The 72,089-nt window shown below is 39.2% G+C and overlaps 1 protein-coding gene across 3 annotated transcripts; it reads right to left on the bottom strand.

Annotated features, from left to right (window-relative positions):
* Positions 1–25,897: 25,897 nt before the first annotated feature.
* Positions 25,898–56,170, bottom strand: LOC307119290 (NXPE family member 3-like). 3 transcript variants are annotated; one of them, XR_013815632.1, is made up of 9 exons: positions 56,031–56,170; positions 55,885–55,943; positions 40,672–41,037; positions 40,049–40,464; positions 39,874–39,944; positions 37,194–37,397; positions 35,053–35,393; positions 32,094–32,564; positions 25,898–26,105 (listed from the first exon to the last, which is right to left on the bottom strand). XR_013815632.1 is itself a non-coding variant. In XM_079805483.1 (8 exons), the coding sequence occupies exons 1-8, from the start codon at positions 56,065–56,067 to the stop codon at positions 26,974–26,976; spliced, it is 1,659 nt and encodes a 552-aa protein (XP_079661609.1). In that variant the 5' UTR covers positions 56,068–56,105; the 3' UTR covers positions 26,448–26,973. The 3 variants fall into 3 exon arrangements, 2 of the variants coding, with proteins under 2 accessions (XP_079661609.1, XP_079661608.1); XM_079805483.1 differs by lacking the exons at positions 25,898–26,105; positions 32,094–32,564 and adding an exon at positions 26,448–27,138 and having other exon boundaries at positions 56,031–56,105; XM_079805482.1 differs by lacking the exon at positions 25,898–26,105 and having other exon boundaries at positions 31,362–32,564.
* Between the last annotated feature and the right edge of the window lie 15,919 nt (positions 56,171–72,089).

Below are 72,089 nucleotides of genomic sequence, written 5' to 3'. Positions count from 1 at the left end.
GATGGTGCGTTCACACCGGACGCGAATGACGCGACATGCACGCCGCTTAATCCGCGCCGCAGAATGTCTATTTGCGTCTTTGCATTGACTTAAATCACTCGCGCAAAACGCTTCATTCGCGTCTGGTGTCAGAGCAGAAAGCAGCGGCAAGACAAGCACTTTTAGTTGAAGACCCCTGAGTTAAACCATGGCTTAATACGTTTCTCATTTCGGCGTCTCACGCTTGCCATCCACGTCTTTTAATGGCCCAAACGAGTGCGGGCAGCCGCAGCGTGCCTGATGTTTTGTTTCCGGTCTAGCTACATCCGGAGTGGTGTTGTAGTTTTTCTAACGTTACTAGTTGTTGCAACAGCATGTGAAAAAACTACAAAGTTTGTTAGACCAAAAAGAACGTTAATCTCGCGATAAAAAAATTGACGCCGTTAAAATAGGTTTGCGTTAACGTCGTTAATAACGCGTTTAACTGACAGCACTAATTATTTGCTTATCTGTTGCTTGTCAACAAATATATTGTAGACTATTAATAGACATTCTCCACTAAGCGTTAGTAGATATCTTTTTGGGACAATCTAATTAAAGTGAAAAACAGTTGATATCAGTAGAAAGTCTATAACCTATCAACAGATTGCACACAGGTTTCCATTAATTATAAAATATTTTCCATTTAAAACGAGAACAGTTTTGCATACCTGACAAACCCTATATACAGAACAAACCCTATATACAGCACATCAGAGAAAAAAATCACTTTTTATTCAATAAAAAAAAAAAAACACTTCAAATAATACAACCCATAGGGTATCAGGATCACATCTGGTTATGTGACAAATTATATTGAGCATTTCAAAATGAGAAAACTCTCTCAAAACTTGAAAAAAAAAAACAATGCTGCACTGCCCTAGACCAAGCTAAACTGTTATAAAATGTACAACCACAAAAAACAAACTTGCATTTAGCTAACAGGAACCTACTTAAAGGGATAGTTCAACCAAACATGTCAATTCTGTCATCATTTACTCACCCTCAAGTTGTTTAAAACCTGTATGAGTTTCTTTGTTCTGCTGAACACAAAAGAAGATATTTTGAAGAATGTTTGTAACAAAACCGTTAGAGCAACCATTGACTACCATAGTAGGGTAAAACATACTATGGTATAGTCAATGGTTGCTCTATCTGCTTTGTTACAAACATTCTTCAAAATATCATATTTTGTGTTCAGCAGAACAAAGAAACTCATACAGGTTTGAAACCACTTGAGGGTGAGTAAATGATGACAGAATTGTAATTTTTGGGTGAACTATCCCTTTAACTTATCTAGTTAACATTTTCTTGCCCACATTCAGTATTTTTTGACAGAAAAGGGGATGAGCTGTTTGTTGTTTTACATTTCAATGATCTTTTCTGCCAGTTCACCAACAATTTTTTTTCTGTTTTTTTTTCAGTTGTGCTAGTTGCAAAAGTGTGCATTTACCCTTGAACTGTTCTAGGACACTTTTGTCTACCATGCAAATCTCTGCAATTGCTGCAGTGTCTTTCACAGCATTTCTAGAAACAGAAGCTTTCTTGAAAGCTGCGGTCATCCTGAAGCCTCTTTGCACAAGTTTGAGGACACGCCGATATCTTTTCACCACATCTGCGATTGAGGCAACTGAAAAAAAACAAAACAATAATGTGAATAAATCACCAAGGACTGTTGTGTCTTGTGCGGTTTCTTAGGCACAGGGTGAGCCACAATGTTTCCTACATGTTTTCTCTATAAAAGGGAGGCTACAACTTGGATAAAAGTGTGTGGCTTATTCTTTGATTTAGAACATTTAATAGTTGGTAGTGTGAAGGCAGTGTGCCAACAAAGACTATTTGATGATTATTGCTATAAAAACAGAGGTAAATACTGTTGAGAAAAGGGCTGCACAATATATCGAAATATCGCAAATGTACATATCGCAATGGCACGCAATATCTGAATGACTTTAATTGGCTACTTCAACATTGTGAAAAGTGTAAGTTTTAGGTCGACGCATATTGCAGAGAATAGACTGGGCACACGACTACTTATGTGACTTGCTTGACGTGTGCTGTCTGACACATACACCGAAACATGCGCACAGGCCGCCTCTCTGAAAGCATGTGATCCCTTCAGTTTTGTTTCCGTGTCTTGTTACACAGACTGTCAAATACACACACAGTTATGTCAAAATGGCTGTCTTGATGAGTATTCATGTAAACACAGTCGGTTAAGTAACTGTTTTGTTTTACTTTATTTTTTATTTCTATATTTACTTAATTGTAATGCATTCATTTGTATTAATTTCCCTATTTATTTGTACATGCATGAAAGACAACAGCATTTACTTTTTAAGAAATCATAAATTATTCTGATTTTAATTCATAAAATTGTCTATGCAGGGGGATAATGGAGGACCATCCATGGATGTAAGTCAATTAATGCGTCAAGAACATGCAGCAGCACCAGAGAGGAGTGACATGTTTGAATCTGCTGACTAAAGAACCATTTACAAATACAAAATGTATAAAAATGTAAATTTTTGTTGTTTAATCATAGTTGTTTCTTGAGCAGTTTTTTGGTAATTATTATTATATATATATTTTTTTCATCATGGTACTAATACAAATGTTTTAAAAAAATTGTATTCATAGTTGTATTTCATGATGTGCACATGAATGTGTAAAGAGAACACAGCTTAACCACTTTCTTTCTGTTAAAGCTAATAAAGTTTAAAATGTTACACAACATTTGCATGTAATTGAAGCATGAAGTTCGACTCTAAATTAAACTGTCTGAGAACATTTAACAAACTAGAAAAAAAAACTTTATAACAATGTTAGGGCATAATGTTCCAACAATGTTATCACTAAAAACGTGTTTTTAAAGTACATTATTGTATCTTTTAGGAGCACATTCTGGAAACGTTTTAAGACTGTTGGGGTAGACAATGTTCTAAAAATATTATCACTTAACATTTTAACAAGGATATTCCCAAACCGTTTTAGAATATCTTTTATAGAACGTTATCATACCTCTTAGCCCTCTATGGCATAGTGTTGCCCTCAGGCAACAAACCACCTTTTTGGACCTCACACCGCCCCTTTAACTTTTTTTATTTTTTTTTTAAATACATAATATCACCTGACATGTCTGTTCAATGAAATGAGGGGCTGAAGCGGGTGTGACTTTTTGTTTGGGGGTGGAGCAGTCCTTTCCTGAAGGAAAGCCACATGGGACACAGTGCCATCAATTGGTTGGATAAATATCACTTTTTAACATGTTTAAATTGAAATACATTTATTAAAAAAAAATATATGCATGTGCATCAGCATGTAAAGAAGTATGTTTGATTGTTTAAATATTTATTTTGTTTTTATTTATATACTAAAACTGTGTTTTTTTGTTTGTTGCCTCAGGGCAACACTGTGCAGTTAGACCACTTTTGTTCAGGCAATATCATAGTGTTAGTACCATATGGTGCATTCAAGTCTTCCTGGGAAGTTTGTTTTTACACGTTCAGAAAACTCAAAGAATGTGCATTATGAGTATCATTTATGTTTTTTATTATTATTATTAACACCGATCAGGCATAACATTATCCCTAATATTGTGTTGGTCCCCCTTTTGCTGCCAAAACAGCCCTGAGCCATCAAGGCATGGACTCCACTAGACCCCTGAAGGTGTGCCATGGTATCTGGCACCAAGATGTTAGCAGCAGATCCTTTAAGTCCTGTAAATTGTGAGGTGGGGCCTCCATGGATTAGACTTGTTTGTTCAGCTCATCCCACAGATGCTCGATTGGATTGAGATCTGGGGAATTTGGAGGCCAAGTCAACACCTCAAACTCGTTGTGCTCCTCAAACCATTCCTGAAGCATTTGTGCTTTGTGGAAGTGTGAAAGAGTTAAACAGCCACCAGGGAACACTGTTTCCATGAAAGGGTGCACATGTACGGCAACAATGCTTAGGTAGGTGGTGCATATCAAAGTTACATCCACATGGATGGAGGACCCAAGGTTTCCCAGCAAAACATTGCCCAAAGTATCACTGCCTCCGCCGCCACACCTTCTTCCCATAGTGCATCCTGGTGCCATGTGTTCCCCAGGTTAGCCACACACATGCACCCGGCCATCCACGTGATGTAAAAGAACATGTGATTCATCAGACCAGGCCACCTTCTTCCATTACTCAGTGGTCCAGTTCTGATGCTCACGTGCCACTGTTGGTGCTTTGGGCGGTGGACAGGGGTCAGCATGGGCACCCTGACTGGTCTCAATGAGCCTTAGCCACTCATGACCCTGTCGCTGGTTCACCACTGTTCCTTCCTTGGAGCACTTTTGATAGATACTGACCACTGCAGATCGGGAACACCCCAGAAGAGCTGCAATTTTGGAGATGCTCTGACCCAGTCGTCTAGCCATCACATTTTGGCCCTTGTCACACTCGCTCAAATCCTTACGCTTGCCCATTTTTCCTGCTTCTAACACATCAACTTTGAGGGCAAAATGTTCACTTGCTGCCCAATATATCCCACCCACTAACAGGAGCCGTGCCCACTAACAGGAGGCGTGATGAAGAGATCATCAGTGTTATTCACTTCACCTGTCATAATGTTATGCCTGATTGGTGTATGAATATAATACATGAGGTGTTAGTTGTAATTAGTAGTAGTGTTTTTGTATTGTTTGATGTTTTTCAAAATATAATTTTATCTAATGCACATATTGCTTGTTTTCCCTATTGAAAATCTATGTAGAAAACCTTGGAGTTTTAGTACCCTTATGGCACAGTGTTGCCCTGAGGCAACAAACCAAAATCTGGTTCAGGGGTGGGGAGGCGACACTTTTTATGATGGATATATTATCAGGGACCCCCAAGCTCCCAAAAAATGGGGTGAAATATTTTTTTCCCCAAAAAATAAAAAGTCATGCCATAGAGGGTTAAGAGAACATTTTGTGAACTACAATAAAACTTTACCACTTTATAAAATGTTAGAGGATAATGTTCTAAACATGTTATGTCTAAACATTTAAGGAATATCACAAAACATTTACAATGGTTTTATAGAATGTTATCCTAACTTTCAAAAGAACATGCTAAGAATAAAAATAAAACTACCCGCTGAAAACGCTATAAGAACGTTAGGGAATAATGTTATAAGAATGTTACTACTAAACATGTTTAGAATGTTTTCAAAATAATGTTATCCTAACTTTTAAAAGAACATTCTGGGAACAAAAATAAAACTACCTGCTGAAAACGTTATAAGAACGTTAGGGAATAATGTTATAAGAATGTTACTTCTAAACATTTTTAGAATGTTTTCAAAAGAATGTTATCCTAACTTTTAAAAGAACATTCTGGGAACAAAAATAAAACTACCCGCTGAAAAAAATATAGAACAATGGATGGTAATGTTCTCAGAACATTCTTATAACAAAAAAATTCTAGCTGGGCAGGCTCCAGCGCCTTCTATCTTTCCATTTCGTTCACTTTATCGTTCACGATCCAGTATTTTCTTGTCGTGGGTACTACTCGATGTTTTCAGACCAGTCAGTTCTGCTTTAATGTCGTTAATCTCACGAGACAAGAATTTCGGTGGATTTCTGAAGAGCCTTGATCCCGTTCGGGATTCTTTTTAATAATTTTCTCCAGACCGTCAGCTCTTTCATTGATTTTTTCTGTCAGCAATCTTACGACGTTGTTTTGCAGGTCAAGAAGAGATGGCTCATTTTTTGATTTCTTTGAATCGGGGGTATGTGGAGTCGAATCAAGTTCGGTCAAACCTTTAGAAAGCAAAGTTTCACGTTGCTGTTGGATTTGTGTATATTTATGCACCTCCACAATTTCCTGTTCAGTATCCGTCCACACCTCTTGAGAGTCTTTCTTGGAACTTTGTCTTTCTTTGCGTTTTCCGGCCATAATTTGCAGCGATGTCAATCAGCTTGCACATTTAACAACGGTTTAAACTTATTAGTGAGATATATTTTGCACCAAATACAGTTCAAATGCAGAGTAAACAAGTTAGCTGAATTTCTATGCGATCAAATTAAACTATTTACCACAAAAGCATGGATTTTGGAGACGAAACCTTCCCACCTCACAGGTTTACAACCTCCACGGTCGCCATCTTGCGCACCCTCCCTGATCATCCTCCTAACAAGATTTAGCGGAGTCGGAGTGACGTCGCCCGCGCACTTCCGCTTTAGTGGCCAAGAGCGTAAAGTTGAATGACAGGTGACGAGAACCAATCAGATTGTATAAAATAACACGCATCCAATTCTGATTCGCCAGGGACGCAGCGACCTGCGTCCGGAGGAGGATCTTTAAGAAACCAATTAGAGACCAGCTTCAGGTCACATGTTGCCTGTAGTTTTTTGGACTCAGATAGACCTAACCCATCAAAGCCAGTTTTTATTAACAGCCAGCACATCGTATGAGTAAACTATTTTATTTTTATTTCACTTTTATATCATTTTTGTATACATGTATATTTCTGGAATTTTGATGGGGGCGGCGCCCCAGCGCCCTCTATTGACTGGTATATAGTACAATTACAGAAAATACTATAGTGTTTTTGAACCATACTATAGTAAATAGGCATATACTACAGTAAATTAAAGCTACACTGTGTGATATTTTCCCCCATCTAGCGGTAAAAAGGTATATGACCATCCCGTGAATATTAGTTTCTGTTCCTCTCAATTCCGATTTCGTTTTAACTCCTAAGGTGGCCGATTTAGTCCAAAGTTGGTTGTCACTGTCACTGTCTACATAAACCAAAACTGTAGCTACAACCTGTCCACATACAAAACATGAACAGCAGTTAAGTTACAACAAACGTTAGACACTTTATTTCCACTATTTCAAATATTTTCCAAATTTTTATTGAAAATAAACGCCTTTACGATCTGATATGTGAGCGAGTTTGGCAAAAGGCGGATTCGAACCGCAGGTTGAATTGTGTCAAAACATTGTGCCACGCACTTTACCCCTACACTATCACGACTGACAGTCCCTGAAGGCGTGTTCCTAGGTTTAGAGAATGAACCTGTGCTTGAAATTGAACATTCTTACCGTTACTTGTGGTCTTATAGATGGGTTCTCTCCCGTGTTTAATGCAAGTTTTTAAAAGTCCTTTATATAGAATTTTGCATCGCTGCTGTTTATCTATCACACAACTGCAAATTATAGGCTAAGTGAATAGGTAAACACACTTCATGAACTCACAGGCGTGAGCCGCGCGACACGCATGAGACAGCCTGACACCTAATTGCCTAACACAGCTGTCAATCAAACTCATCAAGCATTATGCAAAAACCATAGACTGTAATTTTTTTTATTTATTTCAGTATTTGAGATATAATAATTTTGTAATTACTTTAAAATAATTTAAACAACTGTTATTTAACAAATATTATTATATTTGTATAATAAACGGGGGGGGGGGGGGGGGGGGGGGGCTAGTCATCATAGTGGGCCGCCCGCTCGCTGGCTACGCCCCTGCGACCCGCATTCGAACCCCTCACCCATATGTATTTTCAATGGGATATTATAAACTTACGAGAATACTTTATTCCTTGAAAGAAGTAAATATACATTAATGAGCACATATATTTTTGAAAGAACTAAGTGTTTTTAGCTAAGAATAAACAAAAAAAGTTACACAGTGTAGCTTTAACAAAGTGTAGTAAATACTATAATTTCTACTGTAGTATATTTTAGAGTAGCCTAATAGTATTTTTCATGTGGGGCGAGCGAATACACAATTTAAATTAAAAATATCATAAATAATTCATTAAATGTTAAAGGTTTAATTAAGAAGTGAATGCGGAAGGTATGGTGTTTTTAATCAGCATAACATTACGTTAATCGCGCGCGTGCTCGTCACTTACACACAGACGTGATGTCATCCAGACTCTAGCACGCACTGCATCAGACTGGAGTGCTGATATCGCCCACACTCTAGTCTGTGGCACCCCTTCCGACTGGCACATCGATGTCATCCAGACTCTGGCACGCACCGCGTCAGACTGGTGTGCTGATATCCCCCACATTCCAGTCTGTGGCACCCCTTCCAACTGGCACATCAATGTCATCCAGACTCCAGCACGTACCGCGTCAGACTGGAGTGCTGATATCGGCCACACTCCAGTCTGTGACACCCCTTCCGACTGGCGCATCGATGTCATCCAGACTCTAGCACGCACCGCGTCAGACTGGAGTGCTGATATCCCCCACACTCCAGTCTGTGGCACCCCTTCCGACTGGCACATTGATGTCATCCAGACTCTAGCACGCACCGCGTCAGACTGGAGTGCTGATATTCCCCACATTCCAGTCTGTGGCACCCCTTCCAACTGGCACATCAATGTCATCCAGACTCTAGCACGTACCGCGTCAGACTGGAGTGCTGATATCGCCCAGACTCCAGTCCGTGGCACCCCTTCCGACTGGACCATCGATGTCATCCAGACTCCAGCACGTACCGCGTCAGACTGGAGCATCGATGTCACCCAGACTCAAGTACACACCACTTTGGATTGGAACGCCAATGTCACCCAGACTCCAGTATGCACCGCGTCAGACTGGAGCATCGATGTAGGCCAAAGACCAGTTAGTCTTACAGAGGTCTCTGTGTCACCTTTGACAAGACAACTGGAGTATAATAAAAATAAAACTATGGGTAAGTTTGCTGCCACAATAACACAACACACACACATACACTTTCTCTTTTGATACTATATCAATCGAATTGGAAATATGCTGTTTAAAATAGTTTTCTGATTAATTAAAGCGTCACCATGCAGGACCATGCAGTCAGTGCTTGATATTTCATGAAAAACTAATCTTGTTTTTTACATAATAGTCATCAATTCCCACCACTATGTGATCAGCGACATGCTGGGTGAAGGGTCCTTTGGAGTTGTGTATGATGGGAGTTGACTGCTGGATGGCTTTAAGGTTTCCTTTTTATTACAATATCTATTTTGCAGATTGATAATCTGGATTGGATTAATATTACCTGTAGATTTATATAAATTCTAAAACATTTTTCAACAAATCTTGGTTTATTGTTTTGTTTATTAGGTGGCAGTGAAAATTGTCAGAAAGACGGAGGATTTGGAATACATCAGTATTGTAAGTAGGCTGTGCTCTCTGTTCTATCCGCTGTCTTTTCAATTTAAAACATCTCATATTACTATATCTGATTTTTCAATAGACAAATCTGGGTCTTAATTTGGGAAACCACATCCATCTAACCATAATACATATTGTATTTCCTCTAGCCGTATCATTCCAAGCCTCTCCCACTAGAGGTTGCACTGCTTATCCTCGCCAACAGAGGCCCAAGTGTTCCAGAAATAATCCAGCTACTGGACTGGAAGGACCAGCCAGACTATTATATTATGGTGCTGGAGCACCCCTCGCCCTGCGAGGACCTGTTTGGTTTCACGGGACGCTACGGAGGCAGCATTGAGGAAGGCTTTGCTCGTGTTGTCATGCAGCAAGTAACAAAAGCTGCCTACATGTGTTGTCGTCGTGGTGTTTTACACCGCAATATTAAACTTGAAAATGTGCTGATCAATAAGGAGACCCATGAAGTCAAGCTAATTGACTTTGGGTGTGGCGACATCCTTAAGAGATCGGCCTACAAGATATTCATTGGTAAGTATTGTCCCTCAAACCATAAAATGGAAACCACTGTTGGGAATCATATACGTATCACCAAATGTGAATGGATGCCAAAAAAATCTCTTTTTCTTCCAGGCACAGATCAAGACTGCCCCCCGGAATACTGGGAGAAGGGCGAGTACAATGGAAAGTCAGCGACAGTCTGGTCCCTAGGAGTTCTACTGTTTGCATTGGTGAGCGGGGACTTTCCCAGCACTGATGAACTGCGCATGATCAATGCAAACAACTACTCCCAAGCTGGCTTGTCAGAAGGTAAACTCTTCATCTCAATGAAGAAAGCAATTTGTAATTGTAAATCAAACAAGACAGGAAAAAAGCAGCTAGTGAGATTCTTTAGCATAACATGATCAAACACCAGGAGTGAAGATCAAGGTAATCAATGTTTCTTCTTTCATTCTTCACAGAATGCTGCCAGTTGATTAGTTCTTGTCTCCAGCGAGATCCAAAGACGCGACTTTGATTAAGTGAGATGCTTCTCCACGACTGGTTCAAGGTACTGTACTAAGCTTAAGATCAGCTAAAACATTTGTTTTGTGAGTTTGAAAGTCTTTTTTTGAGGTTTGAACCATGGACATTAGCTTAGAGAATTTTATAATTTCTTCTGATTCACTTCTGAAAATCTGATTACTGTTTTTGTTTTAGCTCAAAGACTTGGAGAACCTGGAAACAGTATAAAGAAAAGGTCAATAACCCCTTGAGTGGCTCTTCAGGCTGAACTCAGAACCCCCTATCATGGACTTAACAAGAGCCCAAGGCCTTCCGTGTCCTATCACTGCCATCTTCTAAGCCAGTACCCAAGGATCTTCTTCCTGTCTTCCACTGCCATGGGCCAGCCCTAGTCTCCATTCAAAATAAACAATAAACATTATATGCATAAAATGAACTGACCTTGTTCAGAGTGACAGTATTATTAATAATCTACTGAAGGTAAGTATTAGTTTAAAGAGGTAAATCCAATTTTAATGAGCCTGTTTATTGACACAATACACACACGTAAAGTAAACAAAACAAACCTTCAGGGTTAGGTTGTGATTATTTTTGAGCAATTTTATACTTTAAACTGACATCACACTGTAAAACAAGATTTGACATTTCCAGTTTGGAATAATTAAGAAATGGTGCAATCAAATTTAGTAATAATTATGTAACAATAATCTCAGTGTAAATGTTGCTGCCATGTTTTTTAACCTCTAGTTTTGCATAGGCAAATCATAGGCCTCGTTTTTTAGTAATGGATTAAGCAATAAATATTGATCAATTGCGTTTAATATTTTGGCATTGATTATAATTCATGTGAATCTTCGGTAACACTTTATTTTAAGGGTCCAGAATAATGCATAGGTTAAGCATTAATTAAGGGTTAACTTGTGCACAACTAAGCATTAGTTAAGCACGAACACACTAGTAATTAATGATTAACTTTACATTTAAAGGGTCCGTAATTATGCATTAGTTAAACTAGTAATTAATGATTTGCTTGTTCACAATTATGTATTAGTTAAGCATGGACACAATAGTTATTATTGATTAACTTAACATTACAGTAAGGGGCATATTAGACATTATTTACAACTTAATAAGCCATATATTATTTTTCTGTAGCTGTGTAATTATATGTCTGTATTTTCTGTTAAGTTAACTGAACAATACGCTAGTAATTATGTTTAATTACTGCTGATTTTGCCATTATAAATTGCTAAAATAGTGTAATAAAGACAATTTGAGCCCCTATTCTGAAGTGAAAGTTTTATTCTCATTAATTATTGCACTTATTGAATGATATTTAAGTTTATTAACCAGAATAAGCCAATAATTAAGCCTAACTACCATTAATACAGTACTAATAAAGGCAATTTGACCCCCTATTCTAAAGTGAAAGTTTAATCCTCATTAATTATGGCACTTATTCAGTAATATTTAAGTTTATTAACCAGAATAAGCCAATAATTAAGCCTAACTACCATTAATACAGTACTAATAAAGGCAATTTGACCCCCTATTCTAAAGTGAAAGTTCAATCCTCATTAATTATGGCACTTATTCAGTGATATTTAATTTTATTAAACAGAATAAGCCAATAATTAATCCTAACTACCATTAATACAGTACTAATAAAGGCAATTTGACCCCCTATTCTAAAGTGAAAGTTTAATCCTCATTAATTATGGCACTTATTCAGTGATATTTAAGTTTATTGACCAGAATAAGCAGCTTTTACGGACACAAAACATACTTTTGTTGTATATTTGTATAAATGGTTTAAGGTAAGGTTAACATTGAAACAAACGTATTATGTATTACAGAAGAAAAAAAAACGAAAAATATATTTTATATCATGAAAAAATATGTACAATTCCCCTTTTACCATTTTATAGATACATGTTATATCCCTAAACCCAAACATAACAAACAGAGAATAAAAAATGACAATACAACTTAATGAGCAAAAATGTTTTGGAACATTTAAATTTTAGTAACAATATAGCATTACAATTATATGTTGAGCCACTAATCTCACTCAAACCTCTAAACCTACATATAAACATTTCTTAAAAGTATGTAACGTTAGGGTGAACTTATGAAGAAAAAACATAACAAAAGTGTAATCACAATAATTTCTTTATTGTGAAAATGTCAAAAGCGTTACCAATAGTAGTCCAAATGACGATGTGTTGCAGTCGGAGTCCTCTCTGGCGATATAGATAATTTAAGTTATTTAATTTAAGCTTCACTCCACTATTTGAGGGCGCGCGCGTTTCTCATTCAAACACTAAAACACGGCATGTCGCAATCTGTGACGAAGCAGGCGAGAGCCAATGAGCGTTTGATATTACTGCCGTAAAGCGAGTTTTTTGAATTCATAACGTGCGCAGGCTTTGTTTACGGTCGCTGTTGAACATGAAGATGAAGATCGCTGGATAAAGATCATCGTATGGATTGTAAAGATGTGGATTACAGCGAACAAATTAAATTGGTGTATTTTGTGAATTTATGTTGCGTTTTGGTGTACTTTCTAGTCATTGTGTCCACGGTATACAATAAGTATTACATGATAAATAATGGTTAAATGATTACAGAAATGTTATTCATTTTAGAGTTTTGAAGTGAAGTTTTGTTTAACGTAATCCTTTGAACCGAGTTTGCAGCAGAAGTCAGAAACAGCGAAATGTTTAGTGATAACTCAATAAGTGCCATAATTAATGAGGATTAAACTTTCACTTTAGAATAGGGGGTCAAATTGCCTTTATTAGTACTGTATTAATGGTAGTTAGGCTTAATAATTGGCTTATTCTGGTTAATAAACTTAAATATCACTGAATAAGTTTCATAATTAATGAGGATTAAACTTTCACTTTAGAATAGGGGGTCAAATTGCCTTTATTAGTACTGTATTAATGGTAGTTAGGCTTAATAATTGGCTTATTCTGGTTAATAAACTTAAATATCACTGAATAAGTGCCATAATTAATGAGGATTAAACTTTCACTTTAGAATAGGGGGTCAAATTGCCTTTATTTAGTACTATATTAATGATAGTTAGGCTTAATTATTGGCTTATTCTGGTTAATAAACTGAAATATCACTGAATAAGTGCCATAATTAATGAGGACTAAACTTTCACTTTAGAATAGGGGGTCAAATTCCCTTTATTAGTACTGTATTAATGGTATTTAGGCTTAATCATTGGCTTATTCTGGTTAATAAACTTAAATATCATTCAATAAGTGCCATAATTAACTTTCACTTCAGAATAGGGCTCAAATTGTCTTTATTACACTATTTTAGCAATTTATAAAGGCAAAATCAGTAATTAAACATAATTACTAGCTTATTGTTCAGTTAACTTAACAGAAAATACAGACGTATAATTACACAGCTACAGAAAAATAATATGTGGCTTATTAAGTTGTAAATGTCTAATATGCCCTTACTGTAATGTTAAGTTAATCAATAATAACTATTGTGTCCATGCTTAACTAATGCATAATTGTGAACAAGCAAATCATTAATTACTAGTTTAACTAATGCATAATTACGGACCCTTAAAATGTAAAGTTAATCATTAATTACTAGTGTGTTCGTGCTTAACTAATGCTTAGTTGTGAACAAGTTAACCCTTAATTAATGCTTAACTAATGCATTATTCTGGACCCTTAAAATAAAGTGTTACCCTAAAACCTTCTGTTCCACTAATGCTCACAAATATTTTTTTTATAACGGTAAAACCTCTTTTCATGTAGTCGTGAGGTTATATTGTCATGTTTATCAAAATAAAACTGATAAAAGACGTAGACCCCACTTTATTGATAGTGTAGGCTTATATGTGGAACTTTATTCTTGTACAAACAGATGCTGTATTAAGCAGTGCATGCAGTATTTAATGAAAATGTCTCTGAAACGTCTGTGTATTTGACAAATATTGCATTTATTTAACTTCAGCTGTGATAAAGTATGCAAACACAGCGCGAGTGTCACTGCGGGAAGCAGAAAGTGTACGACTTCACATCTCCGTTTGCAGCTCCTCCCCGCCTGCACGTGGCTACTCTCGCGCTGAGGAGAGCTGAAGGCCACTATCAGAGCAACCTGGGCTCTCATAACACATGAGCAGTGGCACAGACTGATCGACTCCATGCCACGCCGCATTGCTGCAGTAATTCAGGCAAAAGGAGCCCCAACTAAGTATTGAGTGCTGTACATGCTCATACTTTTCAGTTGGCCAAGATTTCTAAAAATCCTTTCTTTGTATTGGTCTTAAGTAATATTCTAATTTTCTCGATTTTCTTGCGTTACCATATACATAAGTTCCCACCTCTTCAGCACAAGCTGATGACCAATGAATCTAACACACCAAGAGTGGCGGGACTTAAGGCAGAGCTGCCAATCATCAGTCGGTCACACTCAAAGCCGGTGTCATGTTTGAGAGGGAGGGGAGAGGAGGCAGCCGCAGCGAGCACAGACACAGAGCGGCCAGAGAAACGCATGAGCGACTGTGCAAAACTGCAGAAAAAGTGTGGGTTTTGAACCCTTTCACCTGGAAAAGTGGGGATCCCCCACGTGTGCGACACCCCTGCATATGAGCTAGATCCAGAAAATATAGAATTCTCCGGTTCATTCAGTTCTGAAGCTGGTAAATACAACCAGGTGCTCCATCCAATCTAGATTATTCAATAACAGAGTAATTCCAGCTAGATTTGATTCAGATTGTTCTATGCCCTGGTTATGGTTTGATCTTTCGCTTTTGCAAGCCACTCACTTTAGTTTCTTATTATCTTCTACAATATCTTCCTTTTATGCTCCCTATAACCAACATATTCTGTTTTTTTTTTTTATTACATTTTGCACCAAACATGAGTTATCATGAGTTAATTCATGTCACTTATGCCTATGGGTAGTTGACAAATAGGCAGTAATTTTTTTGTTATGTTGTGTGAAGTCTGATGTTTGAGAAAATAGAAGAGGTCACTAACTTTCACTGTTTTTGAAAATGTTTACTGAAATGTGTCCTATGGTGTGACATAGAAAGAATTAAAGGGTTACTTCAGTGATTTAGCAGTAAGTTTTGTATCAGTAGAAACCCGGTAGTATATTCAAATTACGGTACTTTCCCCCCTCATATCCCCCTGAGATGAGAGAATTATGCATTTTATTTCTAGAAAAAAATCCTCCGACGACGCAAATATCGTATTTTTGCGTCATCTGAGGATTTTTTGGCCAGACCCTACAGCCAGTAGTAGGAGCTAGTTCCGCATGTTTTCAACCCGCCCACAGCGGAGGGATCTCACTAACATAATGTAAATGCACTCGGCTCGGCCTCGGGCATTCATAACAGAGCGGTCCAGAGAAAAGTGAGCGTTTCAACTTTTCAATTAATTCCTAAGTTTAGCTTCCATATGCGATCTGAAAATGCGCCAGACTGGACACGCGCTGAGAATGACTGCCGCGCTTACCTCAGCTCTGCTCAGCTCTTCTAGAGGTGGACAAAGTACACAACTCCATTACTTGAGTAAAAGTAAAAATACTATTGGTTATATATTACTCCATTACAAGTGAAAGTTGTAAAGATAGATTTTTACTTAAGTAAAAGTACAGAAGTACTTGCTTTTAAAAGTACTTAAGTATCAAAAGTAAAAGTAAACACATTATTTTATTATAATAATAATATTCCATCATGGTGGTTTAAGCCAGTCATGCTCCATCTGACATGCTAGCATATCTTGAACTCATTTAAATACTTGCTTAAAAGTTACAAAGCTCTTATCAAAGTCAAAATCATACTAGAAAAGAAAGGTTTCTACAAAGTGTTTATTTGACAGGATTATGTAAAAACATATTCTGAAAGGACTTCAGTTAACATTATTATCCCAACTACGCTTTTGCATGCTAACATCATTGTCGAACATTACCAATGCGTTAGCGCTCTATCCACAAGGCTATGGTAACTTGGCGGGTAAATCTATAACAATCATTTGACCAATCATACTTCATACCATTGTTAATTTTGACAGCAAATTTGGATTTAGTTTTCGTCAGTCTTTTGACTATAACATTTTAGACATCTGAATTGTTTTAGTTTTAGTCTAGTTTTAATTGACTATAATAAGATTTTAGTTTTCAATAGACTAAAATTCAGTACTTGTGGTCTGGCGTCTGAGAGGCAGCTTTCTGTGTGCACTTTCGTGTCGTCGCACTTTTTCAGACTTATCCACGTCTGCTCTTCTGAATTTTAACTTTTCAGTATGACTATGGTTCTGCGTCTGGGAACTGCCGCCTTCTATTTTGCCATCAATTGATTGGTGTTCAAAAAATACTTGGAAATCATTTAACTCCATGTCATCCTACAAGAGTGATTACTGATAGGCTGTCTGCAAAAAAAATAAATAAAAAAACAACAACACAAATCACTTTTTAAAGAAGAAAACAAATCATCCACTGACTTTCAAAGCGGCTACGACTTTCTACTTCGAGGGCCTTGATAGAAATGTAATGGAGTAAAAAGTACGATATTTGTCTTTCAAATGTAGTGAAGTAAAAGTCATAAGTTTCCAGAAAAAATACTACTCAAGGAAAGTACAGATACTCAAAAAGTGTACTTAAGTACAGTACTCAAGTAAATGTACTTAGTTACTTTCCACCTCTGCTTGTGATGAATGAAATCTGACTCCTGTTGCGTTTGTGCCGCGACTTTCGTCACTCACTCACACTTTATTGAAAAGACACGGTCAGTTTTTAATTGTAGTGTCTATTCTCTAACTTAACAAAATTATTTTATTACTATGAAAATCAAGTAATATTTTTGGGGGGGTATTAGAGTATCGCCCTATATGACTTCATAAATTGCTTGGGAACTTCTCCAGGAGTGCCGCGTATGCACGTCAACCCGAGCGAGAGCAAGACCGCGCCCATCAACGAACTTCGTTCGGGTTACTGTCATTTTGTTTTTAGACCACGAAATCAACAATGTCACAAATGAAGTGTGTTTTTGGTTGTGAGGGAAAGATAACCTTGTTCAGCTTCACAAATAATCCAGCATTAAGGAAACAGTGGATGCAGTTTGTTTTTCCAGAGCAGCAACAGAGTTCTGCAAGTGTGTTTGTTTGTTCCCGGTCATAAGTCGAAACTGCAGGCGGTGAGTGAAACTGCATCAAATTTCTGTGTTTTGTTGGTAATCGGCATGTAAGTGCTGTGACATACGTCCCGAGCCTCTATCAGCGTCGCCCTGGAAACGGACCAGACACACCTGCACCCACTCAGCACGGGCTGAGCGGTCACAGCTGCGGGTCATCAACCATCCCCTATATAAGACTCAGAGGCAAGCAGAGAGGTGAGAGATGTCTCCAGAAGACTCGGCTAACCTTACTTCTGCTATTCCCCACAGACAGCAGCGTGACCGCCAGCCCACTCACGGGAGAAGAGCACGGATCCAAACTGCACCGCACCACTGGGAGAACGAAGGACGAGACGCCGAGCACCGAGCACCCACCGACTTCACGCCGAAACTGCCCACTTTCACTCTGCCACTTAAATAAAACCCACCCTTCGGGGAACTCACCTGCAACCTTGTGTCGTGTGCTTCTTCACCCTGTCACACTGGTGGAGAATGCGGGCATTACACTGAAGAAGCACCGACACATTTCCCCGCCCGCTGAGTTCGCCCCACTTCCGGGTTCATCCCGGAAGTCCTCCGCATTGTTTTGTTTGAGGGATTGCCGGTTGGTTTCTTTTCACTCACCTTCCCTCTCTGTTTCCCCAGGTGGCGCTCCTCCCCCAACATGGACGAGCTGCTGAAACACCTCACCGAGGTGAGCATCCGCCAGCAGCAAATCATGGAGCATATGTCCTCCCGCCAAGGCGAGTCAGAGAGAGAGAGCTCGCCGCGCTCCACGTCGCTGCTGCCCAGCGCGCTCCGCTGCCTGATCCCCGCGCCCAAGCAACACAGTTGGTGCCACGGATGACGTCGCATGATGACGTTGCTCTGTATCTGAAAATGTTCGAGGCCATTGCCGTCCGGGAGGCGTGGCCCAGAGATGAGTGGGGCCGGATCCTGGCCCCGCTGTTAACCGGAGAAGCTCAGCGTGTCTACTTCACGCTGACCCCCGAACAGAGTGCAACCTATGAGGGGCTGAAGAGGGAGATCCTGGGCCGTGCAGGGCTATCACCGCTGAACGCTGCACAGCTGTTCCACGACTGGACCTATAACACCCGCTGGCCCACCCGGGCTCAAGCCACGGATCTGTCTCATCTCGCCCACCATTGGCTTCTGGCCGGGGATCCCACCGCACACCAGGTAGCGGAGCGCGTCGTCATTGACCGCCTTCTCCGAGCCCTCCCGTGGCCGCTTCGTCAGGCGGCAGTAATGCGGAAGCCTACCAGCCTGGACGAGTTTGCAGAGGCCATTGAGCTGGCGGAAGCCACCCAACAGCGGGAGGTTGGGGAGCGAGTGCCACCATTTCCCCGAAGGGTAGTCCAGGAGCGATGCCCGCCGGAGGGTACCCAGCGGCCAGTAAGCAGACCGGCGCCCTCGCCGCTGGGGCTCCCGTGGTGGTCGACATGGACCCTCAGCTTTCCGCCGCCCAGAAATCGGAGCTACAGCACCTGGTCAGTCAGTTTTCTGCGTTGTTCTCTCCTCGACCCGGGCGGACTCACGTGTTGGAGCACGACGGAAGGTGCTGCGGAAGGTGCTGTCGGAGCTCCGCCGGGCTGGCCTGACCGCCAACCCCCGGAAGTGTCACCTGGCCCTAGCCGAAGCAAAGTACCTGGGCTACCAGGTGGGACATGGCCTAATCCGCCCACAGGAGAAGAAGGTGACTGCGATCCGCTCCGTACCGCGTCCCACCTCCAAGACTCAGGTACGGGCCTTTTTGGGGTTGGCGGGGTACTACCGATGTTTTATCCCTGACTTCTCCTCCTTAGCCTCTCCCCTGACAGACCTGACCAGGAAGGGGCAACCGGAGACGGTTCCGTGGACCACTGAGACGGAGACAGCGTTCCAGCGGATCAAGACGGCCCTCACGGCAGAGCCCGTGCTCCGTGCTCCCGACTTCAACCGCCCCTTCCAACCGGCCGGGGGGGGGGGACATACGTCCCGAGCCTCTATCAGCGTCGCCCTGGAAACGGACCAGACACACCTGCACCCACTCAGCACGGGCTGAGCGGTCACAGCTGCGGGTCATCAACCATCCCCTATATAAGACTCAGAGGCAAGCAGAGAGGTGAGAGATGTCTACAGAAGACTCGGCTAACCTTACTTCTGCTATTCCCCACAGACAGCAGCGTGTGACCGCCAGCCCACTCACGGGAGAAGAGCACGGATCCACACTGCACCGTACCACTGGGAGAACGAAGGACGAGACGCCGAGCACCCACCGACTTCACGCCGAAATGGCCCACTTTCACTCTGCCACTTAAATAAAACCCACCCTTCGGGGAACTCACCTGCAACCTCTTGTCGTGTGCTTCTTCACCCCGTCACAGTGCATATAATGTCAACAACACGAACGTATAGTGAATCAAAAGTTATCCAGGGATAATGCCATGTTGTATTGTGTGTGTGTGAGTGTGTGTGTGTGTGTGCCCGCTCATGACTCTTTATCTCCGCCCACTGCACGCCGCCACAAGCTCGGCTGTTTTCAGGAAAGAATCGGTACAGCGTATCTGTCTTTTATAAATATGATAAAACTAAAGACTCTTCGTAGATATGAAGGATGCAATACTACTCTATAGGTACTCAAGATTAACATGAGACTGGCAGAAACTGTGTGTGTTATGTACCCTTTAACACTTTTATAGTGGTTCCAAAAAAGTTAAATATTTGAACAAAAACTAACCATGTGCACATGTCATGGGCTTCTCAGGGGGCTTCTCATGGGCTTCTCAGTAAGATGACCTTGAATGGGGTCCTTGAGATGCCCTTGAATTGGATCCATCAACTAATTAAACTTGTCAGTGGAATTTCCCGATTTAAAATCAGGATATTAGATTAGATTAGATTCAACTTTATTGTCATTACACAAGTACAGGTACAAGGCAACGAAATGCAGTTTAGGTCTAACCAGAAGTGCAATAGCAGCAAGTGCAGGACAATGGTTGAATAAGTGCAAGACATGGATATGTACTGAATATATATATATGGAGAGATGGTTATTACTATAAACATAATTTACAGGTGAATATGTTCAGTGAATAAATATACAGATGGCTATTACTATAGACAGAATTTTACAGATAGAGGTATACAATGATATGTTAGGCTAAAATTAGGAATATAGCAGTGGATTAAGGTAGTGCAATAAATTATGGACAGAAGCTATCCGAAAAAAGTGTAAAAGTGCAGTGGAAAGTGATTGCATATTACAATTAGAAGTAATATGTAATACGGTGCAAAATGCGTATGTAAACAGTTGTTACTGTAAATAACAGTCGGCAGTGCAAATGAGCACAATACAGTTAAGGTATGGTAGTGCAATATGCATAAGTAAACAGTTGTTACTATATAAACTGCAGTCGGTAGTGCAAATTGACATTCCAATAGTGCAATTAACAAGTGAAGGCAGATGTGAGGGGGGAGAGGAGAGTTAACAGTATATGAGAGGAGTGGATCAACAAGGGTCAGAGTTCAATAAAGAGACAGCTCTGGGGAAAAAACTGTTCTTTAGTCTGCTGGTCCTGGTCCGGAGGCACCTGAAACGCCTGCCGGAGGGCAGGAGAGAGAATAGTCTGTGGGCTGGGTGAGAGGAGTCCTTGAGGATGCTGCCAGCTCGATGCAGACAGCGTTTCCTCTGGATGTGCTCGATGGCAGCTAGGTTTGCTACGATAGTCGGTGTTGCCGGTGTTACCGGTGTCCAGACTCAACACCGGTTACATCACTTGCCCACCGTGGCACTGCCCACCGTCTTTTTTATTTTTTTATAGTAATAAAATAATTTAGTTCAGTTAGAGAACAGACAATGCAAATAAAAACTGAACGCATTTGTAAAGCAGAATCCGACCGTGAGTCTCGGCAGCGGCAGGAGTCATTCATCAGATTTAAGAGTGAGGAGCTGACGGAGATGATCGCGGAAGATTTGGTTTCAAAGCGAAACGTAAAAGCGCCTATTTAAGAGAGTTTGTCTTTTGTTTTGTTGTTGTGTTTTTCATTAAAAATAATAGGCTAATGAACCCACAATTCAAGCAACCCGCAGCCGAATTGGCGCTAATTCAAAACCGAAAGTAAAATGTGCACGGCCGCACAGAGCGCGCATTGTTTACTTTCGCCTGGCTCCGCAGTGCGAGCCTCCGCGCTACGCTGACTGCGCGCATTTATTTTTACCGCGGGCACCCTCGCGCTCGTGCAGGCGCGTCAAGTATCAACAAGGCTTTACGGACAAACTGTTAATAATTCATGGCGTGCATCTCAATCATAGACTGATCACTGTTTGATCAGTGCCCTGACTACTGAACTAGGGAACTGATTGAGCCGGTGGGAAAATTTCCTCACCGTTACATCCCTAATGGCAGGTAGTGGAGTCCCTGTGATGCGCTGGGCAGTTTTCACCACCCGCTGCAGTGCCTTGCGCTCCGCAACAGAGCAGCTCCCATACCATACTGCTACACAGTTGGTCAGGATGCTTTCTATTGCGCAGCAATAGAAGTTCACCAAGATAGCCGAGGAGAGCTGATTCTTCCTCAGTGTCCTCAGGAAGAAGAGGCGCTGGAGAGCCTTCTTGACCAGGCTGGAGGTGTTGGTCGTCCACAACATGTCCGCCGAGATGTGGATCCCAGGAACTTGAAACTGGAGACACGCTCAACAGCCATTCCATTGATGTGGATGGTGTCGTGTGTGCCTCTTGATTCGTTCCTGAAGTCCACGATGAGCTCCTTCGTTTTGGTGGTGTTGAGGAGCAGGTTATTTTCAGTGCACCATGTTGCCAGGTGCTGGATCTCCTCCCTATAGGCAGTCTCATCGTTGTTGCTGATGAGACCAATCACCGTAGTGTCGTCCGCAAACTTGACAATAGAATTAGATCCATACACAGGCTTGCAGTCGGAGGTGAAGAGGGAGTAGAGAAACGGGCTTAGCACACAGCCCTGTGGTACACCAGTGTTAAGAGTGATGGATGTGGAACAGGTGAATCCTGATCGAACATTCTGGGGTCTGTCAGTTAGGAAGTCCAAAATCCAGTTACACATTGAGGTGTTGATGCCCAGGGGCCTCATTTATAAAACTTTGCGTAGGATTTGCGTCAGAAGTGGCGTACGGATGAAACATAGGACGTGCGTACGCACAGAAATATTCGGATTTATAAAACCGTGCGCACGCACATCCTACGCAGTTTTCCCTTAATAAATCACAATCAATTCTAAATGTAGCGCAGCTTTTGCGGCTTCATGTCACGCCCATAGTTGCCCATAAATAGTCCGTGAAACGCCCACAAGTTAATATTCATCGATTGCGAAATCATGGCAAATACAGAGAGGAAATCAAAAAAACGTAACTTAAGTAGACTTAAGTAGACGTAACTTAAACGTAACTAAAGTAGAAATTATCGTTGGCGAGGTGGAAAAGAGGAGAAAAATATTTTTTGGAGGGCACAGTGTGGCCATTACTAATGCCAAAAAGGCACTTGAGGTGCAAAAGGTTGCAGACGGCGTAAATGCTCTAGCCTCACAACCTCGGACCGTGGCCAAAAAGAAAAAAGAAATGGTCGGACATTAAAGTCGAGGCAAAAAAGCGTCTAGCGCTCCATCGCCAGAGTGTGTCTGCCATGGGTGGGGGAGAGGGGACACCGGAGCTGACCCCTCTTGATGAGAGACTGGCGGCAATTATTGGGGAATCCCTGTTAATCCCTATCCCTATTATATACGTGGAAATGGGAAATAGTTCAGTGCAAATGTATTTCTTGCAGCTTTCTGAATGGTTGAGACATACGTCAAATGTTATTTTATCGAAAATAAAACAAACTAAAGGCATTTGCATGAATACCATGATTCCGTAGCTGATGAAAACATTTTTACTATGAAAACAACTTTCCCGAGTGGACAATTAATACATCTATCTATCTATTTATCTATATATCTCCCTAATTATCTATCTATCTGTCTATCTAATTGCATCTATATCTGCTCCGCCAGACGGACATATTGACGAGAATATCAGTTTTGTACATTATTTTGTTCTGTTTACCATTTTATTTATGAGGATGAATTGCATAACATGCCAATATTGTTGCAGAACATATTTCACTTTTTTTTTTGCATTTCTGATGTAATTTTCATTTGATTTTGTTTGTTTTACACGGCAGATCGATCAAACGGGTGTTCGTGTAGGCTGTTAATTGTAATACTTGCTTTGTGAAGTTATTTATGAGAGGCAGTATTGCCATTTCTTTTTCACAACGGTCTACAGTTTTACACACTTTCACGTGTTTCTTCCATCTGCCGACGGTGTCGCCATTTCTCATTTCACCCGTTTTTGTGCGTACGCCTGGGTCAGAGCGGGCGTGAAGGACCACACATTTTCCTGTCAAGTTTGCTTTTTATAAATACCAATTATTGCGTAGAGAGTAGCAAACGCCTTCTTTTGTGCGTACGCAACGTTTATAAATGAGGCCGCAGGTCTCCAAGTTTGGCTATTAACTTGGTTGGGATGACAGTGTTGAATGCTGAGCTGAAGTCAACAAACAGCATACGTGCATAAGTGTTCTTATTGTCCAGGGGAGTGAGCACAGAGTGCAGTGCCATGGAAACAGCATCCTCTGTGCTCCTATTGCTGCGGTAGGCAAACTGGTGTGAGTCCAATGTGGATGGTAGAGAGTCTTTTAGGTGTTCCAGGACCAGCCGCTCAAAGCACTTCATAACGATGGGTGTGAGTGCTACAGGGCGATAGTCATTAGGGCACCTCGGGCTAGAGAGTTTTGGCACTGGCACAATGGAAGTGCGTTTAAAGCATGATGGTACAGCTGCATGGGCAAGAGACAGGTTGAAAATGTCTGTAAAAACCCCAGAGAGCTGCTCCGCACATGCCCTGAGAACACAACCAGGGATGTTGTCTGGTTCAGCAGCCTTGTGCGCGCTGATCCGGCTCAGTGCCTTGCAGACATCTGTGAAGGAGAGTGTGATTGGCGGGTGGTTGACATCAGTGGCTGCGGGGGTGGAGTGGGTGGGTTTGTAGTCACTGATAGCTTGAATGCCCAGCCACATGCGTCGAGGGTCAGAGTTGGAAAAGTGTCCCTCTATCTTTAGCTTGTAGCAGTGCTTGGCCTTTTTGATGCCACTCTTCAGGTTTGCTCTGGATGTGCTGTAGGCTTGTGCATCTCCTGATCTGAAGGCAGTATTGCGTGACTTCAGCAGGAGTCGCACTTCCCTGTTCATCCATGGCTTCTGATTTGGATATGTGGTGATCTGTTTCTGGGTTGTCATACTGTCAATGGTGGTATTGATATGATCCAATACAGAGGAGGTGTAGGAGTCAATGTCCGTGTGAGTGCCACTGGTGGCCTGAGAAGCAAACATACTCCAGTCTGTGTGTAGAAACCTTTCCTGGAGTGTGGAATCTGCCCCCGCAGGCCACACCTTGATGGTCTTCCCCAGCAAACACGCAAGTGTGGGCTCACTGTGGGTAAGTGTGGGTTTTCTGTGGGACAGTGTGGGCAAGGGCAAACCCTTTGGGGGCCCATGTGGGATTACTGTGGGCAAGCCCTCAGATGGGCGTGCCCACAGAAAACCCACACGGGCCCCCAGAGGGTTAGCCCATGTGGGGCCCATAGTGGATTTGCCCATTTGGGCCCCAATGAGGGTTTAGTGTGGGCAGCCCACTGCTGTCCCACTAGGGCCCCACCTGGGTCCCATAGTGTGGGGCCCACACGTGCCCCGCATTTCACGCCGGTATCTGGGCCCACAGTGGGCTGCCCGCAAGGGCCCCGTACGGGCCCCAAAGGAGCATGTTTGCTGGGTCACTGATGGCTTCACACGGTTGATGAGGGGTGCATATTTGGGGGTGAGGAACAAAGAGAGGTGATCTGACTGTCCCAGTTGGGGGAGAGGTGTCGCAACGTAAGCTCCAGCCATGTTTGTGTAAACATGGTCTAAGGTTTTGTTTCCTCTGGTGTGACAGAATACATGCTGGTGAAACTTGGGTAGCACTGACTTTAAGTTTGAATGATTAAAGTCACCTGCAACAATAAAAGCAGCTATGGTGTCACATCGGAAGACATGGGTTTCAATGGTTTTCGTATCAAGTTCCTACGCTTTTAGAAATATATGGATGAAAAACATTATTGCCATTCACCTAAATAGATATGTGTAATGTCTGAGGTATTTATTAAAATTTGTATGCTTATAAAACTTGAGAATCTCAAGCAACTGAATGCTTGAGACAGTCACACCATAGGACAATTTTGAGATTTGGCTGTAAAATGTAAAAAAAATCACAAAAGACAAAGCAGTTTTTATGTCAACTGGTCCATAATACAAAAAAAATGTAACCATTTACTGCATTTTAAATAATGACAATACCAATTATATTCATTTTTATCTTGTTGTTGACAGTGTCAACAACAAGATCTGCTGGACAGTGTCAACAACCCCTATCCAAATAAAATGTGAATGTCTTATGACATGGACAGCTTATTATAGTATTGTGGTTAACTTTTCTACTAGTTCAGTAAATTGAACACAGTATCACAGTGACAGCAGTAATAACGAAGACAACGAAAAATATACTTTTGGTGGGTATTTACTGTACAAACTTCATAAATTAATTGATACAAAATAGTTATAAAAGGATCACTTTACTTACAAATGATTATATTCACATATTTTTATGTTTATGAATTTATGTTACTTTTCTAATACAATTCATGGTTACACTTTACAGTGTCCTTGTAACACGTTATATATGTACTATAGTAATGCATAATAACATGCAACTACCCAGATAGCAATGAGTCGGCGGACCACCGGCGGTGATCCGGCGGCTGTAGAAGCGTCAGAATTGCGTAATCGCAAACACGTTTGACGGCGCACCGCCGGCGGCAGCCGCTTTTTAAAAGCGGCAGCCGGCTTCCTACCGCCTTCGTTCCGCCGCCGGCCCGCAGGCAAACCGCCGTTCCGCCGCCTTTATACCAGAAGGCGGCCCGGCGGAGGCAAACGCTATTTTCGAGCGATCTGCCTCCGCTTATTGTGTAATAAATAATATATATTTATTTATTATTCATATATTTGTAACATGCAGTTTATGATGGATAATAATTGAACAAACCAGATAAATTCCCATTTGGCATTTTTATTCCACATTTCAAAGTACAGTAACTGTCATTGATACAAGATAATATAAATGAAATACAAATAACAGACAATAAATAAGCTTAAATAGTCCTATAAATAACAAAAAAAAAACATTTTTACTAAAGAACCTGCATATTTCCAATTAAATTTAGGTTTAAAAAAAAAAAAAACAGCCTTACAAGCAAATTATAACACTTACAATATTTGTTAATAACAAAGAGGTCAGCTCTGGGATGAAAAGAATTACCATTAAACATTATATCAAATAATGAGGATATTTGGTACCAAAGAATGTGCAGGATACCAAATAAATCGAGGTATAACATCACATTTAACAAGCCATTTCTAACAATAGGATAAATGGTAATAATTAGAGTAAAGCTCTGGAGAAGAATAGAACAGTAGTAGAACAGACCATTATAACAAGCCTGACTATGGGTTCTCCGGTTTTCCCCGACCTCCAGAATGAGGCAGCGCAAATTGGCTTATCTTCAGTGATTTCTTGTGCGCCTATATAAAGGACAAACAACCTCGCCATCCCATATCTATCCAAGGAGCTGCCTTCAAGGCAGGGTCACAGGGAATAAAAAAAAAGTAATTTCCACAGTGAACGGTGTGGTTTGGGTGAGTGTAGCCTGAAACTTCTGGCTTCTTTAGGGGTCTTGATGTTACTGACTGCAGGATAAAGAAAAGGTTCCAGGTGTCAGTAGTCAGCATTATTTATTTTTACAGCTAAAATTATTTTTACTTGCAGAGCCAAGTATTTCACCAGACAGGGCAGTGCAAATTGCTGAATGGCTCAAAAATAACATGTGGCCAGCTAACAAAGTAGCAGAATACATGAAAGAAACAGCCATCCACAGGGCTCAGTGGATAAGAGCTAATGGGACAAAATCGATTGAGGACATAAATTGTGAATTCCCTCGACTCCTTGATACTCCAGGCATGGTAGGTCCAAATCTATGCTTATTTTTTTTCTTCAGAAAGTCAAAATTCCTTTTGGTTGTCATTAAGCAAAAAAAAATGATCATGATACTTTTCCATATTGTTCATAACAATATTTATTATGATATATTATTTGATGATGCTGCCAACTTAAAGAGTATCCCAACAATAACTGAAGCCTGGAAAAAAACAGAGGGTTTATTAATTAAACTATAAAAATATAATTTATAAACAAAAGTAAGATAATGTAAACTTAACTGTGCAAACATGCTTAAACATTCCTTAAAACAATAAAGAACCTGATATCAAAAATAATCAATATTGAATCGAATATTTAATCAAATTGTGAAATTTGTATACCCAACCCTAACTTGAACAATGTACAAATGAACAGCACTTTAAACAAATTTTTATTTTTTTTATTTTTATTATTATATACAGTATAATTGTGCTTAAAAAAAAATATATTTTTTTACCTACACCTTATTCTTGTTTAAAAGCATTTACATAATATATATGAATGTATATGGAGGGTGATAAAAAGGTGACCTTGAAATTGTGGCGTTACAGGCAACGCAAGACGAGGAAAAATTTGAGTGCACCTAAATTTTGTGCTGGTGCACCTAAATAAAAAAATTGAGGCACACCAGTGCAACCAAGGCAAAGGTGTGTTCCGGGCTTTAAATGGATAGTTCACTCAAAAATGAAAAGTCTGTCATTATTTTACTCACCCTCATGTTACCATTTAGTCACAGTCTGAAGCCCTGTAACATATTTTGTTTTTTGCAATCTCTCGAGTGGTGTTAGCTGAAGAACATTGTGTCTTGTAGGGATATATTTTAAAATATGGAAATGCCTGTACTGTTCTGGAAAATTAATAGTCTTAAAAACCAACTTGAAAAAGCTTTGAAATGGGTTAAATACATTCAATAAAGACGGAAGACAGATCATTGCCTTTAAAGTGTTTAAAATAAGCTAATGCACTATTGATTTGTCATTTTCAGATTTCACAAGACTTCTCTATATTATTCCCCGACCATGCAGAGAGACTTTGTCAAAATTGGAAATTGAGTTTCAAAGACAAAATCCTTCACTTTGCCAGCCAGGAGAAAAAGGCTCAGGAGCTTCTCCACAAAGTAGACAATTTGTCTCCAGGTACAGTTGTGAATGCAAGAACATAGGTCTTCAACCCATGCTCCTGGGGACCCACCGTCCCGTGGAGTTGAGCTCCAACCCAAACATACCTGAACCAACTAATTTAGCTTTTCAGGATCACTTGAAAATACACAGGCAGGTGTGCAGAAGCAGGTTGGAAATAAACTTTGCAGGACCGGGGGTCCCCAGGAGCAGGGTGAAGACCTCTGCCTTAAAATAATGACAATAAAATAATTAATTGATACAAAATATTAATCTGCACAGAAGCCCAAAGTGACATTGCACTCAGGCTGCTACCTGTGATACTGCCCACCCCTATCTACAAAAACGGGATGAAAATGTTCAAACCAAGCTTGGAAGAAAATATCAAGTCTTTCATTGAATTCAAGAATGTAAGTAATGTAACATTGCACACATCACTATGCAGGCCATTATAAGAGCAACAGTATCAACAGTAATTTCAAAGTATTACATTCTGTATTTGTCATGACTTAGAATCAGAAAATAACTGTTGAAGAAAAACCTGATATGCGGTAACTCATTAATAATCCAAGAATCAATATGCGATACGACCCAGTTATTGCAAGGCATTGCGATATGTACATTTGTGATATTTCAATAATTTCGGCATATTCAACAGCCCTAATGTTATGTAACGTATGTTCTAAATTAATTACATAATGCCACTCAGGGACCACAAACATTTGTCATTACCTGGACTGCTTTAATAGAAAGTTAGTTAATATAAAGATTTCCAATATAATTGCTTTTTTGTATTTTTTATTTTAATACTATTTTTGTGCTCGACCATGGGGTTGAAAACATTTATGACATACTATTGCAAAGCCATGCGCACTTAGTCTCCTTGTAGGATTTAATACTGAGCAGAACTCTATATCCTAGAAGCCTCCAGAAGGACTGGACTTGGACAGACACAGCCTCACTAGGAGCATTTGAGAAGCATCCTATGAAGACTAAAGGACTAATTATGCAAATTAATGTAAAATGCCATTTGAGTAAACTGCATTATATTTAAAATAAGGATTGATTTTGGATAGGGGTAGGAATCGCATGGAACCTCACGATTCTGTACTATCGTGATATATGGCTCACGATAACGATAATATCACGAAACAGCGATTCTGCGATAATTTGTATATTGCTAAGGAATCCTATAATGATGCATCACAATATCTAACTATGAAAACAAAATGCCAGTACAGTGTTTGCTTTATTATTTGTAACAGAAAAGGCAAACAATTAGGCTAGAAAATACTTTATCATTTACCATCAACATTCAGCAAATGCACATCTACATCATGTAAACAAATTTCTGAATATCTAATAAACATTTAATTTCACAAACCTTGCAGATTTAATCGAATCCAGCTGATATCTTGTGAAGTGTGCATTTTTAGCCTGCATAAACGTGTTACTGCGAGTGACGGTCGGTCCGTGTGAAGTGAGTGAATGCGAACAGAAGATCAGCTTCACTGGAGATGCGATCGAAAAACCTTAAATCCTTCATTTTAAAATATGCTGTGCTGTATCCATTTGCCCACGGTGTCATATTCATATCGTTTTTACTGTGTGCTGTATGTAAAATTAGAATTACCTTGTCTTTATTTGAAAAAAATATGATTACCAGTGCGCATGAAATTACCAAAATGACTGAGAGCCCTGTTGCAGTGTTTAGCCTACTTCCTTTTTTCCACATATTCATATATTTTTAAACAATTACTTTATTTGTGAAAAATACTGTAACAGGATTGCAGATTCAAGAAGATGCCATCTAAAGTATAAGCATGTTTATTTTAAAGATTTGTTTTATAATTTATAATATATATATATATATAATATAAATAAAAATCATATATATAATTTTATGTTTGTGTGTGTGTGTGTATATATATATATATATATATATATATATATATATATATATATATATATATATATATATATATATATATATATATATATATATATATATATATATATATATATATATATTTAAAAAATATCGGCTTTATATCGGCCATCGACCACCCTGCTCTCTAAGATACCGACATCGGCCATCAATATTGGTCGACTACTAATTTAGAGTGCCTTATTTTGTCAATTAGAATATCGATATTTGGCGCCAGTGTATCGATTCTCGCATCACACTGTGAAGGACAACAATATATCGCCATATCAATATTTTGTCCCACCCCTATTTTTGTATATAATGCTACATTGTGCTGTGAGTTGTATGTTTTTAACATTCTTCTGTTTTTAACAGGTTGGGACCAACATGGTGGAATTTTTGAAGGAGGCTGAGCTCACTAAACCCTTCCCCTTTGTACTTGGTCTTGGGGATAACAGTCAGTGCCATCAGGCCTTTGTAATAGTTGGCAAACAGGCACTACAGGCAAACACTCTCCTTGGTGCTGTGGACACATGTTTTAAAGTTTTTTATGTTTTGGACATTCATTTCCCAAAGCAGTGCGCACCAGTGTGGGAATTTTTGCAAACTGTTGTCTACAAACTCCCAGGAACAGAATCTCCATCAGTAAGACTGCTCCGTGGATACTTGTCATGTTAAGCAGTACTGGAACCACAACCCTCTCTAAGATGTTATGAGTTCATAAATGGAAAATTGTCAAAGTAATGCATACTGTTTCTAACGCATTTTATTGTGCCACTGTGTTCTTGTGCCAATTTGATAAAAGCTATGAGTTTAAGGGTATTTAATGTATTTAATGTAAATGTTAAAAGTAAAGCTAATGTAATTTATTGATATTATTTTTTTTTTTAAATATTTCTAAACAAATTGGAATTAAATGTTCATTGAGCATGAAAATATTGCCTTTTTCTATGAATTTCTTTTATCTTAAATTTGCTCTCTTATTAATAAATCTTCTCCTTTTGATTATTACTGTTTCCTCTGGTAATTCTCTGCACTCATTATTTTCAAACCTATTTCAGGGTTTTATTTAACCAGCAATGTAGTAATTTTTAATCAATAGTTGAGTTAAATAAAACAACCCAACATGTTGGGTTAAAGATTTAATCCAACCAGTTGGGTTAAAATAACCCAGCGTTGGGTTAGTCCATATTTGACCCAGCGTTGGGTTGCCAAAATAACCCAAATTGGGTTATTTTGACCCAGCATTTTTTTAGAGTGTAGGCTATTATGATTTTATAATCGCTTCAAATGTGAGAACTAGTTAAAATGCTGTCAGTTCCACTCTATTTCCCAACAAGCCAAACATAGCCAACGTGGCTGGTCGAATTTGAGAGTAGAAATCCTTGTATTTCAAAGCGGCTTGCAGCCAGCCGGCCGCGGTCCATTAGGCGGAGGCAACCGCCAGAGAAAATGAAGCCGGCGGCCCGCCGGCTAGTCGGCCGCGGCATCTCGCAAGAAATGGGAGTGACGTATTCGGCGGCAAACGTTTCATCACCGCCAGCGGGACGCACCTATAGCCGACAGCTTAGGGCCGGTGGCAAAAAGAAGCCGTGCCGATATTTTTTGCTATCTGGGTAACCCTAAACCAAATCCTAACCCTAAAGTGTGTACATGTAGGCTAGTTAATTATACTTATTTACTTTTATTTTATTACTATTATTATGTATAATTACACTGTAACACAGACACCTTAAAACAAAGAGTAACCCAATTCATTTGCTAAAAAAGTTCTAGATATGAATTATTCATAATGTAACATTTCAATCAAGTTTATTTGTATGACCGTGTTGACATTGTCTCACTGAATGTACATTGTAGATGATGATGACGAAGCAATGTTGTGTCTGATGGATCAGACAGGACAGATATATGAGAGCAACATTTGGATCTCATTAGCAATGATAACAGGACCTGGGTGAACATTTTCACGTAGATAGTGACAGGAAGTCATCTGCCAGACATCGAAGTAGATTACTCCATCAATATCTCGAAACATCTCCTGTATCACAGTGTTCTGCTGCATTGCATACCAATCACTTTGAAAAATGTTCTGTAACAACACAGATCAGAATCACGATCATCAAAAAGAGCCTGCACAACCATTTTTTCAAGGTAAATTAAGCTTCCAGTGCACACATACAAATAAAACAAGACACAGAATAATACAATTAAAGACAAAAATATAAACATGTATTAGCAATAGATGATTTGGAAAAACTACATTAATTCTATTGTTTGAATTTATTGCTACTGTGTGTCTATTGGACATGGAGCCCTGTACTTTTTTGTACTTTGCTGCCAGTAGGTGGCGCTTTGACTGTAACTGAATATTGGCAGTCAGGACTATTATCAAAATGTGACGTTTGGGGCAGATTGGACATTGTATGCCTGAGTTACAACAACTTCCTGTTTAGTGGCGTCAATTGCATACATTAGCACTTAGCCAAGTGTTTCATGATTTAACATGTTTTTAGCATGTTTGGCACTTGATGGCATATTTGAATATATTTCTGGGAGTGCATTACAGTGTAAAGCATGTCATTTCCTGCTGCCAGCAGGTGGCATTTTTAATAACTGAATATTGGCATGTAGATGTCTTCAAACCAGGACTCTTATCAAACGTGAAGTTTGGGGCAGATTGGACATTGTATGCCTGACTTAAAACAACTTCATCTTTCATGGCGAAACATCAGACTTTGTCAGACCGCCACGGGCACGCCCTTCAGCGAAAACTCAAGATCTTTGCAATTTAACTTCGCCAAGGCCTTTAGATTAGACTGACCAAATATGACTGACCAAATAGGAGTTTGTTAAAGTACAACGTATGCAAATACGCTGCTAAACGTTTGCAGAGAAAATTAAAAATATCTCACTTCCTATTGGGTTGGGATTTTGCTCCCAGGGACTTTTTTTAGGTATTGGGATGTTACATGTGTCTACCGAATTTCATACTAGTACGTGAAACATAGGGTTTCAACACAAACAGCGTTTAATTGAAATTTTGTAGGTGCCGCTATCGAGCAATTTTGCAACACCTAATTCTGAAACCCATATCAGATGTAAATTTTCACCACTTCTGACACCTGTGCAAAGTTTTATGAGTTTTTGAGCATGTTTAGGCCCTCAAAAATGTGATTCATTTTGAAGAATAATATTAGACTGAGCAATTACAATAGGGTTCACCATCAGTGCTCGGGCCCTAACTACATGTACTTACTATTGGGCAAGGGTTTAGTTTAGGGATAGTTCTATGTAATTATGCACAATTTGTACATGGATGATCTTTCAACAAAGTTAAAGGTGCACTGTTTACATTTTTGCGGCATCTAGCAGTGAGGTTGCGAATTGCAACCGCTCACCCCTCCCTTTCGAAGCACATAGAGAAGCTACGGTGGCCGACACAAGACAACGATGTTGTCGCCTGAGACAGCAGAGAGTAGCTAGCGCTCTGTAGAGCAGTCTGTCCGTTTAGGGCTACTGTAGAATCATGACAGCACAAAATGGCGACTTCCCTGTAAGGGGACCGGCGGTGTATGTAGATAGAAATGGCTCATTCTAAGGTAATAAAAACATAACGGTTCATTATGTAAGGTCTTTATACACCACTGAAAACATAGTTATGTATATTATATTGCATTTCTGTCAAAAGATCCTCATTAATATTACACACTGCACCTTTAAATGAAATTAAGTATCAACCATATGATGTATGCTGATTTAGGTAACACTTTAGAATAATGGTCATTAGTTAACATTAGTTAATGTATTAACTAACATGAACTAACCATGAGCAGTGGATTTGTTACTGTATTTGTTCATCTTTGTTAACGTTAGTTAATATAAATAGAGCTGTTCATGGTCTGTTCATGTTAGTTCACAGTGCAGTAACTAATGTTAACAAGATTTTAATAATGTATTAGTAAATGTTGAAATTAACATTAACAAAGATTAATAAACACTTTATAATTATTAGTTAATGTTAACTAATGTTGTTAACTAATGTTAACTAATGTAATTAACTAATGTTAACTAATGACCATTATTCTAAAGTGTTACCCAATAAGGTACTGAAGAAAATAGACGGCTTAAAAACACAGATCATTAAAGAAACATGGAACAGGTGAGGACTAATCAGAAACCACGGCAACTTATAATGAACTAGAACACATGCAGTGACAAGGAAAACCAAGACATTGCAACTAAACATAGCTGTGGGTGTGTCTCAATCAGCTCCCTAGTTCAGTAGTCAGGGCACTGATCAGCGAGTCAGCTCATTGACCGATTCCCTGATCAGTGCCCTGACTACTGAACTAGGGAGCTGATTGAGACGCACCTTGTGACAAATAACTCTTAGGCATACTGTACTTCACTTTATATAGGCTTGATAAGGCTAAAATGAAAATGCTTCAGGTGGCATTTAATGATGCATTAAGAATGTGCTTCTAGACTTTCATTAAAAAGGCAGCAGAACAAATGCACCATATTTTCTTGTTGAACATAAAATATTATCACAGTAATACTAAAATGAGCAACTGTACCTTCACTCCTGCAGTGTTTCCAGACTTGATGATGACGGTGGTCGCTGGGGCACGTCTCAGCAGTGCAACAACAGACTGACGGATTTTGGCCACTTCATGCACGTAAAATGTTAATGGGTGAAAAACCAAGTGGGCAAAGATTGTGAAGACAACGACTGCATGAGGACCACCAGCTATTTCATCAATATCATTGCCGATATAATGCAGATCAGTAATGAGCATTTTAGAAAATCGCAAAGGAACACCGTGTGGCCTCCAGTGAACCATGATATTATTTTTCATCTCTACAGCCATTAGGGGTCCACCGGTACGAGGAGTGTGGAGGTCCATTCTTTTTAAGCCTAAACAAGATAAGTGAAGATAACATTGGAAATCATTGCTTTATTCATTTTACAAATAGCTTTACAAAGTTGCTTTTTATTGTACACAGCAGCCCCCTAAAGTATATGGGCATCATTTTCTCACCCGCATGTCATTCCATACCCGTGAGATTTACGCTAATCTTCAGAACACAAATGAAGATATTTTAAATGAAAACTGAGAGCTTTCTGTCCCTCCATTGACAGTCCATGCAACTTCCACTTTGACTCTTCCAAAACTTCATAAAGAGATCGTAAAAATAATCCTTATGAATCAAGCGGTTTAGTCAAAATCTTCTGAAGAGACATGTTGAATTTAACTTTATTCACATATAAACATTGTTCAGCAAACATAAACAAAAGTTCAACTGTACCTGCTTGACGCTTCTTGCGGAAGCTCAAATGTCCTGCATAACACAAGAATGAACCTCGGTTCTTGAGGAAGCTCAAACGTGCTGCGTAACACACGAGAATGAACCTCATTGGTTCTTGAGGAAGAGAATGAGCCTCATTTTCGCACATCAAGCATGCTTGAGCTTTCGTTTACCATAACTTATGCGTGCGTTGATGAATTTTTATATGTGAATAAAAGTCTAAATCCACTCTGTTCATCGTATAAAGCGATCGTGTCACTTCAGAAAATTCATATGGATTAGTTTAGGATCTCAATTCCCAATTGATCCCAATTTTGCAAATCTTTTAATTGTCTTTGTCCATATAATAAGAGGTCCAAAACAAAATTTTCTGACCTAATACATTCTTAGCTTATTTTTTTCATAACATCTTCATATGTGTTCCAAAGAAAGAAAGTCATCCAAGTTTGGAACAACATGAGGGTTAGTGATGACAGAATTTCCATTTTTTGTGAACTATATAACTGATTTATGTGTCATTGCATTAGATACAAAATAGCAAACTAAGTAGCATACATACAAATGCCATGAACCTTTTTCAGAACTAACATCACTTTTAAGACATTTTTGTAATGTCATTTTGCAAGTTTAAAACCTGATGAATGTCTTTTGTATGTTTTGCTTGAAAGGTGTGTCAATTAGTATTTCATCTAATGCCAAGATATTAATACATCTTTGGATTAAGTGTCCAAATACTTGTGGGGCCTCTGTAGCTCAAGTGTGTCCAACTGTGTCCCGCAGTACTACGAACCACACCCTTAAAAATTACACCCCCTACCTCAAGTTACACCCCCTATGACCAAAAAGCCATGCGTGATGTCATCAGAGCCCTTCCCTCTGGATTTGCTGATGTCATCACTTTGATCACTTGTACTTCTCTTTTTCTGCTTTACTTTCCTAGCTTTTTAAGCTTCACTATCATCACCAAGTGATAAGGCATACAGATTGTATAACATAAATCATCCTGTTTGTTTTCCTCAGTTTTTTTATTATTTTAAAAATGAAACTCTACAGTAAATTTTTATTTTTATTGAAGGGTAGGTTTTAATCTGGTTGTATAGCTCATTTTATGTTTTACTAGTAGCTGTTATTTCATACATCATAAGATTCAAAAGCAATATAAGTTAGTCTTACAAACATTTCATACATAATTTACTTCAAAAGATTGTTTTAGTCAATGACATCCACGCTTGTTTCTTCACGGGAGGAGTAACTTGTTGTAGTAGGTGTAACTTGGAAGGGTGTGGTTTGTAGTACTCCGAGACGCAGACAGACCCATGTTAATTCCTTATTTAATATTATACATTCATGCTATCAAGTCTTAAATTAAATGACATTGACAACAAAGTAAAATCACTGAATAACTTACCTGGAACTTTTCTTTCTAAATACTCAAACCACTGCCTTGTGGTAGAGTCTCCCATCATGTAGACTATCTTGTTTTTAAGACAGTTTCCCATTTGTAAAGAATTTAATTGCTGGGTGTGGCATATAAAAGAATTCCAGATATCTTTCAGATAAAACCCTGCAGGAACGGGTGTTGTCATGCCAGATGTACATCTCTCTTTTGTGCCTAAATCAAATAAACATTTACTTGAAAGACTGTCATAGTTATGCAAATTCAATTCATTCCATTCATTTAATATCAGTTTATATCTGTGATCAGAATATGTTTTGACCATTTCCTATTTGGAAAAAAGAAAGAACAAGTCTATTGTGTCTATTTTTTTTGTTGTTGTCTATTGTGTGTATAAATATGCTCTATGGCCAGCTTCGGCTCCATACCAACATAATGAATTGATCTTTAAGCAAAAGGATTTGGATGAATATTTGAATGCTACCAATCCCGATCTGAACTTGTGATGACTCCCCCGGTTTCTCTTAAAGGAACACTCCACTATTTTTGAAAATAGGCTCATTTTCCAACTCCCCTAGAGTTAAACAGTTGAGTTTTACTGTTTTCGAATCCATTTAGCTAATCTCCAGATCTGGCGGTAGAACTTTTAGCATAGCTTAGCATAGTTCATTGAATCTGATTAGACCGTTAGCATCTCGCTCAAAAATGACCAAAGACTTTCGGGTAACACTTTACAATAAGGTTGTATTAGTTAACATTAATTAATGCATTAGTTAACATTAACTAACCATGAACAACACCTCTGTTCAGCATTAGTTCATCTTTGTTAACGTTAGTTAATATAAATACAGCTGTTCATGTTAGTTCACAGTACATTAACTAATGTTAACAAGATTTTAATAATGCATTAGTAAATGTCGAAATTAACATTAACAAAGATAAATGCATGCCTTATAAGTGCAGTTCATTATTAGTTCATGTTAACTAATGTAGTTAACTAATGTTAACTAATTAACCTTATTGTAAAGTGTTACCGACTTTTGATATTTGTCCTATTTAAAACTCGACTCTTCTGTAGTTACATCGTGTACTAAGAACGGAAACTGAAAAGTTGTGATTTTCTAGGCCGATATGGCTAGAAACTATACTCTCATTCCTGTGTAATAATCAAGGATCTTTGCTGCCATACCATGGGTACATCCGGCGCAATATTATGCAGCGCCTGAAAATAGTCCCCAGAACGCTCCCTGTGCAAGCAGGTTGTCACGTTGGTTATGTTGATGGAAGTTATTTTCAGGTGCTGCGTAATATCATTGCGCCTCTGCACCCATGGTACGGCAGCAAAGTTCCTTGATTATTATTAAGAAAAATTTTCATTTTCCGTCTGTCTTAGTACATGATGTAACTACAGAAGAGTCTTTAAAGAAGTGTTAAATATGAAAAATATCAAAAGTCTTTGGTAATTTTTGAGCGAGATGCTAACAGTCTAATCAGATTCAATGATCTATGCTAAACACATTGGCAGTGCTTTACCAACTCTGCCTAACACAATAAAGGCTGTACAGAAGCACTTTGACCAATAAGACAAAAGGGGCGATATCAGGGTTGCCATGTCTGTGCAACAAAAGTAGACCAATGGCCAGTCAAAAATAGCCCAATGCGATTCTCCATATCAGGTGGCTGAATTCTCCACTGAATTTATACATCTCGGGGGATGTTTTGGCGGTGTTGGAGCGCTGAAATCATACGTACAGGGGTTTTTGCCTAATGGCAAGTAGTTTATTTTGAATACTTGCAGTTCAACATGGGGGTGGTACTTCTGCCTACATCTAGCGTGACATTTCCAACGTGATTACATAATCTGTGGTGTGTCGCAGAGCAGCACAAGATGAGCAATTTAAAAGATTAAAAATATATTTTTTTTAAATTTCGAAAAATGACCAATGGTTTCGCTAGATAAGACCCTAATCCTCAGATGGGATCGTGCAGAGCCTCTGAAGCCCTTCGAAGCGCTTTGAAACCACATTGATTTGGACCTTCAAACATTTTGGTTTCCATTGAAGTACATTGTGTGGAGAAAAATCCTAAATTATCAGGAAATTTTCATTTTGAAGTGAACTAATCCTTTAAACACAGTTTGCTCTTCTACTTCATATGAAATTATAACATTTCACTCTATTCTGACACTTGCTACAAGCTTTACAACACTTTTACGGAAGTGATATCAAACGCTCATTGGATCTCACCTGTTTCATCACACTTCATCATATAGGTTTAGAGGTTTAATTTTCCTTCACATTTCTATCCATTAAATGTTATTCTTTTTATATCCTCTTTAAAAGGGTTATATTTGGATTTGGGGCTAGGATTAAGGGATTTACAATTTATCTATAATATGGTAAAAAGGCAATTATACAAATATATTTATGATATAAAAGATTTGTAAATACTTTACGCTTTGTTTTGCATCTGAAAATGTTATATATTTATATCCAAGTATTAACAAAGAGACCAGACTGAAAAGGGGCATTTCAGTGCCGCCCACTGAATATTAAATTTAAACAATAAACAAAAAATCTGAATACTCATTTGTGGCTTGTATACATATATATATATATATATATATAAACTTTCCACTTTCCAAACAGGAAATTAAATGGTCAAAACGTACACGGATTATATGTAAACATACCAATGGTTGTGGTGTTGGGAAGAACATTTATTCTTTCTTTGTCTCCAGTAATAGCCACATTTGTTAATTTCCTGTGAAATAATAATATTTTCCTTAGAAATAATAATGATAATAATAACACTTTAATACTTAATAATAATCTTTTGAAATTCAATTGGAATCCTTTCCCACATACTTTGTGAAAAGTTGCGTCTCAAAACGATTTAATGGGCTTTCCAAACCTCCTCTTGAGTGATGAACCAGGTTGTCACAAGAAAGTTTCTTCGGTCTCTCACACTGCCACACCGTCCCTGTTTTTACATCCTTATACTCACAGCAGCAGTCGCCTCTAATCCAACTTCCATCTGCACCCCACTTCAGATTACATTGTACTATTTCACTGATCCTGGTTTTATTGGGTCCTGGCCCTTCATAGTGGCCATTATAGTGGCTGCGTGGGAATGAGGACTCCCTGTATTTTTTAAGGAGCTGCACAACCTCACTGGAGTGCTCTAGACGTACATAAACTTGTGCCTCACCTTCCCAGGGCAGAAGAAGAGCAACAGAGTAAGTCCCATTACGGTGATCCACAACCTCCCCGTACACACTCGCCTTCAAGAAGAATGGAGAAGGTTAAAGTGTAATGCACAAAACTAATGTCTGTAGGTAAAACAAGCTTATAAATCTAAACATAATATGTATTAGTAATATTTTTTCCAATATTTTTTTTCCAATATTTTTTTGTAATAAACCAATTCACAATGTTAACATTGTATACAAATGTAATATAACATAAAATATGCTATAAAATAAACACACCTTTAGCTTTGAATTGAATAGCTTTGCTTGGAAAAAATCTCCTCCATATCTTTTCAGGTTCTTGTTGTGGTCTCTGGCTGTGATGGTAACGGAGATCTTTTCCCCCACTTTGTAACTCTCCTTGAATTCCACAATAGAGAATGTTGAGTGGACTGGGCTTGTGCTCTGATCCAACTGAGTGATTTCTTGATCTGGACCGGGCCAGTCCAGAACCTTCTGTAGCCTTTCCCACTCCTCTTCACTGATTCCCATGTCAAGTGCAGTTATTGTGGATGAAGAATGATTATTTCGAGGAACTGGTTTAGGTCTGGGGGGTTGAATTATTCTTATTTGGATCCCACCATTCAATCCCCATAGAGATAGAGCCTGGGAAAGGATGAGGATATCAATCACACCAAATTCCACTTTTTCTCATTGTGGATAAAGATACTTTCTGGATATTACTAGATGTGGATCTGTAGGCGGTTGGTGAAATCATGCACAAAGTGTGAATGGGTTAGGTCCTACTATGCACAGGAGCTCAAACAGAAGGTCATGGATTCAAATGCATCAATTAAAGAGTTGCCTTTACACAACAAGTCAATATGGAACAGCAAAGTGAACTGAGTTCTCATCAAGATGGCTGTCTGTCAGACATTTAACTCGCTTTCCCGCCACTACTAAAATAATTGAGAATACTTCCACCAATGAGAGAGCAGCGACAAGCAAAACGTGCTAAAAGAGCTCTATCTCCATCCATGAAGCACTGTGAGTGACATAATCGAGTCAGTCTCCTTCTTCTCTCTGTAACCTCCATACACTAATGTGAATAGACAAGAGAGTGTACACAGCCGCCAAACTTCCAGTGAAAACAACATATAGCATCTAGCACAAAATAAAAATTATGTTGCAAACCAACCAGACATTTAAGAAATCCTGCTTTTTTCTTCTTGTTGTTTTTTTTTTTACATGGGAAAAATAATAAGAATGTTTCTTGTTTGCTCACTGGCTGCAGTTTGTGATAAGCTGCGTGGTTAAAGTTTGAAAATCTAATTTGTAAAGCGTTTAACACACACATTGGCGTCGGAACCATTGTATGTGGGTGGGACAAGACTCACCCACTTTTTACGATCAATGATATTGGACCCACTCACTTTTATCGTCTCTAACTCAGCACATGTCTGTTTACCTACCCCTAACCGATAAACATTTATTATTAAACACATGTTAGACGCTTTATTTCCACTTTTCTAATATATTCTTAAGTTTTATTGAAAATAAATGCATTTCCGATCTGATATGTGATGGGAAAAGGGAGTAGAGCGAGTTTGGCAAAAGGTGGATTCGAACCTTGGGTCGATTTGCGTCAACTTGATGCCATGCGTCTTACCCCTACACTATTGCTGCTCTCATTGATACAGTGAATTCCATTATTTTGTCTTGCCCAACCAGACGTTTAGCAAACATGGCGGTATATTTGTACTTAATGTAAATGGCATCTACTCCAGTAAAAAAATTCTGCGAGAAGACCCACCCACATTTTTTTTGCTTCCGACGCCCATGAACACACATAAAATAATTTCTATTCACATGGTGTCACAACTTCGAGGAAATACACGCACAAGGATGAAGATGAAGGAATCAAAAGTCTCAATATAATACTCAGGAACACAGAATGGCTTACACACACAGAGTCGTAGTATTTACTAGGTCAGAAAAACTCATACTGAAACAGGGAGAACTAAAGAGGCTACAAGAGAAAATGAGATGCACAACTGAAAGGAATGATTAACTTAATTAGGTCACTATGGTAAAAAACTCAGGCAGGGAAAACGTGCAAACAGAAAACCAAGTCCAAAGGTGTGTCCCAATTTGCATACTATCCATCCTAAATAGTATTCGGAAATAGAATTAGTACGTAGTACGAATGTAGTATGTTGAAAAGAGTAGTCCAAAGATACCCGGATGGTCTACTTTTTCCGGTTAGAATCTGAAGTGCAGATCTACACACACTCTAATGGCTGATATTGCCCACAAACCATTGTGAGTTGGACGGGATTCGATTAGAACTACAAACACTGATAAAAAGTGTTAAAAAACTACAAACATGACGGACGTGCAAGTCCAATGGTTAGATGATTAGATAAAGGGGTTTGAGTGATTAAAAATCAGTATCTTTTTGTTACCTGACAAAAAGATAAATATTCAATGTTATCCACATAACATTTTTATCTGCAACAGCATTGTGAACTTTTAAAAAGATACACTATATTGTCAAAAGTATTGGGACACCCCTCCAAATCATTTAAATCAGCTGTTCCAATCACTTCCATGGCCACAGGTGTATAAAATCAAACAAATAGGCATGCAGACGCTTCTACAAACATTTGTGAAAGAATGAGTCCCTCTCAGGAGCTCAGTGAATTCAAACGTGGTACCATGATAGGTTGCCACTTGTGCAATAAGTCCATTCGTGAAATTTCCTCCCTCCCTAAATATCACAGAGTGGGGTCAGCACATGCTGAGGAGCACAGTGCACAGAAGTCGCCAACTTTCAAGAGAGTCAATACCTACAGACCTCCAAACTTCGACTGTGGCCTTTAGATTATAGCTCAATAACAGTGCCTTATCACCAAGTGCAATACAACGCGTCGGACGCCGCCACTGGACTCTAGAGCAGTGGAGACGTGTTCTCTGGAGTGATGAATCACACTTCTCTGTCTGGCAATCCTATGGACGAATCTGGGTTTGGCGGTTGCCAGGAGAATGATACCTGCCTGACTACTTTGTGCCAAGAGTAAAATTTTGTTTGGCGGGTTGGAAGGTCGGTGGTTATGGTGAGGGATTATTTTTCAGGGTTTGGGCTTGGCCACTTAGTTCCAGTGAAATGAACTCTTAATGCTTCAGCATACCATGACATTTTGGACAATTTCATGCTCCCAACTTTTTCCAACATGATTGCGCACCAGTCAGTGGCAGCTGGTGATAATTATTTTTGGGGGGGCGGTTTTTTTTTCCGTGGGGGGTGGGGGGCAGTATCAAAATGCATGTTGACTAAATTCAAGCATTAAAGAGAAAACAGTGTCTTCACTTGTATCTTTTTACACATTCATTTCCCACATATAATTGAATGAGGAAAGGAAAAACAAAAGAAAACAGCAACAGCAGACTAGCATGTTGACTACTTGAACATACATTTTGCTCTCCTTTCTTTCTGGCCAGCAAATTTCTCATTGACTCTCTGATCAAAGTCAGTCATCTCAGTAGTGTCATGACGCTTGCATTGTTCAGTTAGATATTTGAGGTCTCTTACCCCCGTTGTTGTCCACAAAACTTCAGTACCGACACTTTGAAATAAAAGACAGGGAAAGCAATAAAAGGCATTGCTAACAACACATCCAGCCAGCCACCTACGTTTCTCAAAACAAGCGTGTGAAGCTCCGAGTGCAGCTTCACCCTCTGTCACTGGCCTGCTGCTGGATTTGTAAATCGCATTGGTCCGGTTCGGGATCCTTTTTTTCTTCCAACGAACGCCTTGTGAAAGAATTTGGTTTAACTGCTGCCATCTCTACGAAAGTGATCATCCTAACAAGGTTTTGGCGGAGTCTGAGTGATGATGTCGCCCGCCCACTTTCGCTTTAGTGGCCAAGAGCGTAAAGTTGAATGACAGGTGACGAGAACCAATCAGATTGGATAAAATAACACACATCCAATTCTGATTCGCCAGGGACGCAGCGACCTGCGTCCGGAGGAGGATCTTTAAGAAACCAATTAGAGACCAGCTTCAGGTCACATGCTGCCTGTAGATTTTTGTACTCAGATAGACATCCATTTGTCCGGCGTCCCTCGCGCATGAAACATATTGAAGAACATATAAAATAGTTAACCCATCAAAGACAGTTTTTATTAAATGCTGATGCTCTTACTTATAGCCAGCACATCGTTTGAGTAAACTATTTTTTTTTTTTTTTCACTTTTATATCATTTTTGTATACATGTATATTTCTGCAAGGTCCATGAAGACATGGATGAGCATTTGGTGTGCAGGAACTTGACTGATCTGCACAGAATTCTGACCTCAACCTGATAGAACACCTTTGGGATGAATTAGAGCGGAGACTGTGAGCCAGCCCTTCTCGTCCAACATCAGGTGGCAGTATAGAACCAAATATGACTGATGGCTAGCGGTATATAGCCTTTAGCCTACTGTGTTACTTATGCCAAGTTTAGACTGCATGATTTTCAAACTCGTCGGATCACGGCTCTTTTCACACTGCATGACTATCTGGGGTAGCATTCAGTCACTGCTGTGTTCACACTGCACGATGGATCGGCGACTGGAGGTTTCACACTGCATGACTTTACAATTGGAAGAATCACAGACAACTCTCTCCGGTAAGCAAACTACGTTTCACAACCAAAGACACCTGAGATGTGACAAGTAAACAACGCGAGATCACGCACGTGTCCGACCGGAGTTCTCACGCAAGACTGGAATTGTTATTAAAAATTATAAACTGCAGAACATTTGCGATCTAAATTGTCTATGCGCTGATATGCAGCGAAAAGGAGAAGGGGTAAAAAAAGATTATGGAGGAGGACATGGTTGGGGAGACACAGGGAGCAAGGATTGTGTTTTGCAAAGAGAGTTTGAGGTAAATAAAACAGTTTTTGTGCGCAAAAAAACCCTAAATAACGACTTACATAGTGACGACGATTTCAAAACAAAGCATCATGAAGCTTAGAAGCGTTATGAATCACTGAGTCGATTCAGCGGTTTGAATCGCCAAATTTCAGCAGATTGGCGGTTTGACACGCGATCCGAATCATCATTCGGCTCAGTGATTCATAACGCTTCGAAGCTTCATGATGCTTTGTTTTGAAATCGTCATCACTATGTAAGACGTTATTTAGGGGTTTTTGGCGCACAAAAACTATTGTCGCCGATTCATAAAGTTATTTTAGAACCACTGTAGTGAGATGGACTTTGTAACGACGTCTTTATTACCTTTTAATGGTCTTGAGAGTGTAGAGTACCATTGAGCCAATGGAGGACTTTAAAAGCCATCAGATTTCAACTAAAATATCTTAATTTCTGTTCCGAAGATGAACGGAGGTCTGACGGGTGTCGAACGACATGAGGGTAAGTAATTAATGACAGAATTTTCATTTTTGGGTGAACTAACCCTTTAATATCCATACCTACCCCTACCATGAACCTACCCTTAAAACTATCTAAATATTTTAAATAAATAAATATTAAAAATGGATGTAAAATGCTACCTATCAGATTGTGCTACAAGAATCATATTAATGTGATTTGCTTTATTAATATCCATTAATATCCACTATCCCTACCCTAAACCTACCCTTAAAATGTAAATATAAAAAATAAAAATAAAAAATATTGATGTGGGCATGCGCAGTAAGCCTTGGTAGGACAATCTGACGGGTAGGATGAAATGTCAGGACACCGGCTACACACTGCAAGTGTCGCGTGAGCGTCTCAGCCGTGGGGCGTGTCCGTTTTTATTTCGGCTCCCTTGTTAAGAGCTTCAGGTTGTACCCCACTCTCCAAATCGTGCGCCTTTTTTCTTGCTCGTCATGTGCGGGGCTCCTTAGTTTTAAAGAGAAAAGAATCACTTCATCCGATGTTTAAAGTGAATAAAATTGCCTTAACAGAAGAACTTTGATCACTCCACCGGACGTGCGCGTGCGTGTAATATTTATAAAGTGAGGTGCTCGGCGGACTAAACCACTGTGAGTCACTTGAGATAGGGGGGACTCAAAATGTTTCCAAACTTAAGACTCATTTTTGCCCCGTTTGGATTTGTGTTTTACTACTTACACAATTATTTTAAGTATAGGCCTATAGCCTATTCAAGGGTGTAACTTTGGTTTGAGAAGTGGGGGGGGACACAAAATGGGGAAATTTTTTTTCGATTTGAATCCCATTTCCTTCATTTACATACAGTTAGGGACTATGGTGATACAAAATCCAGGAAATAATTTAGTTGTTTATAATGATAAATTCTGCCAAAAATAATAATAGGCTACTATGTATAAGAAAAATATGTCTTACTTTATTTATTGTTGAATAGCCAAGACTGAGAGAATAATTTTATGAAGTCAAAAACTTTCACTAAAAAATTTCACGTTTTGTGTGTGAATATAATTTAAATAATGTGAAACACAATTTCAACTGTTAAACAAACTATTATTTCAAACTAACATTTGTCAGAGACACATCCACCAAACCAGGTACACAAGATTATTTGTTACACAAGTCAAGATGCAAAATTGAAACACAATCTCACAAACATAAAAACAAACATGTAACTTTAATATAAAGATATTTTTTAATTGTCCTCCATCTATCAATTCAATCCCATTTCTCCATATACTAACTATTCAACCTTCTATACTGTCCTGTCTCCTCACATGTAAGAACCAAACACATGCTTCCTGTAGTCATTTGCCATGATGAACTCCTGGCAAATGTTTTCCTTGGTTGGGTTCAGCATCCTGCCTGCCTACCTGCATTTCTTCGCTTGCGCCTGTTCCCTGTCTCACCTATGAAATATGAAAATGTGCTAGCCTGTTTCTGTCATGACATAATTACAATTAATTACCTGACCCTTTACACAGCACATACCTGCAACTCTGAGCTACTTCTCCCTGTCTCACCCTCCTTGTCTTTAAGCAGCTTCACCTCATCTGTTCTCTGATATGAAAGCATGGCATAAAAAATAAATAAACAAAAGTTCATCACAACCGAAACTATATTATAACAGTCAACAGAAAAATATCAGGGCCTGATTCTGTTTCTCTCCCACCACACAAGTGAGCAGGTAAATAATATGAAACTACACCCATGTGATGATGTGACCATGTTAAAAAAATATTCTAAACAAATAACAACACGCAATTTGGCTCCTACAAGAAGAACATTTAATTTGATAATATTCAAACTGTATTCACTATTTATCATGTACACTTCTTCCCTTTTATCACCAATAAATCAAAATCACCTGGCCTTTCATACAGCACATAACCTACCTATAACGTTGTGCTGCTACTGCTTTTCCTTATCTCACCCTCTCTTTTCTGAAGCAGCTCCACCTCATCTGTGCTCTGATATGAAAACAACTGAGTTATGATCATATTGAGTCCACAGTCCAGAAAAGAGTCTCTGGATGTACATTTTAAAAACTGGGTGTGCCACATTCATTTTGAGATTAATGTGTAAAAAAAAAAACCTGACTGCGTATCAATAACTTTACAGACTAGACTGGGCTGATGTGTAAAACTATACTCAGGCTCACCACATAACCATAACACTCACGTTATATAAAATATAGGCTAACTCAGGCTAGCTCGACATTAAGCCTTTTCTTTGAACAAGTAAATACATTTTTACAAATTAACTTCCATTTTAAATGAACAAATATTGTAAGTGAACAACAATAGCTCAAGTTTAGAAAAACATTTATTATTAAGACTTATTTTATTTCTGCATCTGAGGATAATGAGTTGAGTAGCCTATAACAGCAGCCAGAGTCTGCTTGTCATACATTGCTGACAGAAAACGTTGCTGTGGACACATTCTGTGCAACATTAAATGTTTAGGTTAGCTAGCAAAAGTGTATGTTAACGTTAGCTCATCAACAGGTGTAGACCATAGACTGTAAACAAATAAGTAGACAGACATTTTGATTACCCTGACCTGAGCTAATTTACTGAATCGACCAACTCACATCTCCTTTCTTTTTTTTCATCCATGAAGACATTAAAGTAATCTGTTGCTGGCGTTTCACGACTGACTGCGATACTGGCTCTGGCTGCTCAGTAGAACTTTCAGTGCGCACACTATTTAGAGTGTGCACGAGACGTCCCTGCCTTTACGCGGACGCGCGCGTCGAGACAGACAGGCAGGATGTCTGTTCTGCTGGGTCCTGCTCCTCCGTGACGATGACGGAGCGCGGTAAAAAAATAAAAATAAAAGTGGGGAGGGTCCCCATAGGAAATTACGCACGTGCCTATATTATAATTGCATTTACAATAGGCTACACAGTGTGGGTTTTAATGATATTACACACATAGCCTATCAAATGGATTAAACTTTTGTTTTCTTTGGAAATCTGGAATATGAATATTGCACCTCTTTTCAATGGAAGAGCACGATAGGAGGAAGCCAGTGTAACGCACATTATATTATGCTGCCTTCACGTGCTATCGGAAATTTCCTAATTCCCACTTTAGAAGTCGTGATTACGAGCTTGTTGCATTCAAGTGCTTTGTTGTCGGAGTGAACAGGAATTATGGTGGACACCAGGTTATTCATGCCTATTTATTGGGAAAATCTTATTAAAACCAACATCATATGTAGTGTCCCATGCACCGACAACCATATAAACATTCCAGATAGTCCGCTTTCTGCTGATTCTGTAATTTCAGTCAAATGCAGGCTATTTTCGCTGTGTACCAAACATACAATACGCTTCATATGATTACTCTTACATGTAAATATGTACTACATTAATGTCAAGATAAGACGACCTAGCTGTTTTGGAAAAAAAACAATAAAACCACACCTGCCACAGCAGTAGTTCTCCCCGCCACCATGTTTAAAGCTTATGACACGCCCATCTCGGGAATTGGGGTATCAAAATTATTTCCGAACTTCCCAGTGGTAAACACGACATCAGAGGGCGTGCATGTGCAATTTTTACCTAGGAAACTCGTATTTACGATAATTCCGATAGCACGTGAAGGCAGCAAGTCACAGCCTAGGCTATCCTACATGACGAATAATAACGAATAATAATCTCATTTCAAACGAATGAGGAAAATAAAGTGGGTATATATATATATTTAGAATATTACAGAATAATCTGGCATCCTTCTGAAGGCACTCCGCCTGCGATTGAGCTGTTGAATGCTCTGTTGATCATTTAAACGTTAATTACACAAATAAAATGTTTATTTAGCGAAGCTAACAGTGTTGCCAACTCTCGCGAGACAAATAAGCAACCGCAGCTTCAAAAACAAGCCCAAAACAAGCCCAATATTATTATATTATTTATTATCATCAATATTATTTATAATAAATAATTTTTTTATCAATAAATGAGCCTGCAACATATTAAACTGAAACCTCTCAGAGTTTGAAAAGCAAAAACAGATGTGATTTTACAAAAATCATCAAATTGCAATAAAGGACACACAATATCCTCCGATCAGCTGTGAACAGAAGAGGTTTGAAGAGTAAAGAGTGACATGGAGGCCAATTATGGTAACCCATAGTCGGAGTTAGTGCACACATATTAGGGGCAGTAAGTAGTGAACAACACACACACTGCAAACCGTGAAAAAGACAAGCCCTGCATCTCATTGTGCACACTATCTGCCCTAAATAGTACTGAAAATTACTAATGTCACACTATTTAGGATGGATAGTGTGCACATTGGGACACAAGCACTACAGCGCTGCAATATAGCCACATATTTAAAATAAAATAAATTCGAACCATACCTACTGTTATTATTAGTAGACTTGTTTTTTTATAATAGCCTGTAATTTTAAATACATTACAAAAATATTTTTTTAATTAAATTAGGTGCCTCTCCTCCCTCTTTCCTCTCCATCTCTGCTTGTGCTATTGTTTGTAAAAATGTATACGTCTATTTAAGTCTACTAACTTTCATTACGTGCATTTATAACGTCACATGCCTGCACGTTGAACGCGATTTTTCTTCAATGAAGGGGAGAAGGAGGCGGGATATAAAAGGACAGATTACTACAGCACTTGTATCGTTGCACTGAATGCCTGTTGTGAGAAGACAGTGTCAGTCAATGTATTGGACAAAACAGCGACCATAAATGTAAAGAAACGAAGTTGCTTATTATATTTTCCTAACAAGCAACCACATTTTTTAAAATAAGCCCAAAAAACCGCAACCCGCGACTCGTGATTTTTTAACGCGACTTGCCAAAAAAAGAAGCCCAAAGTCGCGTGTTATACGCGGACTTGGCAACTATGGAAGCTAACTGTGGCGAGGGGGGCGTGGTTTAGCGAAGTCTGTGACGGGAGAGAGAGTCAGAGGACGAGCGGCACGTAAGTGGATCAAGGGTCCGTGTACTTTTATTTTGTTACACAGAACTGGGGAAGGGCTGATGACGTCACATGCTCAGGTTTGCTTGACCAATCAGCGGAAAAGGGCGTCTCATGACCACCCACATGTGGAAAACGAATTTTGAAGTCATTTATCCGTTTTTTACCCGTGAAACGAAAAACGAAAAATCAAGCCGAAATCTCGTTTTTTCGAGAAAACGAATAAAGGAGCCATTCTCTCAAACTGGTCATATTTTGATTTCTGATTTCCATCTATAAACACAATCGGATAATGAGATTGTTTTCCGTTTTCCGTCTTTTAATATCAAAAGAAAAAAAGAAAAATGGATTGTTTTCCATTTTTTGTTTTCCTATTTACTAATGGAAATTGGGAAACAAGCCGTTTTCGTTTTTGTTTTTTTCCTTTTAAAACGAAAATCCGTTGGCCACCAAGTACACGGACCATCAAGCACAAATGATGAACACCTGTCTCTTGTTGCTGTAATTGGCGTGGAGAGAGTACAATAGACCGGGAGGAAACGAGAGAGAAAGGAGAGAGAGCTGGAGACGGAGAGACAGACTGGAACTCGGCTGGGAAGGAAAGCAGAGAGAGGTAGTGATGGCCAAATGAGGCTTTCTGAACCACTGAGGCTTTCCAGCCCATTGGTTCACCAAAAGGTTCATTTAGCTGAAGCCTCATGAAACAGTGTGCTCCCTAGTGACACCTGCTGTGCAAAGCAATGCATCGCACACAAATCTATTCATCCTGAGCAACCAAATTGTCATAGTGTGGGCACACCCTTTTTCTATTGCCTGTGTATTAAATAAAGTATTTTTACTCTGCTTGTATTAACCTATGCACACACAACTCACACAAACACACAACTTTGTGTTCAACTATTCAGTAGTTATTTGGGTTAGTGATGACAGTGAATGGCCCAAATGATTGTAAAGAAATTATTGTGTGTGCAGTGCTGATTGGGAGTGCAATAGTGCATGGAACTGGGAGGCTATACATATAATAATAATAATAATAATATAATAATAATATATATATATATATATATATATATATATATATATATATATATATATATATATATATATATTTCTATCTGTATTGTCTTTATTGTTTGATGAAACTTTTATCTTTTGAGTGTCATGAAAGGCGCCTATAAATAAAATGAATAATATATATATATATATATATATATATATATATATATATATATATATATATATATATATATATATATATATATATACGTATTATAGGTATTACAACTAGATATAGGCTAATTTACTCTAATAATCTACTGAACTAATTTACTCTAATAATCTACTAAACTAAGTATAATGTAATATAATATATAATACAAGCTATGATATATAATGATAACTATGCTACTACAAACACGCTACTACTCGCTACTACGTACAACCAACACCTCAACACCAATGCAAACGCCTACTGCAAACCCCACAAGAGGCGCGAGGTTTCGAACCACTTTTATCGGGAAGCGATACTCAGAATGAAGCAATGACGTATTCAACAGAAACCGAGGCCTCGTTTGTCATCGTCACGTGATTTTCACGGAAACGATACAAGCAGAGCCATACATACCCCTTTTCCACCAAGGCAGTGCTAGAGCTAATTCAGAGCCAGAGCTAGTCCCAGTTCATAGTTGGTTCAACTGAGGAGCCTTCTAAGAACCGTTTGCTTTTCCACGGGCTGAGAGGCACAGCAGAGTCACGTCTTACGTCAATATATACGTCTCATCTTTCTCAGCAGCGCTAGCGAGGCAGCGGCAGTGTTGCCAAGTCTGTGGTTTTGCCGCGGGATGAAGCGACCCCAATTATGTGATATTTAGCCCCGGGAATGCAAATTTTAGTAGGCAACCATGCCAAAAAAACAAATATTTTACCCCCAAATGTGATTTTTACTGGGGAATCCCCCCCTGGAACGCGATTGGGCTTGTTTTGAGTAGCAATTGGGCGGGTATTGTTGTGAAAACCTGGCAACCCTGGGCAGCGGGAAACACACACACACCTGGGGCCCGTTCTTCGTACCTCGCTTAATACATCTAAGATGATTTGACAGATCCCAGATCTTTTAATCGTGATAACTGATCTCTGGCTAATTTGGTTCTTCAGACGAATTTGCGGATTGGATTAAAATATCTGGATTAAATGATCACAGATCACAGCGCGTTTTTGTGTTCCCTGAAGAGGGCAGATGCATCGATACTCGAAACCACGATCAGCAATGCAGCGATAGGTTGGCGTCAAGACAGCAACGTAATGACATCATATAATTAAAAAAGCCACCTGGCAAAAAAACTTGACAAATTATACAATAAAAACCCCACGAATTTCTGGACCTTTATAACGAAACAGCCAAACCACCAAACCAACATAAAAGTTATGATAGATAAATGATAAATGTTTTTTTAACATGATTACCAATTATTTATATTCACGATTTTATACAGTATTTGTACACCCTTTACATTTTTATTTAAATGTTGTAATTTAATTTTTAATTCAATTTGGAGCAGATTTGTAACGTGACAGTATTAAAGTTTCTTAAGGGTCAAATTCTCTGCATCTCTTGCGCTGCATCAAGCCATCCCATAATATCTGTCATCACTTAAATTAATGCACGGCTCAGAGTAACTGTACAACATGTGTGTAAACCTCCAATAAAATTATAAAGTAATTATTCCATCACAAATAAATCGCTCAATCAAGTGGCTGTGTCTATATTATTATAAACAACATTATAATATTATATACATTCTCATATACATATAGCCTACAATATAACATTTTTATATTATTATTATTATTTAAAATTATTATTATTGCCCCTGGTTCAGTAATGAACTCTTGTAATAAAGTAGCAGTGGCTGGGACAGATTTTAAGTATCACCTCAAGATGCAATCTAATCCTGTTCACATGAAATAAGCCGCTCATGAGCAGGTTTAAGCTAACGGACCTGTTACTATGACAGCAAGTCCAGGATGAGCTTTCAAGAACCAAACAATCCGAAATCATGTCAAATCGTCAACAATCAAATCCGGCTAACTGAGTTAGCGACGTACGAAGAACGGGCCCCAGGCTTGCGGGAAACAAACACACCAGGCTCGTTCGAGATGCATCGTCACTGCGCAGACCGATCCACGTATGATATATAAAAAAAAACACATGAGTGAATCAAAAGCATAAGGAGTCATATGCTCTCGCTGGACTGGTTATCATACGGCGATCGGTCTCTGCACAGCACCGCTGCGAACAAGCCTTCCATCAACAAAGCAAACGTTGCGTTACTATTGATTCACATGGCTTTACGATCCTACATCGGCATCAAAACACAACGAAAACACAGCGAATCCAACGCATTCATGTAGTTTGCCGTAATTTGTATAGACGGAGATTACAAACGAGCAGCAGCTGTTAGCTCCATTAGCTGCTATTTCAACATGGCGGATCTCCAGTTTGTGTTGGTCTTGTTGACTCCGCCCCCAGCGCCTGACGGAATCGGTTCTTACTTCTAGCCCTGTTCTAGCCCAGCAATGTTTTGGTGCTACTTAAGAACCACTTTTCCTGGCTCGGAGCTGGGGCTTTGGGTGTGGAAACACAAAGAACCGATTTGAAACTAGGCTCTGGCTCCGATCTAGCTCTAGCTCTGCTTTGGTGGAAAAGGGCTAAGAGAGAGTATCTATGGCTCTGGATACAAGCCTCGAATCGGGGCTTCATCTGGAACGCCCCTTTTTGCTCGACACAAGCTCCGGAGCCTCGCTTCAGATGTCCCATCACTAGAGAGAGGAACTGCTGGAGAGAAACCTACGATTGAAAATTTATGAAACTTTATGAGGAACCTTTATGTTTGTGCGAAGTGCACAGTATTATAACCTGAGTAAACTGAGTTCAATAAACCAGCACGAGTTCCAGTAAGCCGACCCCTTTGTCTTCTTCCTTACCGTCACACGAACCGCCCACTAACATTTAGCTGAATATCCACAACATAAAAGAGCACAAGGTTTATCCGTCGATCAGAAAGTTTTGTTCTCAGGGTGCAGTTTGTTTCAGAATCAAACAATAATATAAATAACTTTTGTTATCTCGGGATCATAATAATCCATGGCCTTTTAGGGCTTCCGTGTTGATTCAATTTAGTAACAGATAATGTACTTTAGTAACTTTAACAAATTCAGTACATTAATAAAAAACTTTACAGCCATGACTGAAGTAGATAAAATAAAGATAATATTAGGAGAGGGACAGACAGCAGCACTGGCTGCGAGATACGTGTGTGTGTGCCACAGCCTGAGAGACAGCAGGTGAATGTGTGTGTAATGTGTGTGTGTTGCGTCTGACCTCAGTGTGTTTCCCTATTGTCCACCACAGTGACCCTCAGTACATGTGAGTGTATATATGTCAAAACACTGTGGTATCAAATGTTCTAATTTGTTACACTGTTAATTTAAGTTTAAGTTATGTTGTAATATTGATGTTTATTATCATCATTAATATTATTATTAATGTTCACGTATAATTATTTATGTTCATATATGTATTATTATTTATGTTCATATATTCCTAGCTTTGGCAATATTGTACAATTTACATTCATGCCAATAAAGCAATTTTGAATTTGAATTTGAATGTACATTTTTCGATTATGAGATCATACAGGAATGAAGAGAAGTATGAATTACACCATAATAATGAAATAATATATTGAAGTAGGCATATTGAATTGCAATTTGAGTTGGGATGACAGAAAGTGGAATTCATGTTTAATTATTCGATGTTTGTTTTTAGTCATATTTCTCTAAACTAAATTCTACAGTCAAAACAAGCCTATCACAATGTGGTTAGACAACTTCATAAAAATAAATGTCAAACATAAAAATCCCCTGATTCCTGTTAATACCACAATAACTTCCAGCAGTTACACACATTTCTTAAATTCAAATTCTGCATTTTGTTTGCTAAATTCATATGCTACCTAAATTCAGATTTATGAATTTAGGGATAAAATGCTTGTTTATCTTTACAGTCTGCTTTTACATTATTATTATTTTTTTTAAATAAATGTTGTTCTGAACTTACCAGACAGAATGATGTCAAAAGAAAACATGTCACTAGTAGATATTGTCTTAACCTGTAGACTGAAGATACACAAAAATGATCAATTTCCAAATCCTTTTTGACCCATAATATGATAAATGTAGTTATCTTCATAAACTACTGATTACCCGGTGGATTTGATATATTTGTGGACGGTATGACCATGGCTAAGTCTGTTGTTCTCCTGGAATAATTGTATTTCCACTTGTGAGCAAAGTATAATTTCCTGTTAAACTGGCCACACTGCTCTGGAAATGAGACGTTCCCACAGTGTGACGCTCAGTTGAAATTACACTAAAGGTTTAGGTAGTTTGGCTTGTTTGACTGGATACACATTAGATGCTATCTGTTTTCCAAATAATGAATATATTCTTGCTAGAGATCAACACAATTCAGAAAATATTTTTTTCCTGTTTAGCAAAAGACAACAACTAAAAAATCCCCAAGAGCACGGCTGTCGCTAGTGGGGTGAAAGGTAGTGACAATTATAGGGCAATGTCCTGGGGGCCCACTAAATCCAGTAGTTATGTCATATGTTTCCCTACTCTTATGAATCATTATAGTATATTTGTATGCTTGAAAGTTCAATGAAAACCACAACAACATGCAATTTAATTAAAGAAGTTTTCCAAATCTCCTCCCTCTCCCCTCCCTAAACAATGGGTTTAGCCTGTTTTTTGGGAAGGTTACAACTTTGGTGTTCAACAGGCTATTGTTTCAGAAATGCAAACAATCAAAGATATTGAAATTTCAACTTCATTTGGTTGGTTTTATGTTGTTTAAGTTAGCTTTAAGAAAACAAATACGACTTTGTAAAAGGAAATTTGATTATTAAAAGTGTTTTTAAAAGAGGTAAATACAAAATTTTCACGGTGTTGCACACCAAGTGCAAATTGTGTGCCTTATTGGCAAGTGCTATTTGCACTAGCTCCGCCTAACAATGCCTTCTTGACTGGATAAACATTAGATGCTAACTGTTTTTCAAATAGTGAATATATTCTTGCCTTGGGAACAACAAAATACACTTGGTGTAAATAGCATCTATCACTATTTTCACTTAGTGCAAATAGCCACTGCCAGTTATCTTTACAATTTCATATAGGTTTGATTCAGATTTAATTAGATGGTCTGTTTACACCCAGATGAAGCAACATAGTTCTGAGTGCTCTATAAAATTTCGTAACATCAAACTTCACTCATTTTTCGACTTCTGTCTCTGGGCTTCCTACTACTAACTCCATTGAGCAATATAATTCTATGCTATCTGGACTTCTGGATGAGTTTGCACCTGTGCGAGAACGCCGGGTTGTTACTTTTAGGAAGGTTATATTATGTATTTCAGCTCAATCAGCGGCAAACAGCAGACCCAGAAAGTCACCAATTTGTTAGTTTCAGTTTATTTGATAGGAACAATGTACAAGTACAGCAAATCCTTCTCTGATAAGTCCCAGAAGATCCTTAACCCTTAATCGTCCCTTGGGATCCAGCTGACCCCACTGGACTTTTCCTCCATTTTTTAAAAGTGTTCCCTTCATCTCAGGGCCATGAGACTCGGTGACTTTTCCTAAATAATCTATCTAAACATGCACAAAAAATCTGGGCTTGATTTGGTTGTTCTAAAGGTGTGTAAAAATTTTTTTACCGTTTAAGTCCCTCGGGTCAGATTGACCCCACATTGAAAATGAATGGGAAAGTGTAAAAAAATACATTTTTTTCACGTTTTTTGTCAATTTTTTTTTACTAAATCCAGTATAAATCTGAAAATTTCCACATTTATATCAAGGTCTGGTCCTAGAGCATAAACACAAAGTAGAACGAACTTTCTGTCTCATACACACACGCACACACACACACGCACACACACACACACACACACACACACACACACACACACACACACACACACACACACACACACACACACACACACACACACACACACACACACACACACACACACACACACACACACACACACACACACACACACACACACACACACACACACACACACACACACACGTGTGTGACTGCAACAGAGAGCATTTTTATTGAAACTCGCAAATAAAATCAACAAAACTGGCATAAATCTGAAAGATTTTCATACATAAATGAAGTACTAATACTAGAGCACAAATGCAATATGGAACAAGCATGTTCACTCACACACACACACACAAACACAAACACAGGTGTCTGGAGCATTTTTTTGGATTTTGGCAATGAATGGGAAAATGTAAAAAATGCTTTTTTTTCACTTTGTTTGTAAAAAAAATCAACTAAATCCAGTATAAATCTGAAATTGTCTACATTTATATCAAGATCTGGTCCTAGAGCATAAACACAAAGTGGAACGAACTTTCTGTCTCATACACACACACACGCACACACACACACACACACACACACACACACACACACACACACACACACACACACACACACACACACACACACACACACACACACACACACACACACACACACACACACACACACACACACACACACACACACACACACACACACACACACACACACACGCACATGTGTGTGACTGCAACAGAGAGCATTTTTATAGAAACTGGCAAATAAAATCAACAAAACTGGCATAAATCTGAAAAAATTCCATACATAAATGAAGGATAAATACTAGAGCACAAATGCAACATGGAACAATCATGAGAAAAAGAGGAAAAAGGGCAAATAAAACAAAGATGTAAGGCAGCTTAACTTTTGCATATCTTCCCTATGGACCTCTATTGGATAATGTGGTCATTGCACTCTCTTTCTCTTTAAAGGGGGGGGGGACACTCAGTTTCAGTCAGTCTCATGTCAATCTTGAGTACCTATAGAGTAGCATTGCATCCTGCATATCTCCAAAAAGTCTTTATTTTTATTATGATTATAAAAGGAAGATGCGCTGTTCCGAGTCTTTCCGAAAAAAGCCGTGCGGCTGGGGGCGTATCGTGTGGGCGGAGCTAAAGAATGTCGAGCGCGCGCCGCTGTTACTGTGTTGAGTGCGTCTGAAAGCTGCGTCATCCCTAAAAGCGGGAAAAAACTTTATTCAACATAAAAAATGGCTTTTAATCAGATACAGCCATACATCTATGATCCGGAATCAGACCCAGAGGCTGAAGTTGAACAGGAGCAGCAGCAAAAACGACTAGAGCAGGACATCTCTATGTGGTATAAGTTACACTAACTATATAATATGCTTAGCGGCTTGTGTTATTTACACATTTATACTTTAATTATATCGTGTGTGTGTGTGTGTGTGTGTGTGTGTGTGTGTGTGTGTGTTTACGCGTGGTTTGTGTAGATGATTTGTAGTAAGCGGACTGGTTTTGCGCCTCAGGCTAGTGTTTACATAGAAAGACATGGAATAGTAGCGCATTTGAATGAAGAAGCGCGCTTATTTAGTTCAACATATTTCCCCATTCTTTGTGTATTGTTGTTTGGAGTGCTTTTACAATACACAAACATACACATATAGTGGCCAGCTAAACAAATGTACACACTATACATCGCATGCTCCATTGATCAATACGTGGTCATGTTTGGGCTACTTGATGGGCATAGGCAAAAACAGACATTTGAAGCAGTCTTACTCACTGCCTGCGGTTCCAACGTTGGGACCTTTATCGTTGGGACCGCTCCATCCTTCAGTATTTGGCGATTTGAAAATCCGGAAAAGCAAATTCCATCCACTTTTGCCTTAACGCGGGGTTATTTGGCTACGAGCCAGCGCTTTGATGGGCGTAGCCTATTGCTTTCACGCGCTCTCTCTCTCTCGCGCGCGCGCTCTTCCGGTAGAATTGTCCGTACGGCTCATACAAGGAAATTCCGCCCTGTTGACGTCAAGCGGACCCATGATCGAAAAAAACTTTCCGAAACTTATGACTAACAGGAAGTACTAATTTTGGCAAAGAAATACTCCCATCAAACGTCCACCTTAGCTTTTGAAACTGTGTCCATGTTTAGCATGGGAATCCAAGTCTTTAACAGTGCAAAAAGATCAGTATGCATGAAACTGCATTTCACCCCCCCTTTAACTATAATTCCTAAAGTTTTTCCACAAACCTACAGATGGCGGTATTCTATCCCTAACACATAGAGCAATGTCCAAAAACTATTTATATTTATTTAAGATCATCATTCAAGTGATTTTTTCATAAAAAAATAATTTTTAATGAGCCAATTTATGTTGACATGACATAGTTAAGTGTTTGTGCAGTAAATAGGTAAAAAACTACCAAATACCCACAAAAACACAGCATAAATGTATAGTTGAGAAGTAAATAAAAAAAATGATATATAGTTTTCCATGTAAAAAAATTATATTTCCTTATGCAATCGCTCTGTAAAAGTTTGGGGTCTATCTGACCCAAAGGGACTCAAACGTAAACCCTACTTGAGGGGCGATTAAGGGTTAATCATATCTTTCCACCTGTAGTCCCTCATGACCTAACTTGTAAGTGCAGAAAAACTACCATGCCAAGAACCTTTTGACTAAAATGTTTATTAGTTTCAATGATATTCATTCACTTATTCTAATTCAGTTTTTATTTAATTTAATTTGTATTTAGTTTTACTCAACAAACTCTGTTTAGCCCAGCGTTACTCAAAGTGTGGGGCGCGCCCCCCACTGGTGGGGAATAGAGACATGACAGGTGGGGCGCGACAAACGGGAGGAAATGTGGTCATTTTTGAGGCCATCTTTTTTACCCTTTTGAGCAGTCCCACATGTAGGATTTTTATTTCGGTGCACCTGAGATGAGATGTGCTGCGCTGGTGGAAACAACATGACACCGCGACTGTCAAGACGCTCGCACAGTGTTTAGAGTGGCGCGGGGCTGGCGCTATGCAACGCATCGCCACAAATGAGTAAAGCAAGCTGACACGCAAACAGCCGCAAGTGAAACTGAAAATAGGCTACGTCTTAGATGCTCAAAAACACAATCATCTTCATTAAAACGAATGAGACTACATGCTCTTTGATCTTGAAATGAGTTGATATAATGCAGCTCATATCTGTTGCTTTCGTTGACGTGAACTCCGTTAAATGTGCATATAGCTCAGACCGGGAATTGAAGATCGGATTTATATTCATTTTGTCGATAGGTGTAAGGATAGGACAAACAGCATGTTTTTTTTGTGTGTGTGTGTTTTTTTTTTTCGATCAGCCTGCATCAGCTTGTAAAAAAATGCCTTTTTTAGGCTAAACGTTTAAATTAACATTGTGATGCTTGAAATGTTTTATATCTATGGATTTTATTATAAGCAAGAGACAAGTCCAGTGTTGATTTGAGAGGCTAAATTAATCAAACGTGGTTAACTCACTGTTGGCTGCTGGCTGCTTGGTCGTTACTTAAAAAAAAATAATTTAACAAACAAATAAATGCTTCAAACATTTTTCTAAATTAACTTAATAAAGAAACTAAACGAAATATAACTACTTTGACATTAAAACAAAACTGAACTATTTTAATGGCTGCAACAATGTGTAGGCCTAATAGGGAGGATAAAAAATAGAAGAAAAATAAAACACGGGCTTCAGTCGGACTCAGGCTGAACATTTTTATAAGCTGTCAGACACGGGCCGGGCTAGGGCCTCAGTGCTTAATAATAAAAGCACTCGCTCAGTGCCTGATAATAATAATAAAAAAACCTACTTTAGCTTTTCTTCTAAACCAAAATGTAACCTATTTCCGATTATCACTAGCCTGGGAAAACCCAGACAACTTCCGGCAAATTTACATTTGCTCTGCAAGTAGTCTGGCAAAGAGTCCATTCAAACCCATTTCTAAACCCTAGAAATCGGGGCACCAATTAGAAACGTTGGGGCGGGCTTTACACGATGACGACAGCGCAGCGACGTTGAAGCAGATATGCCGCTGCTGTGGAGCATCACTCGTTCGAATCAGCTATCGCGTCTGTTTTAAGCGATTTAAACTTCTCCTTTTCGTTAAAACCCGAGCAAAGAACAACACTCGAAGCCTTTATATCTAAAAAAGATGTTATCGCTGTCTTACCGACTGGATTCGGCAAAAGTCTGATACCAGCTTGGCCCTTTGGTGGCTAAACGAATGGGTCTTAGCGAGAGTCCTCTGGTAGTGTTAATGCTCTATAAAATATAGTTTTAAGTCCTTTTCAGGAGTGAATGAAGTTGTTTAAAGCTCAAATCTGTGGTTTATTTATAAAGAGAGCGCCTTTTTTTAAAAATTGATCTGCCGTTTTTGGAGTTGTGAGTTCCAGTGGTTCAGCGGCGCTCAATCGATCATTGAGCCCGCCGAGAGGCGCCTTTCCTCAGCCAGTCCTTCTGCCGTCTGCCGCTGGCTCTGATGTCTCTGTAGTGTTTAAACCGTCTCGTCTTGTGTAGATCTAACGGCTGATCTTTGCTCTCATTAATCTATAATTTGTTCCTAGACAGATCGTTTTGTCTGAGGGCAAAGTGAAGTTTCATAACTTTATATTTTTAAGATATTAAACTTTACCGTTGTACACTGTAAAATCCAACAGTTGTTCTTACTAAGACTTTTTTAGTAAACTTTACTTAATGTCCAATAATTTGTTGACCTTACTTAAAACAAGTAAGTAATCTGAACTATTTGCATGCTATGCCTTCGTTACTTAGAAAACTCAAGTAAACATTACTTGACTGGTTTGAGTACCATTTTGCCAAAGCAAAAAAACAAGTGGGTGGACAGGCGGACGGGCAAAGTGTTTTTGAGGCGGGGCAATTTTTTCTAGACTTATCACTCATTTCCTCCACTTCTTCTCACCATAATTGTGATTAGTGTTCCCTTTGGTTGGACACTTGGAACTTCATTCATATTATAGTAATTAACTTCCTATTAATGCAGCAATGCAACAAGAAATTGATTTCAAAACAAGGGAAGTAATATATATATATCTATATATATATATATATCTATCTATCTATCTATCTATCTATCTATCTATCTATCTATCTATATATATATATAGATAGATATATATCTATATATAGATAGATATATAGATAGATATATCTATATATATACAGATATATATAGATATAGAACATAACTATTTTTCATGTCAAATAATGACCTTTTAACATTTTTTTTGCTAATATTTATGGCATAACTTTTTAATTGAGTTGATATAATCCCTCTATGTTTGTCACAATATCATTTGACCATGCTCGAGTGTGTCACACACACACTTCAACATTCAGCATGCAAAACACAACAATGGTAACAAGGATTATTTTTATTTATTTTTTTATTTTTTATTATGAATAGAACCTTTACTATTTTACTTGCTGTCATTATTGGGGTTATACTGACAAAAGACAAATAGTAAAATAAAGGCAAAAATAGTAAAACGAAGCAATTAATTTATTCATGCCACAATGCACTCTGGGAGTACACTTCCTCAGATCCCAGATAGAATTAAGTTGACAAAACTTAAACGGTTTAAGTAAGAACAACTTAATGCAATTAAGTAATGATTACTTAATTGAATTAAGGCAACAAGTTTGCACAATTTAATGAAGTAAACTGAACTAATTAGTTTTTACAGTGTAGTCTCCTAGTGCTGACTTTGACTGAATTGCTTTATTTATTGTATAGCTTCTTATACCTTTTACTTATACTTTTATAATTGCTATTGATGATCACACATAAACTGACATTTAACAAAAAGAGACTGGGTTGTGTTTTGTGTCATATTTAATTTATTACAGTGATAAGCATAGCCTATATTATGTGTGTGTGTGTGTGCGTGTGTGTGTGTGTGTGTGTGTGTGTGTGTGTGTGTGTGTGTGTGTGTGTGTGTGTGTGTGTGTGTGTGTGTGTGTGTGTGTGTGTGTGTGTGTGTGTGTGTGTGTGTGTGTGTGTGTGTTTTTTTAAATGTAAACGAAAAGAGGCTGGGTTTTTTATATTTCGTTTTGTTATAAACATGCATTGAAGATAATATGCATTGCCTGCACTACATATACAAATATATACTGAGTGATCCTGTCAAGAGCATAGTACGCGGACTAGTGTCCTCCCGTCCTCGGGAGTTCGTTCTCCGGAGTCAAACTTGGTAAGTCACGGACGCAAGTCAGAAGTTCGCGTACGAAATATGTCATAAAACACCACTGCCTCATTTCATAAAAAAATTAAACATAATAATAATAATAGCCACACGAATGTGGTTCAGGCAACGCGTAGCTAGGCCTACATTGATTATCTTATATATTTATAATAAAACGAAGTATAAAACACCCTGCCTCTTTTCGTTTACATTTTAAAAATAATATATTAAACATTAATATGTGGTTTAGGTAAGGTGACCAGATTTCTGAAATGGAAATCGGGGACATTTCCTATTTGAGAACACAAGTACAGACAAGAACGCATATTGAGAAACGGCCAGAGTCAGATGTTTCTCCGTCGCTCTGCATACGTGTAGAACTTTCCAGCAGGTGTAACTATTGTTTATATATATATATATATATATATATATATATATATATATATATATATATATATATATATATATATATATATATATATATATATATATATATATATATATATATATATATATATGTGTGTGTATATTTCAAACGATGGGTGTTTATTATGTTCTGGGGTATTGGGGAAATAAGTGTGTACAATTACCACCTTATTCCAAATGCAGGAACATTTATGTTATATTTCATATATGTTACAATCTTACTAGGTTACAGGTTTGTTTTATTATCGTTCCGATAATCATTTTGTGTCTGTATATGCTTAATTAGTCACAGTGCACTAACGTCGCCTTTAAGTTTCATTTTCATTCTATTGATGGTTGGGACTGGTACGCCTTGCCGGTGAGTGACTGTAAACTGGCATTGCTAGTAATTCAGGTCAAAATTTAATATCACATGAATGTGTAAGTTCATTAGTTAATTCTGGTGTTTTGTGGTTGTATTTTCATTGCAGGTTTACAACCTAACTAGCTTAAACGAGCTAATGTCACTAATATCCAGCTGATAGGCTAATGTAGCGGGAGCATTCAGGGTAACGTTACCTATTTTGTGGATGATTATTGTGTACATGCGCAATAAAAGCTCATAAAGTGACTCGAGTTGTATCCGCCGTGCTTGTCCTGAAACCCTTCCAGTGGGGAGTTTATTGAGCTATAGCAGGTAGCTTAGTAGAGAACTGGACAATACGTCATCTCCCTCATCGCTCTGATTGGTTTTAGGTCTATCCAATTGCGCCAAGAGGCATTTGAGCGACGCCCGTTGGTGACGCCCCTTTGGAAATGATTTGTCTATGAAGCTTTGCCAGACCATAACTCAGTTACTACTGAGAATGGTCTGGTTTTAACCAGGCTAGATTATCACTAAAGCTTTGAAGCAATCCGTGTTGTAAAAAGTGCTAAATAAATGAAGGTGACTTGACATTTCATGCATTGTTTTCAACCACATAATGTTTTTTTTCGGTTTCAAACATTTAAATACACATAAGTAGGCCTACTAGTAAAACAATACATTTAGAGTTTGTAAAATAGGCCTACACACTGGTGTTACTAGAAGCAGCAATAACAATCCATTCAAAAATAATTTGCTGACGTTTTATTCATATCAGATACACCTAGTGTAAAAAAAAGTTTACTATATTCTTCTCCCAGTTCACCGGTCACTTACTTTGTATTTCGGGAGAAACTGATACATTCACACGAATCCGACTGACAGGACTCTCTGAACTGCGACGCAAACAAACATAGGCGCCCATCTCACGTTATAGATCAAAATCAAGATAATTTATGAAGGTTTTTAAATGGCAAAACACACTCACTTGCACATATTTGAGAATTGGATTATTAGATTTGATGACATGGTAAGCAAGTTTGTCAAGTTCGTCTGATATATCGGCTGATATATATATATATATATATATATATATAAACACAGAAACGCATATAGATTTCCCTTACATTAGTTATTTGTAGTTATTCATGATCCCTCAGCCTCTCTAAAATAATGTGATAAGACAAACAAGTTTATTTTTAAACTGCATTATGGTCAAAACAGAACAGGGGAACATAAAAATATATTAAAGTTCTGATAAATAAAATGTATAAAAACTATGAAACGCCAACACTCATAATGTGGTTGAGCGGTGTTTCGTCCATTTTTATAATTTTGTCAAATATTAATTTATCGCCATCATAAATGCCGATACTGATAGTTTGGAAAAACTTTGTTGGGGCGATTGGGGACAGGTGGGGCTCGGAACCCTTCACTACCTCCAGAGTGGGGAAAGGCAGAAAAAGTTTGAGAAACACTGGTTTAGCCTGTTTTTTGGGAAGGTTACAACTTTGGTGTTCAACAGGCTATTGTTTCAGAAATGCAAACAATTAAAGATATTGAAATTTCAACTTAATTTGGTTGGTTTTATGTTGTTTAAGTTAGCTTTAATAAAAGAAATACAACTTTGTAAAAGGAAATTTGATTATTAAAGGTGTTTTTAAAAGAGGTAAATACATTTTTTTCAGGGTGTTGCACACCAAGTGCAAATAGTGTGCCTTGTTGGCAAGTGCTATTTGCACTAGCTCCGCCTAACAATGCCTTCTTGACTGGATAAACATTAGTCAAGTCAAGTCAAGTCAACTTTATTTATATATCGCTTTTAACAATGTAGATTGTTTCAAAGCAGCTTTACAGTGTTAAACAGGAAAATAATGCAGCATAATTTTATTCAGCTGTATAGCCATTCTGGAGAAAACGCTGATGTCATCAGTTAATTTCAATGATCATACAGTGACAGTGTGGGCTTTAGATCAATAATTAGATCAGTAATTTAGTTTATATGGTTAATTTAGTTCATTAATTAGATTTATTTCGATATTTAGTTGAAAAATTTAGTGTACCCAACTGAGCACGCCAAGCCAGAGGCAACAGTGGCAAGGAAATCAAAACCCCATTAGGTGACCTAATGGAGAAAAATAAACCTTGGGAGAAACCAGGCTCAGTCGGGGTGCCAGTTCTCCTCTGGCCAATTAACAAACAGCGTATTATTATTATTATTATTATTATTATTATTATTATTATTCTGGCAGCTTTACAGGTCAGAGGTCATAATAGATCGGAATATTTGAGGGACCGGAGGCAACATGCTGGAGACGGGTTTATTGAGGATGACATATCGATTTAAGTATTATTTAATTGTAATATTTGAACAATCGGAGTTAACACGCCGGAGACGGGTTTATTGAGATGCCGTGTCGATGAGGCAGTTGCAGGGGGAGTCTAATCACGGTCTCTGCAGACACTTCGGGGTCCTGTGTTGGTCTTCTCTGAGCGCAGGTCCACCATCTGAACTGGATACGGCCCGGATCTGGCTGACTGCAGTAAACCTCGGGATAAAACAGAGAGACTATCATTAGCGTAGATGCCATTCTTCTGATGATGTCACGAGTACATCAGGTGTTATGGGAAGTGTTCCCGGTTCCGGCTGACCTAGTTAATGCAGCCTTACAATCATTTAATTGAAAAAGTGTTTTATGTGTATGCCACAGTAAAGAGATGTGTTTTTAGTCTAGATTTAAACTGACAGAGTGTGTCTGCTTCCCGAACAATGTTAGGAAGACTGTTCCAGAGTTTCGGAGCTAAATAGGAAAAGGATCGACCGCCTGCAGTTGATTTGGATATTCTCGGTATTATCAACTGGCCAGAATTTTGAGACCGCAGTAGACGTGATGGAGTATAATATGTTAAGAGCTCGCTCAAGTATTGGGGAGCTAAACCATTTAGTGCTTTGTAAGTAATAAGCAAGATTTTAAAATGTATGCAATGTTTAATAGGCAGCCAGTGCAGTGTTGACAGAACTGGGCTAATATGGTCATACTTCCTGGTTCTATTAAGAACTCGAGCTGCTGCATTTTGGACCAGCTGGAGTTTATTTATTAAGCGAGCAGGGCAACCACCCAGTAGAGCATTACAATAATCTAGCCTTGAGGTCATGAACACATGAACTAACTGTTCAGCATTTTGCATTGAGAGCATGTGCCGTAATTTAGATATATTTTTAAGATGGTAGAAAGCAGTTTTACAGATGCTAGAAACGTGGCTTTCAAACGAAAGATTGGTATCAAAGAGCACACCCAGGTTCCTCACTGACGACGAGGACTTGACAGAGCAGCCATCAAGTGTTAGATAGTATTTTAGGTTACTACTTGTGGAGCTTTTTTGTCCAATAATTAAAAATTCAGTTTTTTTCTGAATTGAGTTGCAGGAAATTACCGGTCATCCAATGTTTTATATCAGCTATGCATTCCGTTAATCTTGTGAATTGGTAAGTTTCTTCAGGGCGTGAAGAAATATAGAGCTGAGTATCGTCAGCATAACAATGAAAACTAACGCCATGCTTCCTAATGATATCTCCCAGTGGTAGCATGTACAGGGTGAAGAGTAGCGGTCCTAGCACTGAGCCTTGTGGTACTCCATACTGAACTTGCGATCGGTGTGACAGCTCTTCATTTACTGCTACAAACTGATAACGGTCGCATAGGTATGATTTAAACCATGATAAAGCAATTCCACTAATACCTACATAATTTTCGAGTCTATTCAAAAGAATGTTGTGGTCGATAGTATCAAATGCAGCGCTAAGATCGAGTAACACTAATAGAGAGATACAGCCACGATCGGATGATAAGAGTAAGTCATTTGTAACTCTGATGAGAGCAGTCTCAGTGCTATGATACGGTCTAAATACTGACTGGAAATCCTCACAGATACCATTTCTTTCTAAAAAAAAGGAACATAATTGTGAAGACACTGCCTTTTCAAGTATTTTTGACAGAAAGGGTAGATTTGAGATTGGTCTATAATTGACTAATGCTGTAGGATCAAGTTGCGTTTTTTTAATAAGTGGTTTAATAATAGCCAACTTAAAAGTTTTCGGTACATATCCTAATGACAAAGATGAATTAATGATATTAAGAAGAGGATCTATGACCTCTGGTAGCATCTCTTTTAATAGCCTAGTCGGTACAGGGTCAAGCATACATGTTGTTGATTTTGATGATTTAACGAGTTTAGCCAATTCTTCTTGTCCTATAGCAGTGAATGAGTGTAATTTTTCCTCAGTGACACTACAATACTCTGTCTGATGTGATACTGTAGTAGACGGCTGCATGGTTAAAATTTTCTTCCTAATATTATCAATCTTACATGTGAAGAAGTTCATAAAGTCATTACTGCTGTGCTGTTTACAATCATCAGAAGTTGAAGCTTTATTTTTGGTTAATTTAGCCACTGTATCGAATAAATACCTTGGGTTGTGTTTATTTTCTTCCAAGAGAGTTGAGAAATAAGCAGATCTAGCAGTTTTTATGGCCTTTCTGTATGTGATTGTGATGAGGTTCGATGAGTGTGTGGGTGAGGAAAGGAAGAAGGCGGGGTCGGCGTGACTGGGACTCGCGATTTTATTCTCCACACTTTAAATACAAACAAAAAATGGGCGCTCGTGGGCGCATCAACACAGTAACAAGTCTCAGCAGAACGTCAGTTGAATCACTCAGTTTCACTCAGTTTCACAGATGTTGTACAGGCAGGCAGACACGCGAAGTCCCAGTCCAAAACTCTCTCTCCGCTGCAGCTTATATGCAGTCTCTCCATGCCAATTACTGCAATCAGACACAGGTGTTACTCATCTGCACTTGACCTACTTACTCACCACTCAGCTCGGCTCTCTCTCTCCCGCTACAGACCTTGCAAAACCACGCCCCCTCCACCACATACCCCCACCGCCCGACTCAGGCCGGGGAGCCATCCGGCCTGCAGCACCCCCCCCCCCTCCTGGAGAGGAAGTCAGCCACAGCCATCTGAGCACCCGGCCTGTGGACCACCTTGAATTTAAAAGGCTGTAAAGCTAGATACCAACGGGTGATCCGCGCGTTGGTATCTTTCATGCGGTGGAGCCACTGCAAGGGGGCGTGGTCCGAACAGAGGGTGAACTCCCGCCCCAAGAGGTAGTAGCGAAGGGTGAGAACGGCCCACCTGATGGCCAAACACTCCTTCTATATGGTGCTGTACATCGTCTCTCTCTTAGAGAGCTTTCGACTGATGTACAGCACCGGCCGCTCTTCACCCTCCACCTCCTGGGACAGGACTGCGCCCAACCCCCAGGCGTCAGTCTGTAGGAGAAAAGGGAGAGAAAAGTTAGGAGCTTGTAAGAGCGGTCCACCACACAGAGCAGCCTTTATCTGAGTTAAAGCCTGCTGGCACCGCTCCGTCCACTGAACCGTATCTGGAACCTCCTTTTTAGTTAAATCAGTCAGCGGGCTAGCGAGGTCCGAATAGTTAGGCACAAACCTCCTGTAATATCCTGCTAGCCCCAGGAACTGTCTAACCTCCTTTTTGGTCTTGGGTCTCGGACAGGTTGCAACAGCTGCTGTCTTGTCAATTTGGGGACGCACCTGACCATGACCCAAGTGGAAACCCAGATACTTTACTTCCACCCGCCCAATTGCACACTTCTTCGGGTTGGCGGTGAGCCCCGCCCTTCTCAGCGACTTCAGGACAGCTCGCAAATGCTGCATATGACGCTGCCAGTCTGCACTGTAGATGATGATATCATCTAGATAGGCAGCGGCATATGCAGCATGCGGCCGGAGAATTCTGTCCATCAGACGCTGGAAGGTCGCAGGAGCCCCGAACAAGCCGAAAGGAAGGGTGACAAATTGGTGTAATCCAAACGGCGTGGTGAAAGCGGTCTTTTCTTTGGACATAGGAGATAAGGGGATCTGCCAATATCCCTTTGTTAAGTCCAGTGTCGAATAAAAACGAGCGGTCCCTAGCCGATCAAGCAACTCGTCAACCCTCGGCATTGGGTAAGCATCAAACTTTGACACCGCGTTTACTTTACGATAATCCACACAGAACCGGACCGAGCCGTCAGGTTTAGGAACTAAAACTATCGGGCTCGCCCAGTCACTGTTGGACTCTTCTATTACCCCCATGTCTAACATAGCCTCTAATTCTGTCTGAACCACCTTTTTCTTGTGTTCAGGCAAGCGATAAGGCCGGCTGCGAACCACAACCCCCGGCTCCGTCTCAACGTGGTGCTGAATGAGGTCGGTCCGGCCAGGCAGGGGCGAGAACACGTCAGCAAACTCTGCTTGTAACCGTTGTACGTCAGTGAGCTGCGAGGGTGAGAGGTGGTCTCCCCCAGAGGCCAGAGCGAGAGATTGAGGTTTTTGGACCTCCTCTGGCCCGAGATCCTCCTCTCCACTCACTACCGTCGCTAGCATCACTGACTTGGCCTCAAACCATTTTTTTAACAGGTTGAGGTGGTAAATTTGACGTGCCCCGTCCCTATCTGACCGTATCACTTCATAGTTGAGATCTCCAACTCGCCGTGTGACCTCAAAGGGCCCTTGCCACTTTGCGAGTAATTTAGAGCTAGACGTAGGGAGTAATACAAGCACTTTGTCTCCCGGTGAAAATTGACGGAGTCTAGTGCCTCTGTTGTACTGCTGTCTCTGTTTGTCCTGAGCCTGTAACAAATTCTCCATAGACAGCCGCCCCAAAGTGTGGAGTTTTGTTCTCAGGTCCAGGACATACTGAATTTCGTTCTTACTCGCGGAAGGTCCGTCCTCCCAAACCTCTCTAAGGACATCCAGCACCCCCCGAGGCTGGCGTCCATAGAGCAGTTCAAAGGGGGAAAACCCCGTGGAGGCTTGGGGAACCTCGCGGACAGCGAACAACAGAGGCTCTAGCCATTTATCCCAATTTTTGGCGTCCTCGTGAACGAAATTACGAATCATGGCTTTTAATGTGCGATTAAAACGCTCGACCAGACCGTCCGTTTGTGGGTGATAGACGCTGGTGCGAATCGATTTAATGCCCAACAATTCGTAAAGCTTGCGGATTGTCCGTGACATAAACGCCGTGCCCTGATCGGTGAGAATCTCTTTTGGGATTCCCACCCGGGAGATTAAAGAGAACAGCGCGCTCGCAACACTTTTCGCCGAAATAGTGCAGAGCGGAACTGCCTCAGGATATCGCGTTGCGTAGTCGACGAGGACTAACGCAAAGCGATGCCCTCGTGCTGACCGTTATAATGGCCCGATGAGGTCCATACCAATTCGTTCGAAGGGGACCTGCATCAACGGAAGGGGGCACAATGGTGCTTTTGGGGTGGCCGGTGGAT

The sequence above is a fragment of the Gobio gobio genome (genome assembly GCF_949357685.1).
Source record: "Gobio gobio genome assembly, chromosome: 23".
In the NCBI taxonomy this organism is placed as follows: domain Eukaryota; kingdom Metazoa; phylum Chordata; class Actinopteri; order Cypriniformes; family Gobionidae; genus Gobio; species Gobio gobio.
Note: the sequence above shows the minus strand (reverse complement) of the source record. Positions and strands in the feature narration are given on the sequence as shown.

What these genes read in the sequence shown, in the direction of transcription:
- LOC307119290 (XM_079805482.1), bottom strand. Translation starts at nt 56,067, where the DNA reads ATGGTCATACCGTCCACAAATATATCAAATCCACCGG. An exon ending in AAATATATCAAATCCACCGG is followed by an intron (nt 55,944 to 56,030) that starts GTAATCAGTAGT and finishes GTGTATCTTCAG; the next exon opens with TCTACAGGTTAAGACAATAT. An exon ending in GAAACACTGCAGGAGTGAAG is followed by an intron (nt 32,565 to 35,052) that starts GTACAGTTGCTC and finishes GTGTTGTTACAG; the next exon opens with AACATTTTTCAAAGTGATTG.